At 38.8% G+C, this 72,089-nt stretch overlaps 1 long non-coding RNA gene across 2 annotated transcripts; it reads right to left on the minus strand.

Annotated features, from left to right (window-relative positions):
- Positions 1 to 6,603: 6,603 nt before the first annotated feature.
- Positions 6,604 to 38,345, minus strand: LOC139319727 (uncharacterized). Of its 2 annotated transcripts, none has more exons than XR_011600647.1 (3): positions 38,259 to 38,345; positions 7,576 to 7,661; positions 6,604 to 7,005 (listed from the first exon to the last, which is right to left on the minus strand). It is a non-coding gene; the product is annotated as an uncharacterized lncRNA (long non-coding RNA). The 2 variants fall into 2 exon arrangements; XR_011600648.1 differs by lacking the exon at positions 6,604 to 7,005 and adding an exon at positions 7,071 to 7,155.
- Positions 38,346 to 72,089: the final 33,744 nt, after the last annotated feature.

A 72,089-nucleotide genomic window follows, 5' to 3' on the forward strand; every position in this document is an offset into this window, starting at 1 on the left:
GGACCCACACTATTTATACTTTACATAAATGATCTTTGCGATCATATTATAAGCAATGGCATTCTCTTCGCCAATGATGTAAAACTATTCAACACCCCCGACAATGCTGCTACCCTACAAAGAGACCTTAACTATGTGTCAGAATGGTCGAACAATTGGCAACTCAAAATATCAACCAACAAATGCTCTGTCTTACACATTGGCAAAAAAAAATCAGGAGATCAAATACAAGCTGGGCAGAAACATCCTTGTAGACGACCCTCATTTTGTCAAGGACCTTGGAGTACTCATCTCAAATGATCTAAGTGCCAGAGCTCACTGCAATAACATTGCCAAAAAGGCATTAAGAGTTGTTAATCTAATCTTGTGAAGCATCTTGTCCGGTAATATTGTATTGCAAACTAGGGCATATAAAACCTTTGCTAGACCAATTCTCAAATATAGCTCATCTGTCTGGAACCCACACTGTATATTGGACATTAATACAATTGAGTGAGTCCAGAGATATTTCATGAGAAAAGTACTCCACTCCTCTGTTCACAACAGAATACCTTATGCCACCAGGCTTGAAATTTTGGGATTAGAAAACTTAGAACTATGCCGCCTTCACTCTGACCTAAGCATAGTATACAAAATTATCTGCTACAACATCCTATCTGTCAATGACTACTTCAGTTTCAACCGCAATAATACATGAGCACAGAATAGATACAAACTTAAGGTAAATCGCTCCGAACTCAATTACAGAAAATACGACTTCAGCAACAGAGTGGTCAATGCCTGGAATGCACTACATGACTCTATGGTTACTTCCCCCAAACCCCCATAACTTTTACCTTAGACTGTCTACTGTTGACCTCACCCCATTCCTAAGAGGTCTGTAAGAGGCGTGTATAAGCGCACCAACATGCCTACTGTCCCTGTCCTACTGTCCCCATTTATTCGTATCCTTATCCTTTATTCATAATCATGTTTATACTTACCGTATTTTTCGGACTATAAGATGCACCAATGTATAAGATGCACCAAGATTTCAAAGAGGTAAGCAAGAAAAAAAAGGTTTTTGCCCTCCCCAGCCTCTAGGAGCACTCTGCAGGCCTCCCAAAGCCTCTGTGTGCCCTGCTTTTGCGAAAAACGGGCCCGTTTTTTGCAAAAACGGGATGCGCGGGGCGGGGCTTCGTGAGGCCAAAAATGGCTGTTCAGTGTATAAGACACACCAACATTTCTACCCTCTTTTGGGGGGGGGGGAAGTATGTCTTATACTGCGAAAAGTACGGTATACCTGTTATCTTACGTGTTTGACAAATAAATAAATAAAATAAAATAAAAATTTCACCATTTAGTGATTCTGTGCTAATTGCAGCTTTTGGCAGCCTAGCCAATGCAGAAAATGGTGAAATACTGTATGTGGAAAGTTCTACACTTATAGCAGCTGGAGAGCCACATCTTCTCCATCTGTGGCTGGCAGATTCAAATTCAGGAGCTTAAATTCAAATGTACTATTCTGTGATTGCAGTACAACTTTAAATAGTTTTAGTTTCACAGAGAGCTCCAATGTGTTGACAAATATTACATCAAACTAGTAGATTACATCTATGCTTGGGCAATCCTACAATTCCCTGCAGATTCATTTTGTACAGGTAAGCACAGAAAAAGAACAGGATGTTAACAGCCTTAACAGAGGCACCAACCATCAAAAAACATTTCAGGGGAAGATGCAATGTCAGTAGTGGGAAAAAATCAGAAGCACCTTGACAAACACATTTTACTAAATAGCATAACTTTTCATGAGCTGCAAAACACTTCCTCAGTTCACAAAAGCTTATGCTGTTTAATAAAATTTGTTATTTGGAAAAGATGCTATCAGAATTCTTCTGGATTTTGTTTTATTTTTTGCAGTCATCTGCAGATGATTTAAAGGATATTACCTTTGAAAATGACACAGGTTATTGCTTTTTTATTAATTGTTTTTGTTTTAAGCATATGCTCATCATCCAGAGTTGCAATTGTAACATGGCTGATATATAAATCAATATAATCAGTCAATGTTAGGTAAACAAAAGTCTGAATATTTCTCTGATTGAGCTATCTATTAAATGTTCAATGTTTATTATACTTTGTAATTTTAAGAGAATAATACCTCAGTATGTGGTACTAAATTAAGTAGCACTGGAGATTCTTCACATTTTATTTTTTTAAAATGTAATTATAAGAATTGTCTGATAAAAGCACCTGATTAAGATTCATAATTCTGGAATTTGCATGGACTCCTTTATCTCTGAATCACCTCTACATGCCAAATCATGAAATGACAGGACTTTGAATCAGACAAGTTTGGACATACAACATGTCTGGACAGAATTATTTCTGAAACAAGAGCTCAAGTATGTTCAGTTCTAATGACAAATTTCACAGGCATAAACTTAGTTTCAGCAAAGTTGCACACTATCTCTACAAATTTTCCTTTGTGCTTTGAGAAGTATCAGTGAGGCTAAGGGAAACATTCTCCAGAAATTTTGGATTACAATTTTTGCAGTTCCTTGCTATTGGTGGCTATGGCTGACGTGAATTTCAAACATTTGAAGACACTAGATCCATGCTTGCCCTATATCCGTGATGGCGAACCTATGGCACACATGTCACAGATGGTGGGCACGCGAGTGTTGCCGTAGCTCAGCTCCAGCGCGAATGCACACACCAGCCAACTTATTTTCAGGCCTTCTGATCCCACCGGAAGTCAGGAAACTGGCTGTTTCCAGCCTCCGGGATGTGGGAAAGGCTGTTTTTGCCCTCCCCAGGCTCCTAGAAAGCTTCTGGAGCCTGGGGAGGGTGAAAAACGGGCCTACCGGGCCATCGCTTGCCAAAAGCAGGAGGGAGCGTGGGGGGGGTGTCACGTGCATGTGCAGGAGGGCGGGGCACATTGAATTATGGATGTGGGCACACGTACCTGCGACCCCCCCTCTCCCGCTGCTTTTGGCACGCGACGACAAAAAGGTTAGCAATCACTGCCCTATATCATTCTTTGGAGAAAACTTTGTGATAATTTCAGTTCCTGGAATTAATGGTTCTATAGTATATGAATCTTCTTAAATAGTCACAGTGTCTGAGGTCACTGTGCACTTGAGAGCTTTCCTGACTCAGACCTTGGACTCTTGCCCCAAGACTTGTTTTGTTTATTTGGAGGACACAATAATGTCAGTTTATGCAAGTGGACCCAAAGTCACAATCAAGGCAACAGCCAGATTCCAGGATGCCAATCATGGCCTATCTATTACTAAAACTCTCATGTCTGTCCTCCTTAACTGAGTGAAATGGTGCATCCTAATGCAAAACTTTGTCAAGAAAGGTACCTCAAATCGGATAAGTTACAAAATGCCAGAATCCATGACTCCTGGGGGGGATCAAATTTAGGAAAGTTGTGGCTGTTTCAGCGCTGTAATGCTACTCTGATCATATGATCATCATTTTCAATGTTCTATGGCAGTTTCCTGGCTACTCATGCATTAGTTTGCTCCTTTCCCCACCCAGCAACAACCATTTACCTGCCTGCTAGGAAAGAAAAAGAAGGGAAGGGAGGAAGAGAGCAAAGAAAGGAAGGAAAGGAGGGAGGGAGGGAGGAAGGAAACTCAGTGCATCTTATCCAATCCATGTGGTACTTCTTGTGCAGCCGCAGTGCCTTCTCTGACCACCCACACACACCCATGTGCACTCTTTCCCACCCATGCTGACCATGTACATATCCTTCCCAACCTGCTGCCCTGCAAAACCCCTAGCTTCTTCCCCCACCCTGCAGCAGCTATTTACCTGCCTACTGATGTTTGACTTGTAATTTCCTTCTGGCTTCCCCAATGATTTTCTCCCTACACACTTACCCCAAGCAAAGCAAATGGGGAAGACAGCAGGAATCCTAGGGAGGAAGGGCAAGAGAGAGAAAAGGAAGGGAAGGGGTGAAAGATGAAAAGGATGAAGGGAGGGAGGGATGAAAGGAAGGAAGATTTTTGATGCTCTCAGTCAGCTTCACACAAGAATACTCAATGGAGAAGCCAGCAAGAAATTAGAAGTTGCTTTTTTGCCCACTTGCGGCCATCCTGTTTCTCTGTTTAGGTATGGAAATATCTCTGAAATGATGACTCAATGGGACTTTCTGTATATAACTAAAATAATTACTGTAAATATCTCTCCTTACTCGCAAGATAGGAAATAGTGATATGCATACATTATCACTGGGGCAAAAAAAATGTACACATCACTTTCTACTATGAATAAAATGTATATATATTAGTAGATATGAGGATTCTTTGCTCTTCAAGAACTGGACACACCATAAAGTAGCAAGCCTGTACAAATTGCTTTTTTGGGGGGGCAACACACACTTCCCCAACAACAGGCTATTGTTCTGGGTCAATTCCACTCTTCTATGACTTTGCAAGGTAATATTATCAAGTAAATATCCCACCAGGATATGCTGCTCACTATAGCTTGTGATCCTGGAAGTCAAATGAAAGTCCTCTTGTCTCTTTGTAATAGTTGACAATCTCCAGATGTCACCTCTACTTCCCAAACAGGTGGTAGGCTGTTTGCTTACCATCTTTCCTGCTACACCTGAGGGAAGGGGAGGGGAGAGATTCTTGCCTGCATGACTGCAGCTGCAGCCTCACTTCTTCCCAGTGCAGTCTCTTTTGAATTGAACTTGAATTCTAGTAACTTCATTCACCTATTCATGTAGTTTTCTTGACCACAGCTGAGAAGTTATTTCCTTGGATGCTTTTTGACTTGCCAGCTTAACCTACTGTATTGGTGTTCTTCTCTGGAAATCTCCCATCCAATGACACTGTTTAGCTTCTGAGTTCAAATAATATCAGCCAGGTATTGGCATTTAGGGTTTCTAAAAATAAGTGGACATATTAGGTCATGATGTTAGGCATTGTAGCCACCCATATATAGTCAGCAAGCCCTGTTTGGGTTTAGAAAATCTGTTAAGACCTGGCAGGCCTTTGGGAATAATGTAACTGGGATCTTTGTATTCCAGCAAAAGTCTGGAATCTTTTACTGTCACTGGGGATTAATCTGCTTAATACTACTGAAGAACCCTATATGCAGTGGTGGGATTCAGCCAGTTTGCACCACTTCAGGAGAACCAGTTGTTAACTTTCTGAGCAATTTGGCAAACTGGATGTTGGAAGAAATAATTAGGACAGAGAACTGGTTGTTAAATTACTTGAATCCCACCACTGCCTATATGCCTGAGAAAGATATAGATAAAAATATCCAGAAAGCAAGCAAGCAAGCAAACAAGCAAGCAAGCAAACACACATCAGACTAGGAAAAGCTGCATATTTTTATCCATGGATCCTCTGGTTTTTGCAGCTTGAAAGGTCATCTGAGCATAGATGCCCTTTAAGTACAATTATGTATCTCTGCTACTGTAATTTATATGGCTCTTAACTGATTGATGATTACAGTGTTGTGTCTGCCAACATAAATCATTTCTGCCTGGTTGAGGCTCCACAAGGCTATACTAACAATTGAAGTAGAGCCTTAGCTATGTGGAAATAATATTTTGCAATAAGTGAACTTACTCCTCAGAAGCCACTATCTTGTAGCAACTGATTTAACTTAATCGACTTGTAAGAAGATTGCATTCACATGAACAAAAAAAGCTTTATTCATGACTTATGCTTTTAAAAGTTTCTTTAGTTAGCATCAGAAGCCAGTGGCTGAACATATTTTGCACACCGAAGGTCTTCAACTTCAAGTTCTATCATTTCCAGGTAAAGGCTAGCTTCTGGAGATTGACTGCCAAGAAGGCAGCATAGGCTGCATTGGGCTCAATGGATATGTCATTTGACCCCTATACTCAGCATAATTATGTTTATATTTATGTTTATGTTTACATTTATATTTATTGGCTGTCCCATTTCAGTGGATTCTGGACAGGTAATAAATATTATAGGAAAAAGTTAGAAGTTTAGCATTTTTTATATTGGGGTATTACATCACATTTGAGAATGTACTGTGGGTCTTTTTTTTTTACTTTATTCCAAAATTTGCAAACAAGTGATTTAATTACAATAACAATCAGTGCCATCACAGGCCAATTTCTGGAGTGGGAACACTCATTTAAATGAGCAAATTCTCCAGTAGTGCCTTGAAACAATTGTGTGAAATTGTACCCTTCTTTGCATTTTGTTTTTAACATTTGGCTCTTTGTTCATTGTTGTACATGGAAAAGAAACAGCAGAGAAGGTTTGCCCAATTGCATAATAAAAGTGAAAGTTGAACAGGATTATAATATAGTTGATGAATATACCTTTTCATCTGGACTGTATTTTGCAATAGCCTGGGTGATGAAATCACATAGACACAAATGTCTCTGGAAGGGAGAATGTAAGGTAATGATATATAAATGAAATATGCTGTACTGCATCAATGTATTTGCAATAGATCAGACCATTGAGATAGAAAGGGTTGTTCACTTTGTTACTCATTCATAATTAGTATTTAATTTAACCAGAGACATATGGCTTCCAGCTTTATTTGAGAGAAACAGACATCAGTTCATGACAAATTTATAAAGTTGATCATGGATGGCTGGTGATAAGAATTAAATATTCAAAGTTGAAAAGCACTCTTGCATTACTTCATAAATGAGAGGAATCAGTCATAGAATTAATGCACATGCGTTCTCACTGAGCATATACAGGCTGTTAACCATCCCTGGATCCGGCAATATTGGCCAACTACCGTCCTGTCTCCAACCTTCGCTTCATGGCGAAGGTTGTTGAGAGTGTGGTCGCGCGACAGTTCCCACAATTCCTGGAGGAAACATCTTATCTAGATCCGTTCCAGTCGGGTTTCAGGTCTTGGCACAGCACAGAAATGGCATTGGTCGCATTGGTTGATGATCTCTGGAGGGCTTGGGACAGGGGTTGCTCCTCTGTTCTGGTCCTGTTAGATCTCTCAGCGGCTTTCGATACCATCGACCATGGTATCATGCTGCACCGGCTGGAAGAGTTGGGGGTGGGAGGCACCATGTTGCAGTGGTTCTCCTCCTTTCTCTCTGACCGGTCGCAGTTTGTGTTGGCAGGGGGGCAGAGGTCGACCTCGAGGCCTCTCATCTGTGGAGTGCCGCAGGGATCGGTCCTCTCGCCCCTCCTGTTCAACATTTATGTGAAGCCGCTGGGTGAGATCATCCGTGGCTTCGGGGTGAGATACCACCAGTACGCTGATGACACCCAGCTGTACATCTCCACCCCAGGCCACCCAAATGATGCCCTTGAAGTGATGTCCCAGTGCCTGGAGGCTGTGCGGATCTGGATGGGGAGGAACAGGCTCAAGCTCAACCCTTCCAAGACTGAGTGGCTGTGGCTCCCGGCATCCCGATATAGTCAGTTGACTCCATCACTGACTATTGGGGGCGAGTCTTTGGCCCCCACAGAAAGGGCTCGCAATCTGGGAGTCCTCCTGTGGCAGGTATAAATGCCCTACCCGTGCCAGGGATCTGCTATAGCTCAATAGTGCAAGGGTTAACCCAGACATCCACCTGGTCAGCTCCTCCCATAGACCCCTCCTTACCTGAATCCCCGCCCACAGGTATAAAAGGTGGGCACACTCCTCCATGTTGTGCAGATCCTGATGTAACCAGTGATGATATGAAGAACCTGTAAATAAAGGAGAGATATTTAACCCGATGACTCAAGTCTCTTCATTGGGCCTGATCCATCAATCCTCGTAACATCCTGGATATGCAGCTGTCCTTGGAGGAACATCTGACAGCTGTAACCAGGGGGACCTTTTGTCAGGTTCGCCTGATTCGCCAGTTGCGGCCCTTTCTTGATCGGGATTCCCTGTGCACAGTCACTCATGCCCTCGTCACCTCTCGCCTTGACTACTGCAACGCTCTCTACATGGGGCTCCCCTTGAAGAGCACCCGGAGGCTCCAACTGGTCCAGAATGCAGCAGCACGGGTAGTGACGGGAGCAGCATTGTGCTCCCGTGTAACACCGCTCCTGCGCGAGCTGCACTGGCTCCCAGTGGTCTTCCGGGTGCGCTTCAAGGTGTTGGTTATCACCTTTAAAGCACTCCATGGCATCGGGCCTAGCTATCTTCGAGACCGCCTGCTGCTACCGACGACCTCCCATCGTCCCATGTGCTCCCACAGAGAGTGCCTCCTCAGGGTGCCATCAGCCAATCAATGTAGGCTGGTGACCCCCAGGGGGAGGGCCTTCTCTGTGGGGGCACCTACCTTCTGGAATCAGTTGCCCCCAGAGATAAGGAGAATCCAAGACCTTAGTGCCTTCCGCTGTGCCCTTAAAACCCACTTTTTCCAGCAAGCCGGGCTGGCTTAAAAAGAAATTTTAAATGTTTTAATTGGTTTGTATTTTTAATTTTGGGCCAAATTTATATATATTTTAATTGTTTTTTTAATATTTGTATTTCATGTTTTTTAATTTTAAAAAAGAGCCTTGGTACTACAGTGGTTTAAAGCACCCTGTTATTAACACAGCTGCCTGCAATTTACTGCTGGTTCGAATCTCTCCAAGGCTCAAGGTTGACTCAGCCTTCTATCCTTTCTAAGGTAGGTTAAATGAGGACCCAGTTTGTGGGGGCAATAAGCTGACTTTGTATAAATATACAAAAGTATGAAGGCTATTGCTTAACGCACTGTAAGCCGCCCTGAGTCTCCGGAGAAGGGCGGCATATAAATCAAATTAAAAAAAAAAAAATTCTGGCTGTACACCGCCCTGAGTCCTCAGGGAGAAGGGCGGTATATAAATTTAAAAATAAATAAATAAATAAATAAATAAATAAATAAATAAATAAATAAATAAATAAATAAATTTTGTAGCATTCAGTTATATATTCCCTTATTTTTTTATTCATGATTGAACAAAGGTGACATGATTAAGTAAACTGAGATTTTCATATGATGCTTCATATGCATAGGACTTTCATCTAAGGTATTTGTAAAAACAAAACAAAACAAAGTTATATACCTATAGTAATAGGTTTATAATATTACTGAAGTATTTATATTGATCATTATATAGTGGAAAGGATCACATGAAAATATATGCTGCTTGATCTGACCAAATAGTATATAGTTCAATTGCTGCAAAATGCTGGATGAGCACCAGATGGTGGCAGAGATAGAGTTTTCTGTATCAATTTGCTGCCATCTACTGATTGTCTAGAAACCACAGTATTAGGGAGCAGCTATTTTATATTTTATACCATTATAACTAGCTTATTTTAGAACCAATAAATCCCAAGATTTTTCAAAATCTTTGTTTGTAAATCACCTTTGGAAGATGCTGGTTTGAAAGACAACTAATAATTATATTTAATATCAAGTAGTATTTCCATAAGAGTCTTCATTTAAAAATATGAAATGTTTACAAGATAGGATTTCTTACAAGTATATTTTAAAATGCAGAAAAGTCAATCCTGCACTTTCAGCCAGTAACAATTGTCTTATCAGTAACCTACATGACTGGCTGATTTTTCTTTATAATATTCCAAGAGTATATTAGCAAAGTATGTTAAGGAATTAGTTTTGAAAAAAAAAAGAGTTTTATTCTTTTTAAACTTCTGTCAATGGCCTGGATCCAAAAATCCTCTTAATATCATTGTTTGCTCCTCACACTGTTTTGTTCACTCTTTAATTCATCAGCTAGCCTTACTCTTACTCGAATTTGAACTTGGGCTGCCTGTAGTAACCTCTGAGCCACTGTGGGCTCCTGGATTGGAGCCGAAAGGTGAAAGGGAAGCAGTATGCTCCCTCCCATGTTGGGGTAGACCAGGTGCTTCGATAGATAGCCAATTTTATTTCAGTCATGGCATCTTAAAACACAAATTGTGGAATCATATATAACAGAAAGCCATAAATCCTAGTTTACAAATAATTGTGCCTGGGTTCCTATCAATCAAAAGCAGACAAACCATTTATGGCTTCAATTAATATGTGAATACATCTCATTGTTATATATACCTGAATGTGTATTATTGAATAACATCTTGCACTTATCCTGCAAAGAATTGCATATGCTGTAGACAGTATGTCAGGCTATGTGATTGTACCAAAAAAAATTAGAAAACCATAGCCTTAAGCGGATTCTCAAGCAAAAGGAAAAAGAAGGCAAATATGCTAACAATGGAATCAAATCTTGAAATAAACTAAGATGTCTATTTTGTCCCTATGTTAATAACGCTATCACAGCCCCAAGAAGTACAACAAGATTATATGTTTTCTGTAATATGATACATGCCGCATCTGCCAGTAATGCCCTTGTATGTATGAGACATGGGACAAACTGTGCAAAAGAATTAATGGATACAAATGTGGCATCAGGTCTCAGGTCAAGGACAAAATAATATTGGTATATTTCAACCACCCTGACGTCAGAGACTAATTTGAACTCTGAAAGCACCCTTGAGTTAAAGATTGCTATACTCATATATCAAAAGATTTCAGACTATTCTCCAAAGGTTTCAACAAACACAATAAAAAAAGGTACTACCTGTGATCTCTTGATTTTTGGATAGGTTTCTTTACCTTTGGTTGTCAATTAGTAGCCTTTCATATTTTTGAAGCCCAGATCTAATAGTGTTGCATGTGATTATGAAGTTTATTCAATATTCCATGAATGGGTCAAAAGGCATTTAATTTGGCATAGTTCACCCTCTTAACATTTTTTGCAAACTCAAGAAAAGCATTAGTTAGCTTGCTCTCCTCCTACTATAACAAGAACACCCTTGAAGGATTGTGGTGTTTGGCCATTGCCATGTTACTTGAGTAATGGAGGAAGCTAACTTTGGCTTGCACTGCCATTCTGTGCCTGTGGAGCATGTGCTATGACAACACTTGCATGCCCGAGATATCCATAGCTCTCAGGTCATGGAAACAGTTTAATTTTGACAGGCAAGGAAGATGTTTGTTTGAACTGGTTTAATTTATATTCACCTGTGAGAGCCAAGTTATGCTTCCAAGGAATTACACTTGTAAGGTAACTAGACAAAAAATTGCTGGACTCATCTTAGCATAATTTTTTAAGAACCCAGAACCATTGGGCTGTACATCTGGCCTAGATAATCTACGGGACTCAGTCTTTTCCTGAATCCTGAGATTCTGCTAATTCTAGTCACAAACTATCTGTAGGTTTTCAGATTGGGAAACCTGCTATAGATAGTTACCTGGGTGTGAATTTCACCGAATTTAGTAGAACTTATTCCCGAGACATCCAACTCATTGTGATATAACAGAATAATACAGTTGGAAGCAACATTGGAGATCTTCTAGTCCAACCCCCTGCTCAAGCAGGAGACCCTGTACCATTTTAGAGAAATGTCCAATCTCTTCTTAAAAACCTCCAGTGATGGATCACCCTCAACTTCTGACGGCAAGTTGTTCCACTGATTAATTGTCCTAAGTATCAGGAAATATGCACACAGTACCTGCAAAAGGGAGGGAGACTATACAGGTAGTCTTGGACTTATGACCACAATTTGGACTGGAATTTCCATTGCTAAACAAGGTGATTGTTAGATGACTTGCATCCAATTTTACACCTTTTTAGTCATGGTCATTAAGCAAGTCACCATGATCATTAAAGTGAAGCACACAATTGTTAAGTGTATCCAGCTTCTTCCATTGACTTTGCTTATCAAGACCTGGCTGGGAAGATCACAAATGCTGATCATGTGACCCTGGAATACTGCAATAATCATAGGAACATTGGCAATCAGCAAGGATTTAAATCTAATCATGTGACCACAGAGACATTGTGACAGTTGTAGGTGCAAGGACAAATAAATCATTTTTTTCAGAACCAACCTACTTTGAATGGTCACTCAACAAATGGTTGTAAATGAAGGACTACTTTACTAATTTGCACATTCCAAAGTATTCTAGGAAGTCAACAGAAGCAATTGAGCATTAGACTTCATTTTATTAGCTTAAGCCTGCCTAATGGTGTGTGAAATTTAGCAAATCTATTAGCTTCTTTCCCTTTTTACCATGTTTTCCCGAAAATAAGACCCTATCTTTAGGGTTGCCAGGTCTGCTTCCAAAAAATAGCGGACAAGGAGGGGGGGGGTTAAGTAGTAAAAAAATTTAAAAAAAATTACAATTAAATTATATATTTTCTTACAAACATTTTAACACATATTAAAATAATCACTTCAAAACTTTATTTAAAATTCAAAACATCAAATATATTATAATAATATGTAAAATATTAAATTACATTTTACTTTGCTATCGTGTGTATTTTTTATTTGACTGCGCAGCTTTGATCAATTCTTTGTGTTTAAGGAATAATTCTTTAATTTCAGTACAACGTTGAGAAATATTAAAAAATATACAAAGTTCACTTCGAACTGATACAAGCAGTCGATTTCATCGAAGAGAATGTTGGGTGGAAGTTCTTCTCGCCATGGTGATAATAACCAGATGTTCGTCATTTCTTCTAAAGTTGGAGGATTATTGTGATCAATTAGATTGAAACAATTTAGCGTCTCATATACTGAATCAGTGAAATTATAACACTTTTCTAGGTACGCAATGGCTCTTTGATACACGTTGATGGCTTCTTTCTTGAACGTTTGCACGGCATTCTCAGGCAAATGTTTTTTACGTAAGGCAAATAAAACTTTCATTCCAAAAAACTGCTCATCGTATTTTTTTTGCAAAGAATCACGCAGCTTACACATGATAATGTGAAGATCACATGCAAGAATTTTCTTGCTTTCCAGCTTCAGTAGGGTGTCTTGCATTATTGACATGAAGAAGTGCGTGAAATATAAATACAATTCTGAAATTGTTGGTTCATCATCCTTTGCAAGTTCATTTTCCTGATCCGAAATAAGGTTCCAGATAATCTTATGGCATTCATCAGATCCAAGAGAAATAAAATATGATTTTAGAGGTATCCAGTTTAAAAAAAGTCTTTTGACCGCTTTAAACAAACTTAACCAATGTGTTGGAACATGGCGCAAAACTTCATGGAATTCTGACTCGCAAAACTCAAAAAATGATTTCAACTCTTCTCGTTTCTTCGCAGAATTTGAAAATTCGGCAAAAACCTTCAGCACTACATTTTCGATATCAAAAGATAACTGCTTTAATGCATTTTTTGTGCTGTTGTGTAAAATGTGATTATTGCAATGAGCATTCGATCTTTGTCTCATTCTAACTTATGAAAAAAAAGACAAAACACAATTCTCCTATCCTTATTCTCTTAGACTGTACATCTTTAGATTACGTACCATTTCATCATAAAGCTTTTGAATAAAAAAAATGTCCACTATTTTGTGAAAAAAAATAGGGTAGGGTTGCCAGGTGTCCACTATTTGAGCGGACAGTCCACTTTTTTCACATTATGTTCACTATTTTGTGAAAAAAAAATAGTGAACATAATGTGAAAAAAGTGGACTGTCCGCTCAAATAGTGGACACCTGGCAACCCTACCTGTCTTATATTTTTTTGAACCCTGAAATAAGTGCTTGGCCTTAATGCCATGCACTCAAAAGCCCGATTGGGCTTATTATCAGGATGTCTTATTTTGAGGGAAATAGGGTAGTTTATTTTTATTCAGTATTTGTTTACTTCTGTTTCAGTTATTTTTTTTTTGTTTTCCAGGAGAGTTTAGACAAAAGAGCATAAAAAATAATGGAACTGTTTGGAGCTGGAAAATCTTTGGAAGACCCAAGAGAGCAAGTATGGACAAGAGAGCAAGTATCCTGGTGATGTGCAAGATATCTGGCATGTTTGTATTCCTACTTAAAGTGGACTTCAAACTATACCTACAGCAAATGCAAATTCAAATATGTGTCATTTGTCTAACCTTGAGAGAGAAGGAAAACAAATAAGTACACTCTTTGAAATAATTGCTTGAAACCCTGCATGGCACTTCTACATCTACTATTTCTGGGAGACCCCTGATGAGCCACTGACTTTAAACATACCAGAGTAATCCCCCTATGTGATAGCATTAATTCTTTATGCATCACTACTTAGACTGGCTAAATAGTGCTTAGTGGTTGAGTTCACAGGGGTCAAGCTATAATGTTTGACTTAAATTTAGTATGGTGTGTAAAGCTTATAAACGATGGGCTTATAAATTATGATTTATATTTAGCATTAAATAACGCAGTCAGTATGGTTTGTGTCCTACAGTGAACCTCTGTATCATGGTGCATGATTTTAATCATTCCTAATTAACATATTGAGATGTAAACTTGATACATTCAATTAGTCCTCCACTCTTTGAATCCATGCAAGTTTGACAATAATTCATCAAATATCTTCCTGCCTCTCTAAAAAGAGATCATATTCTCTTGATTTTCCATTGTTAGCTTTCAGCACCTCTTAATAATCATAATATTGTTAAAACAAAAGATCTATTCAATGAGCAATGCCTTACATGAAGGATGTATTTCAAGTGAAAATAAAAAGAACTTTCTGTCCTCAATCCACTTACAGGATGTGAAATTTTGTCAAAACAAGCACTGGCACATGCATACAACAATATTGTTTTGAGTAACACATAGGAATTAAAAACAGTGGTGTAGGACGCCTAAAGGATGCAGGGTGGAGGATAGATAGAGATATTAATATTTGACAATAAACAAGCCCCCAAAGATTGGCATTGAACTCTAAGAATAAGAAAATGGTGAAGAAATAATTTGTTCAATCTTCTGTTGATTTTCAAAATTTCAGAATGAATATTCAGTGCATTGCCAGCCTGACAATTCTGTTGACTTTGATGTCTGTGATACAGGAGATAATTAGTAACCAATCCAAGTCCATAGTTCAAAATGACCTCAATTTTGGTCTACTTAATATAGCTTTTACTAATTCAGGTCTGTTCATATGCTTTGGCTCATAATTTCTATCATTTTCATAGACAATTACTATTGTATGATTCATAAAAAACACATTTAAAAGAATGATTTTTCAGGTAAGCTTTGCTTTTTCAAAAGTTCATTTGTTGACGAGTTAGATATTTTCTTGTTCTGATACTAGTATCAGGAGGAGAATGCATCTAAGTTTACTGTAAATGCTGTAGTTTTCTGCCATTGCCCCTAATCTATGTTGAATGATTATAGTTTATGATTGTTGTTGATGCAATGATGAAGTTCTCATATATTGAAAGCAAAAACTAAAGGTCATATCCTTTTCTCTGGATGAGCGTGATGGTATTTCAGGAACTTTAATTACTAATCTAGTTAAAGCATTTGATGGCATTGTAAGGAAACCCTTTGATTGGAGCAGCATGTTGGTTCAGCTGTTAAGACCAGGTTTGAGACCTGAGCTCCCATCCTCACCCCAGCTCCTGCCAACCTAACAGTTCAAAAACAAAGAAATGTAAGTAGATAAATAGGTACTACTTCAGTAGGAAGGTAACAGTGCTCTGTGACATCATGTTGGCCACATGATTGTGGAAATGACTTCTTTACCTTTTTTTTAAAAAAAAAAATCTGTAGGGAAATGAACTATTTTGGGTGGTAGTTTTTAATTTGTTTTAGATTAGGTTGAAGGATAAAGTATGCAATCTGAGAAAAAACATTGGATTTAAGAAGCAATAGAAAAAGCAATGTGAATACAATAATCCAAGACTGCTATTATAAATTTAAGTTGCAGCTATCTGTATTGACTTGGAAAAATTAAATGTAGTCCTGCTGATGGAATTCTGGAATTGTACTCATGCTTCCTTTTATATGATGCCAGATTTGAAAAGACTGTAAAAATGTAGCTCTGGAAATATAACTAAAAAAATGCATTATCATCACGATTAGATGAAGATCTACTGTATTTGTAATCTTATTTAAAACATTAAAAATAAGAAAATGTAATTAAAAATGGAAAGATTTAAAACAGATAAAAAACTGCTATCTTGGTGTAATGTGGGCACCTAAACATTAAAATGAACACAGAATATAGGAATAGCAGTTAAATTATTGTTTCCTTACCTTTTGGTTTCTATTCTGAAGTTCAGACAGTCGTAGTGAAATTGTGATTATAACTGCTTATATATTAATTTATTATTTCTCCCACTGTGATTGCATAACTTGGGGCTTAACCTAAGCAAGAGCTGTTTGTTACAGCTCTTTTGAGCAGATGTTAGAGAGTGATTATATAAAAGGCCTCAGAAATTTGCCCACCTGACAATCAGGAGAATGATTCTGAAAACTGTATAGAACAGAGCCAAATTTAATATGATGGGACAAACTGATAGAAGAAAAATCAAATCTGGAAATAGTCTGACTGCAGAGGAAAAAATCCAGAAAGCCCCTCCTCCCAATCTTTATAGAATAGGCATCTGGGCAATGGTATGAAAAGTTGCAGATTGTTCTGCTATAAATTCTGTCTCCCTTTTCTATTCCAAAACTAGAAATATTTTAAGGGCCTGAAAATAATTGCAAAGCCATACTCAGCATGTTTTCTGAACTTCTTTTCCTGATTTCAGCCTTCTTGTCTGTTGGTAAAATTGGTAATATCACACAAATTGTAGAACTAGGAAGCAGTTCGGAAGAAGTTAGGAAGCAGAGATTTAAGTTTTTTTTACTGTCATCAATGAACACTGTTCAACAATATAGTAATATTATTTTTTTAAATAATTTGATGTATGTGTGAGTATATCTGTTGGCCCCATGCACTTTTATTTGGACTATAGGTCAAAGAATTGGCAAAACTGTATGAGACAGAAGGAAGTTGTACCTCAAAACACATGGAAGATGTCTGGTTAATTAATCCAGTTCAAGAAATAGCAAGATATGAGGAGAAGTGACTTCTGGACTAATCTACGTTTAATCTGAATGCGATTTTCCAGATCCATAAATAATAGTACAGTATAACAACACCTGGCTTTTGATTTTTTTCCTTAAGAAAAAGGCTTCTAGTTTCCTGTTTCATTGTTATGAAGTTTTGGAAATTCCTTCACATTTCTTTTGCTGATGTCTTTCAGTTTCCTCTGCCATGTGACATGGCTGAGAGTGATGCTGCTGGTGTTTTTTAGCTACAACTCTCCATCACTTTGCAACTTCATGGCTGCTCCTGTTTTTTTGTTCTTAAAAATTAGATAGAGAAGTTCCCCAAATTTTCTTTCTTTCAGATCTCACTAAAACCTGGGAAGCCAAGGAGGTTGAGAACTTGAAGAGATGAATGTATAGGTAAATGTAGGATGCTTTCACATGCACATTGCTCCCCTTGTTATCTGGCTTACTGCAAAAGCATTTCACTGAATTTTTAACTTTCTTGGGAAAAAAGTGAAAGCAAATTTGTTGTTTACTTAGCAAATTATTTTTCATAAAGTTGTTTACTTACCTTTTCTTTTTGCAGCCATATCTTTAGGCTGTAAATCTGTGATGAAGACAGAGATTTCTCTTCTGTGGGTTAAATGTTTGGTCAAATGATTGCTGATGGGGGAGTGCATTTGTTTGGCATTTTTCTGTCTCTGTGTTCATTATTGTTATGCAGTACAGCTGAAAAACTGAAATATGAATATACCCTTTGTCAAAGAACACAAATGCTAATGAAAAGCAAGAGATAATTCTCAGCAACACTGTTGACTTTGATTTCCTGTTATTTGTGTCTGTATTTACAAAGCAAAATAAGTGTAAAACAGTTTAAATAGTGCAGTGTAGTTTAAAATTTTATCTGGACATTTTGTTTGAAAAGGAAAATTTATTCTACTCTTTCACAATTAATAACAGTTATTAATGACTTTTAGTAATAGAAGTTGCAACTTTTATTTATATGTGTGTTTATGTTTGTAACAAAACATGGGAATTTAATCTAAAAACTGGTTTACCTGTAGCATGAATAAATCAAAGCACTATTTTCTAAGATCTTCATTATTGACCAGCATTTTTCTACAGAGTGTCAGGAATCTTTTCCAACTTCTGATGGCAATCCCAGAAATTTAATTTAGATTTGTGTGCAAACCAGATGCTCTTCTTCTGAATGTATCTATCTCTCAGCATTCACCAGAATATCTCAGAGAATGTGCTAATTTTTGTCATAAGAAAAAGAAGATGGAATTGGAAAGTGAGATTTCCCCATTCTGTTTGCTGAAAGAGAGTACAGTGCCTAACTAGTGTGTGGACCAGGATTGCTTCGTTAAGATTGAAAAGATGGAAACTACAGAATTTTAGGTGACTCACAGAGAAACCTGAGTCTTATGTATCTCCCTAAAGTCATGTAATCCTTCAGGTGCAGCTGACAGAAATATACTGAAACTGATTACCCATCTATTCAGCTTGTCTTGCTATATTGTTAGAAAGAGACAACTGTATTTGCACAAATTATTAGATACAGGCATGCACGCTGTGTTTTCTTTTGTGTGAGAAGTGTGACTTCTTTTATTTCATTCCCCCCCCCTCTAATTTGAAGTCTTACCAAAGAAATAATTGCTTTTACCAGAAAAACCCTCAAAAGGGGGCTGTAATGAAGAGATCCTTAAACAATTCTCATCTAATTTAGTTTACAGTATAATGACCTGCAGCCACATCTAAATACAATAAAATAAAAGCCTGTATTATCAGGAAAAAACTGATCCTTCCCAGCTGGTCACTGTTTGGAATGGTCTAAATCTCTTCTGACCTTGACACATTATTACCTCATGAAAAACAAGTTGGGAGGCAAAAAAAAAAATACAATTTTTAAACTGGGAAAAGACATAATTGCTTGAAAACAGGACCTCTGGGGGTGTGTGAATTTTTGGGCGAAATCTTTTTGCTTCTCAGCAAAAGTTTACACTAAGCAAAAGTTTAGATCTGTTTTTAAGCAGGTAAAAATTCCCAATAAAATTCTAATGAAAATTTTCCATTACAGGAAAAAGAGAATGGGATCTGGTTTTGAAAAGGAAAGATGAAATATGGGTACTTTGTTGTATGTTAAGATTGTACATGTTTCCTGTGAACCTGTGCTGTAGCCTAATTTCCTATTTTAATTTTTGGGAAACTGAAGTAAACAATGTTGCAAGATATAAGTCAGAAGTAAAAAAGGATCAAGGAATATGCATGTTAAATTCTTGTGCATCTAAGGATTTTCAGCAGGCCTACCTTCTGTTGGCCTTTCAGGTAAACCAGACAAGAAATACAACACAATGAGTTAACTCTATTGTAAGGCTATACTAACAGAATATTGCAAGTCTGAAAGCACAAAATCATGCTGCCACTCTTTCTTTGATCATTAAGTTATTGGTGGGGAGGGCCTGCTCTCATTTAATTGTTTCCTGGCAGTATCTCTTCCCCTCCTTTCCCAAGGTCATCCACACCTTCCATTATAACCTTATGGCTGATAAGCATCTGTGTGGAACAGGCTTGACTTTAGCACAATAATAAATGTAGTCTCCCATCTTTTATTGCTTCCAATCACCACAGGCATCCTTACCATTTGGCCAGGTGAGCTGTCTACAGACACAGTCTTTATCAAGTAGGAGAAGGGAGGAAGAAGTAGGAGGAAGTGTCAAGCCTAAATTTGACAGGGTTGTGGGATTGTTTGTATTCTGGGTTATTCTCTCATGAACTCAGTTTGACACAGTTTGGAGCTGAAGGGGGGGAGAACTGAGATGGATGGAGTCTTCAGCCAAAACAATATAGCTAGCTGATGTTAGAGCCATTCCAATGGCTGGCTGGCCAGAGGCGGAGGAGAGAAGTTGCCAAGCAACCAACCCTCATCCCAGTTGGACAGTGTGACACATTGTTTTGAAAAATTGAGAAATGGGTTGGCACAAGTCCCCAGAGAATACCGGGACCTAACAGAAGTGTTCACCGAGGAGGATGCAAACTTGCTGCCCCCTCACCATCTCACTGACTGTGCCATCGAGTTCGTGCTGGGGGCTAAACTATCCAAGCCAAAGATATACTCCATGACCCCAAAAGAAAGGAAAGAACTAAGGAAGTACATTGATGCTAACCTAGCCTGTGGATTCATCCAGCCAGCAAAATCTAAGGTGGCAGCTCCAGTCCCCTTTAAGGAAAAGAAGGATGGGCCGATGAGGCTGTGCGTGGATTTAGGGGAATTAACGCCCTATGCATGGAGAATACCTACCCGCTCCCCCTTATGAAGGACATGTTGGCCCACCTGGCCAAGGGGAAAGTGTTCACCAAACTGGACCTACGAGAGGCATACTACCGGGTGTGAATCAAAAAAGGAGACAAGTGGAAAACTGCCTTCAACTGCCCCCTTGATAGCTTCCTGTTCAGAGTGATGCCATTCAGGTTGCAGGGAGCTGATAAATGAGGTGCTGCATGACCACCTGTACAAAGGGGTCCTCGTGTACCTGATCAACATTCTCATCTTTACCGAGACCTTAGAGGAACACGTGAAGCTAGTACAACAAGTGTTAGAGAAGCTCTTGGTGGCCAAACTATATGCAAAACTGTCAAAATGCAAATTCCACAAGACCAGCCTAGACTACCTGGGCTATTGAGTGCCAAGCGAGGGAGTAGAGATGGATCCAGGAAAAGTGAAAGCAGCACTAGATTGGCAACCTCCATGCACACGCAAGCAACTGAAAGTTTCCTGGGGTTCGCCAACTTCTACTGGCAATTCATCCCCTCCTTTGCCGAAATTGCCCAGCTCATCACTGAGCTGCTGAAGAGAGGGAACTGCCCGCAACAGCCCCGGCCAAGTTAACCCTTAAAGTGGACTTAGAGTGCCAACGGGCTTTTGAGCAGCTGAAGGGACTGTTTGCCAAAGAGCAAACCCTCAAGCACCTTGACCCAGCCCAGCCCTTTGTGATCCAATCTGACACCAGCGATGTAGCCGTTGCAGCGATCCTCCTTCAGAAAAACACAGAGGGCAATGTACAGCCCTGTGCATACACCTCCAAGAAATTAATGGAGACTGAACAGAGGTGGGCAGTGTGGGAGAAAGAAGCTTATGTGGTCCGGTGGGGCCTACTGACCTGGAGACTCTTCCTCGAGGGTAATGCCATGCCTTTCAAAGTATGGACTGATCACAAAAACCTAGAGGCACTAAAGACACCCTGCAAGCTTTCCCCAAAGCAGGTCTGTTGGGCACAATACTTTAAACAATTCAATTTTGAACTGAAATACATCCCCCTTCTCAGCCTGCATCACAAATGTTAATCAAGGGTCAGGCTACTTGAAAGAAAGCCACGGACTGGGGGGTGGGGATGACCCCAAAAATGAAAGACGAGCTGCTGGCTGATCCGTGGCACAAAGATAACCTAGGAATACTAACCCTCAAGGATGGACTAGGCTGGAAGGGATCCAAACTATATGTGCCCAGCAGCTTGTGGCTCCAACAGAGTCATGACTCCAAACAAGCAGGTCATTTTGGCTACTTGAAGACTCTGCCCCTGGCCAGGAGGCAGTTCTGGTGGCCGAGGATGAAGAAAGACATTGAAGACTATGTAAAGAGCTGTGCCAGTTGTGTGGTGATGAAGACGAGGGTGGGGAGACCCCCCCGGGCTACTCCAGGAGGTGGAAGATTGGTCCCGACCCTGGGAAGAGATAGCTATGGATTTCATTGTTGAGCTCCCTGAGTGTGGGGGAAGTACAGTCATTTGGACCATCATAGACTTGTTCTCCAAACAGGCCCACATTGTAGCTTGCCCAGGGCTTCCGTCAGTGTGGAAGCTGGCTAACCTGTTTATCAAGCATATTTATAGGTTGCATGGAGTCCCCTGCAGAATCATCTCCAATCGTGTGTGTGTGTGTGTGTGTGTGTGTGTGTGTTCACCGCTAAGTTCTGGAGGGAGTTCATGAGGACCATTGTGTCCTCCAAGGGCTTAGTTCGGCATTCCATCCGAGCACTAACAGGGCTGCAGAACGGACTAACGCCATGGTGGAGCAACACTTAAGGTGTTATGTCAACTACCAGCAATCGAACTGGGCAGAGTTACTGCCATTTGCTGAAGTAGCATACAACAATGTGGTGCACAGTAGCACCCACCTAACCCCTTTCCAAGTGACCAGTAGCATAGAGTTTGTCCCCATACCAGGGCTCCCCAGACAGCCACCTTCTTCCATGTTGCTAGCTGAGTGGATGGAATAGTTGAAGAAAGCATGGGAGAATACAAAGCAGGCCCTAAGCGAGGCAGTGAAGGCTTATAAAAAACAGGCCGACAAGTGCAGGTCTCCCCAACCAGAGTTTAAGGTGGGGCAGGGGGTAGGGTTGTCCATTAAATATCTAAGAGTAAAACTAGCCTCAAAAAAGCTCAGTCCTAAATTTGTAAAGCCATTCCCTATAGTGAAAGTGATCAACCTGGTCACGGTACAAGTTCAACTTCCCTGGTTGCTGGGGAAGGTACGTCTGATGTTCCACAGTAGTCTGTTGAAACTGGCAGTGAGTTCACAAGTCCGACCAGTAGATCGGGCACCAGTAGATTGGGCTAAACCCATGGTGATCGAGGGTCAGACTCATTATGAGTTAAAGAGAATATTGGATTTGAGAGTGCAGAGAGGTCAATTGGAATACTTAATATACTGGAAGGGATACCCGCTTTCTGAGGCCACCTGGGTGAAAAGTTGGAAGTGAGCGCAGATAGGTTGGTAAAGTAGTTTCATGACAAGTACCCCCAGAAACCAAAGGGGCCTCCAAGGGGAGGGGGGCTAGTGGTATTGACTAACCCTACTTTGTCTCTTGCAGAGATGTTCCTTCAATTGAGGGAGGGCAGCCTGTCAAGCCTGAATTTGACCGGGTTGTGGGATTGTTTGTATCCTGGGTTATTCTCTCATGAATTCAGTTTGACACAGTTTGGAGCTGAAGGGGGAAGAACTGAGATGGATGGAGTCATCAGCCAAAACAACATAGCTAGCTGATGAGTCAGAGCCATTCCAATGGCTGGCTGGCCAGAGGAGGAGGAGAGAAGTCACCAAGCAACTAATTCTCATCCCGGTTGGACAGTGTGACATATTGTTTTGAAAAAGTGAGAAACTTTTACTTATCGTGGGGTGGAAAGCCCAGAAACTTTTAGTACCGGCTTTCCACCAGTTAATGCCAAGATGGTGTATCTAAATAAATTTGTTATTTGAAAAAATGGAATGCCTCAGAGTTTGATTTGTGATAGGTGTATTACTTGGAACCTGACAGGAAGAGGGTGTTGTATTATGAATGTAGTCCGGCTTGAAGGTCTTAAATATCCTATTGCTTCCATGTACACTAGTTGCTTATTGCCAGTGGCCAATTATGTTTTAGTCTAATGTGAATTTAACCCATGTGATTAATATAGAGTTCAGTGTGCCACAGAATGCTAGAAATGTGAGTTGAATAAGTCACGGTTAAATTAATTATAGGTAAATTTGTCTTGTAATCACAACTATGACTTAGTGACATTCCAAACAACTTCTATGCATGAAATTGGGATGGGAGTCATCTTTGCCTTAGGCAGCAAAATATTTTTTGCTTGTCCTACTTACAGTAGATATATTGTCCTGCAATATATACATATAGAGAGACATCCTTAAAAAGGTAAAAGTGAAGAATTCTACAACCTTTCTCTCCTATAGATGGTAATATCTACTTGACATCTGAAGTAGTTAAGTTCAGATTTATCTTTACCAGTTTATTGAGAATTATGTTTTCATTTGCTATTTAAATAATTTAGGAAAGGCTAAGATGACCAGACGTCCCGCTTTTGGCAGGGCAGTCCCGCTTTTGAACAATTTGTCCCACGTCCCGTGGCGTTTTAAAAAATTTCCGATTTTTGGAAAGAATGCATGGCGCAGTGGTGGGTTGCTCCCGGCTGCCTCCTGAGTCCCAGCTGATGGCTAGAGGGAAAAAAACTGTTTAAACTCTTGCCGCGGGGCTTCAAAGGGCCGTCCTACAGCTGATCAGTGTTAAAAGAAAACAAATGAGTAGACCGATGCCTGCAAAAATAGAAAAAACAGCCCCTTAAAGCTTCAGCATAGGTTAATTAGCACAAGTTGATTAGATTGGCTTCCCCACTCTCAGCTGATTTGCTCTCAGCTGTTTTGCTCAGGGCTCTGTAGTTGCTAGCTGCAGAGTGCTGGAGATTTTTTTCCCCTAACTATGCTGAAAAAGCAAAACTGAAAGTAAAGAAGGGTCTTTGTTGCAACGTAGCAAAATGAGACAGAGAGAGATTTCTTTTTCTTTTTCCTCATCAAAAAAGGTAGGTGCAAAACTGCAAACAATGGGAAATTTAGGGCAAAAGAGGAGAGTTCAAGATTTTAAAACACAAAAGAAAAAAAGCTCTATTTAATTAGGGAATTATAATAATTGTATATTGTGTTGAAAGCAGGAATGGTTAAGTTGTGGTTTGGAGGAATATATGGGGGAAATTATTTGGTTTATTATTATTAGTAAATATAATTAATTGATTTTAAGAAATTGGATTGCATGGAAATAATTGGAATATTCATTGCATGGAAATAAATGTTCATATTGATTAATATACAAAAAAGATAGTTATATAACTAATTGATTTATATCAAAATGTTGAATTTGTATTATTTATTATTTATTTATTTTATTTATTATTGAATTTCTATACCGCCCTACTCCCGAAGGACTCAGGGCGGTGCACAGCCATGAAATAAAACACATAGATATACGAAATTTAAAATCGAATAAAATGAATTAAATAAATTTGGCTGAATTAATACCCATAATTTAAGATACCCATATTTTAAAATACATTAAAAATTTAGAATTTACACTTAAAAGGGAGAAGATTTAGGCGAGGCCAGCTTGATGAAATAAAAGCGTCTTCAACTCGCGGTGGAAGGTGCGCAGATCTGGAATCCTCCGTATCTCTGGGGGGAGCTCATTCCAGATCGTCGGTGCCCCCACAGAGAAGGCTCTCCCCCTAGGGGCCGACAGCCGACATTGTTTGGCCGACGGCACCTGGAGGAGCCCCTCTCTGTGGGAGCGTACAGGTCGATGGGAGGCTGTTGATGGTAGTAGGCGGTCCCGTAAGTAACCAGGTCCCAAGCCATTATGTATTAAACAACTGTATTACATAATTACATAATTAACCAATGTGAGGATGGATATAAAAATAGATGACAATGGGAAGGGGTATAATATAGAATAGAAGGGAAAAATTGAATTTGATTAAGATTAGAGATGAGGATGAAGGGTAATATTGGTTTTTTCAAAAAATAGATGAGGAATAAATATGGCAAAAAGGAAATATAGAAATTGTAAATTTAATTGAAATGACCATATGCCCACACTGTTTAAATTTGTGAACCAGCCAAATATTCTGTTCGAAGAAAATACATTGTATGTTTGTATGTGTGTTTCTAATTATTGCTATTTATTCATATTTGTTCTCTTTTATTCTTTCAAGTTTAACAATTCATTCTTTATCTTAATATCTTTATATTTGTTTGGGGTTGGCTTTCTTCCCTTTCATCTTTTTTATTGTACAGCAATCTTTCTCCTCAAACCTACCACCTCTCTCCTTTCTTTCCTTCTTACTTTCTCTTCCCCCCCTTCTTCTCCTCCCTACTTCCTCTTCCTTTCTCCTTCTCCTCCTCTCTTCCTCCCTCTCTTATCCTGACTCCTACTCTAATTTCCCTTCCCTTCCTTCATCCCTCTCTATTGCTGTATCCTTTTATGCATATGGACTACTCAGAGGGCTGAAAAAGTTATTTTTGACTGGTCTGGTCCTCACACTTTTGACCAGTCCTCGAACTTACGACTGTCCTCACATTTTACATTTTTACCCTATCTTGTCATCATGGTGAAGAGAAGCAGTTGTGAAATGAGTGACATGGTTGTTAAGAATGCTGCACGGGCATAAATGTAAGGATGGTCATAAGTGTGAGGACCAGTCAAAAGTGCGAGGACCTGTCAGAAATGACTTTTTTCTATACACATAGCCATGGCCACCTGGTCACATTACCAGCTAGCCACGCCCACCCAGTCACATGACCCCCAAGCCATGCCCATAAAATGGTGGGTGTCCCGCTTTACCAATGTTAAAATCTGGTCACCTTAGGAAAGGCAGATACAGACCCCCCCCCCCATACCTAAATGTTGATACCACAAAGTGAAACTTACGGAGACCACAGCATGTACTGGTTCTTTAATGAGGCAAGCTGAACCAAATGTGATAAAAATAAAATAATAAAAATAATAAAATAAACACTAAGCAGAAGTGTGACATAGGAGGTTTATATCCTAAAATATGTACAGAATATCTGAATTTACTGTTTCCACCTGCTGAGTAATCTTATTTCATACTGAATTCAACTATTAGATTATTTCTAGCCAAATTGAATTCCTATAGCACAATAGTTTAATTCATTCAAAATCAGATTGTGACTTGACTAATTCTTTTTTTTTCCAGGAATAAAATGAGTGGATAGAGATAGTAGAGAATATTTGGAATTCTAAAGCAGGTAGCATTTATCAAAGAAAGAAGTAAAATTGCTAATGGCAAGTAGAAATGGATGACGGTATATACAGAGAGAATAGAATCAGTATTTCCATGTTTACCTGACCAAGACCAGCATTTGAGACACAGTTTAGATACAGAAAAGCTTTTTTGTGAGCTCCAGTTAGCAATTTCAATAGCACTTAGGCTTATATACCAATCTTTAGCTCTTGGCAGCAGTCTCTGGTGGTTTACAATGTAAGCATTATTTGCATATTTGGATTTACCAACCTCTGAAGGAGGGAATGCTGAGTCAACCTTGAGCCCCATCAGGTTCAAACTCCAGACTGTGGGCAGAGCTTGCACTTTAAGTACTGCACCACCAGTACAGTAGGTGTGTAGAGACCTATACTAATTTTTCTCTTCAGTAGGTATGTAGAGACCTATACTAATTTTGGATTCAAATTTGGTGAGGTGGAGAAGAAAAGGGAAAGGAAGGTAGGTTGTTTATATAGATGAAGGCTACATGTAAGACACTTTAAGAGTACCTTATCAATTAATACAAACATACTGTGTTTGTTGAAACTTCTGAAATTGTCTGAAAACTTTTGATATATGCAAATTTAACAGGTTTTTTAAAATACCTTTTTCTATCTCGCCTACCCTTCCCCCCCCCCATACAACTTAAGGTAGAAAACATACAAATGCTCCTCCCTTCTCTTATTTTCCCTACAACAACTCTGTGAGGTGAGCTTCATTGAGATTGGCCCAGAGTCATCCAGCTAATTTTTCATGTCTAAGGAGAAACTAGAACTCACAGTTTCCTATTTTCTAGCCTGGTGCCTTAACCACTAGACCAAATTGGCGTTAAACGATTTCTTTTTCAATGCTGCTATTAAAGGCCTCCATTTTTTAAAACAATTTCTTTGAGAACTGTTATTTAGTTACCTGAGAAATTTAAATAGTCTGATATCACTTTGCTCTTTTCTGAATCTTGATGTAAATTTATGTCCAATACCTTTGTACAGATTTTGTCCCTTTGACTTATATAGAACCTAAAGAGATCTTGATGACAGATGGTGGCATTTATCACATTGAAAGAACAGCATATGAAGATGCTTCTAATATTTTGTGTGTTCTTGTTGGGCATGTAATAGTGCTATTGGTGTTGATATGGAGGCAAAGTAGAAAGATGAGTTTGTTGCATGGTTGGGTTCCTGTGTTATCATTGTACTTTTTTTTTTATTAATTGCTAATACCTGTATAGTAAGTGATTATTACACTAGAGAATGAATCACTGAATTCTGTATATTGAAATAAAAACAAGCCCTGTGATTTGCAAGGGTTTAGAACTGAATCCTTTTTAATTCATATATTATGATATATCTCAGATTGTAAGCCTTTTTCTTTTTCCCTTCTATTGAATTCTAACTTTCCTGTAATATCCCAATGGGGTATATGGTTAGAAAGCCTGGAAGAAAACTGGGTGTTTATCCAGTTTCAAACCAAGGTTTGAAAGACTTTGGCTTTTTTTCAATCTTAGAAACCAGCTTTACAGTTTGAACAAAATCAGAAAATGTATTAAACAGAAATATGAATAACTGGATCAAACCATTGACTTGGATCAGGAGAGAAATGTGACAAGGCTTTGACATCTCCCATTCTGATGAGGAAAATAGCCAGTTCACTGTTGAAAAAGGAGAGTAACAATTTGCATCTATGCCTGGGCTTTTTTCGACCATAGCCATGTTTAATTCATATGGCATATTAAAAAAAAAATAAAGAAGTAATGGCCATTTAAAAAAATTGTCTTACACAGTTAAAAGCTATTCTATTTTAAACAACACATTCTAAAACCCTGTTTGCTTAATTTATTCTGTTTTTGTCTCTCACAGCTGTTGATTTAGTAGCTTTTTGAATGTAGCTTGGGAATGATTTCCTTTGGGGTTTTGTATTATGATAGTACAACCTACAACTCAGGACTATTTATACTGGAAGTTAATGACATTATCCCAGAGGAATTTATGTGTGTACATCTCCCCCTTTCCCTTGCCAGATAGGCCTGCTGATGTAATTCTTAATTATATCACTTTTATCATTAAAGTGTAGACAATTTCATCATTGTCAAAATTCAATTTTCTTTAATAAAAAACAACCACAATGATTTGTTGTCTATTTATCCAGAATATTTCCTTCTTAAACCATAGTTTGTAATTCATTCTACATATAGAAATCAGATAATTTTTCTCTATTTGGTTAAGTAGATAGATTGAAGATAGTGTGAATCTTTTATTATTTTATATTGAATAAAGTTTGTTTTTAAAATTAAAAAAAAAGAAGATAGTGTGAAGAATGCTAATAGTACTTGATGAATATGTTTATATATTGTATGTGTACGTATGTGCATATGTGACTGCACACCCACATACAAATGCTTGATCTGAAGCTGTTCTTTCTGTTCTAGACCCATTGCTTTGCTACCCTGGGAATGAACAATAGCCTTCTGATGTTTCATTTTTTTAAAAAATCTGGATCAATATGTTCTTATTAAGACTTATTCCTAACTAGTATCCCATACTCATACTTAAATATATTTCCCAGGAGCAAATGCCCCTGTCTGATAAATATTCATTTTAAAAACACCAAGCATACATTTGTTTAGAAGAAAGCACAACTGGAGCTGACTCTTAAGTTACTGGACATGGAATTATAGTTTAAAAGTCTAAAATGCTAAGGTGACTATGTGGCATTGGGAGAAGATAGAAAGAGTTTTGTTTTTCTTGACCATTTCTTATTACTATAATCACAAAACTGTTTTTCTTCCAAATAAATATTAATTTAGATTCAAATGAATCAGGCTCAGAGCAGATTTATTGATTTTACCTAGTCCATTTTGTTTAATTTGAAATCTAACTGTTGCCATAATTCGAGGATCAGACTCAATAATATACACAGACTTCTTTTTCATTCAAACAGAAGATATTTTATTTACAGATGTCATTCTTCATTCACAGAGTGATTGTAGGAAGAAGAAAAAAGAGGGGATGTGCACCACCTTTTATACCAAGGAGGCGGGACTAAAAGTAGGGAGAGGTTAATGAGTGATACATTTGGGAGAGGGGACTGAGTTAACCCTTGATATTCCAGAACATATCTTTTCATCATGTATGAGTGAGGCATTTATACATGACAAATCCCCCTCTAAATGCCGAGCTGGTACATAACAATAATTACATTCAGAAGCAGAATAGTATTGAATACATAATTTCGAAGCTAAATAATTATGTTGCTTAGATTGTAGAGGTTTAGTCAATATATCAGCTATTTGTTCTGTAGTGTCACAGTGAATAGCTTTGATGAAACCCTCTTCAGATAATTGTCTTACGTGTTTGTATTTGATATCTATATGCCTAGACCAATAGCGTCTGCTCTTGATATTTCTATTGCAGCTTTATTATCTTCATATATTGTAATGGGTTGTGATGGGTTTTTCCAAATATTAGTTAGCAAATCATTGAACCAGATAAGATTGTTAGCTGCTTTAGATAGGCAAATGTATTCTGCTTCAGTGGTTGAAGTTGCTACTAAATTCTGCTTCCCAGTATACCAGTAGACTGGACAATTGTTAAGAAAGAATACATAGCCGGAAGTACTCTTCCTACTCTTAGTGTCACCTGCCCAATCAGCATCAGCGTAACAAATGAGAATAGGTTCCTTAGTGTTGTCCGGTTCCAATAATAAACAGAAATCTAGACTGTGTTTCAAATATCTCAATACTCTTTTAACCACCTCCCAATGATACATTAAGAGTTTGCTGACATACCTAGATAACAAATTAAGGGGTAAAGCAATATCAGATCTAGTCCAATTAGCAATATACAAAAGGGAACCGATAACTGACCTATAAAGCGTATTGTCATTAAATTCTGGAGATGATTCATTCATATTTTTTATAAAATCAGTCTGCATAGGAGTGTCACAAGGCTTTGCATTAATCATGTTACATTTGTTTAAAAGTTCGATTATTTTATCCTTCTGCGATAGACTAAACCCCTTTTTAGTTTTATTTATATGTACTCCAAGATATTTGTTCACTTTTCCCAGTGACTTCAATGAAAAATGTTCCCCTAGTTTTGTTACAAAAATGTCTCTCTTATTTTTATGTTTACCAATATATAAAATGTCATCCACATAAATTAATACAAACTCTAATGATTCACCTTCTCTTTTGATGAAAAAACAGTTATCTGCTGCTATGGCACTAAAATCCATTGCTTTGAGTACCTTGACCAGACATTCGTACCATCGTTTGCCGGATTGTTTTAATCCATATAGACTTTTGTTCAGTAACCATGTGTCATTTTTGTTTGTGTTTTTACTGTGTGGAGCTCTTACATAAATTTCTTTATCAAGTTTGGCGTGTAGGTATGCAGTCTGTATATCATACTGGAAAACTTCAAGATTAAGTGCTGAAGCTATTACTAAAGCTGTCTTTACGCTCTCTGTTCTCACTGTGGGAGAGTATGTGTCGGTATAGTCCTCAGGATATTTTTGGGCAAAGCCCTGTGCTACTAATCGTGCTTTATATAGTGTGTTACCCTCTTCCAAATTTTTAATTTTAAAGATCCATCTTGTGCCTATGATCGTTTTATCTTTAGGTACTGGGGCTGGAGTGAATACGTTAAGTTCCTGTAAACTATCCATTTCTTTAGACATGGCTAGTTCCCATTTATTTCTCTCTTCTAGGGGGAGTTTTAATACATCTTCATAAGTGTTTGGTGTAGTTGGTTCGCTGTGTATGTGCATTATATAGTCTTCAAATCGTTTAGGAGCTTGATTTCTGTTACATCTGATTGGTCTTTTTGGCCTATCATTATTATCATGTAAGTATCTTGCCTCCTTTTGCGTTAGAGAATCTATTTTAATTTTGGGGCAATTTCCTATCCATACTTTTGTATCATTTTCTTGTGTGTTGTATGTTTGTTCCTTTTTCTTTGTTCTATTTTGTTGATTAATGTTGGGTCTTGTTATTGGATGTATTTCATTGAGATGTATTTTGGACCAATTTGTTTGTTCGTGAAATACAGCGGTCCTAGATACTATGAATTTGTTGTTACTGTCAATAAACCTATATCCTTTTGTACCTGTTTCATAACCCATGAATCTAAGCCTTCTGGATATCTTGTCTCCCTTATGTCGTAATTGCTTTGGTATATGTACATCTGCTGTAACTCCAAACACATGCAGATGAGCTATCTGAGGTTTTTTATTGTACATCAATTCGTATGGTGTTTTGTTTATGACACTAGGCCAGAGCCGGTTGAGTGTATAATTTGAATATACCAGTGCTTCTGACCAAAAATGCTTACCTAATTCTGCATCTTCTAATGTACATCTAATCATGGTTTGTAATGTCGAGTTCCGTTGTTCTACGACTCCATTTTAAAAAGCTGAGAAGGGACTAGAACTGAAATGCAACATTCCTTCTGATTTGAGCCAATGAGAGAATTCTTTTGACATGAATTCAGACCCTCTGTCTGTCATGATTTGTTTGATTTGTATGTGATGTTGTGTCTCTACACGCTTGTGAAATTCCTTAAACTTTTGGAATGCTTCATTTTTATGCCTTAAGGTGTAGACAAAACCATAACGACTGAAGTCGTCTACAATAGTGAGGAAATATCGTTTTTTGTATGTAATTGAAGGGGTTAATGGACCAACTAGATCCATATGTACTAAATTAAAAATATGATTGGTTGACCTCGTTGCCTTTTTGGGTCTGGGCTTGGTTTTTAATTTTGAGCATTTACATACTGAACATTCCAAGTAATTTTTACAGTCCTTTATTTTAATACCTTCAGCATGTTCACTCATTTTTTGTATTACAGGAAAACTGGCATGTCCTAATTTTCTATGGAGTATGTGTGCACATTCATCATGTATTGGCTTTCCAATTATGGGTTTTCTATTTATGTATGTATTGTTATCTGATGCAGCTTCATCATTATGTTCTGTTTTGTGTTCTTCATTGTCACTATCTATACCACCTTCTACTTCAGTGTTAGTGTTTGATTCTATGTTTGAATTTTTGTTGTGTATCCATTTTTCTTCTGTAATTAAGTATGGTAGATCTCCTTTGATAGTTACATTACTTATGTTTGTCTTGTTTTTCTCTAGTGTTACTTTTCCTTTTGAAAATGTTATATCTATGTTTGACTCCCTGCTTAATTTTAACACACTGAGAATGTTGTGAGGTATCTTAGGTACTAATAGTACCCCCTCTATCTTTCCTAGACCGGGTAATTCTACATTCCCTTTTCCAATTACTTGAACTTTGTCTTGATTTGCTACTTTAATTAAGAATTTTTCTTCAATGAAAGAAGATAATATTTTCCTATCATGTGTTGTATGATTTGTTGCTCCGGAATCAATGAGCCAAGCGCTGTCTTTTGAATCTTGATTTTTGATTTTCGTGTGTTTATCTATTCCATATAATGACCCAGACTTTCTGTCCCTTGAGTTGTCTCTACCCCCTCTATGTTCTCTAAAGTTTGGTGAGTTTCTGTGTCTATATCTGTCAATGGATGATTGCCTATCATAATATCTGTTTCTTATGTCATGTCTTTGTCTCTCTCTAGGAGGCTTGGGGCAGTCTCTTCTGTAATGTTCTTTGGACCCACAATTATAACATTCTATCATGTCCTGATGCCTGTCTTGGAATACTACTCTTTTGACCTGTCTATGTTCTTTATGTATATTGTACCGACTCTTTCTTAAATTATCCTCAGCAATTAGTCTGTTTGATAAACTCTCTATAGATAGATAGCCTAAGTTAATGGTATCTAGATGTGATATGAAGTTGTCCCATGATGAGTCTAATGAATTAATAATAACACTTTTCATTGTCTGGTCAGATATTATTTCCCCCCCTTAAATGTAGTTCTGCTCTAGTGGTGTTTAATGATAATAGATGTTCACTTATAGTAATCCCAGGCTTTATCCTGGCTGAGAAAAAGTTTTTAGACATTCTAGTTGTGGTTGCCACACTTTCACTATGAAACAGTTTAAACATATAATGAATTATTTCTGAAACAGTTAAGTTATGCTTAATACTATGATAAACAGCAGGTGAGATACTGGAGATTAGTAAATAAAATGCTCTGTGATGTAGGCAGTCCAATTTTAGTGTCCATGGTTTTTTAGGAGGGTTAGTAATGAAAAACAGTAAATTTTCTTTTAAAAAAACAACCTGGAGTTGCTGACTCCATTCCTGCAAATTAACACCGTCTATCCTCAATTTGGGAAAATCACTAGGCAAATTTCCAATGTTATTTGTTACATTACCTACAGCTGGTGGCTGTCCATGGTGCTGGATATGCTGATAATTGCAGAATGGTGTAGGAACGCTCGCAGGCAGTCTGAATGGTTCTTTCTGTTCTTTACTGTCTCTATGTTCGTCTAGACGTATTTGCGCGTGCGCGAAGCTCATTTCGTTTCTGAAGCTGTCGGAGGAGGATCTCGCCGCTGCAGCTCCCTCGTAGTGGTCTTCCTCTGAAGATTCGCTTTCTGGTTCGGCTTTGGGTGTCCAGTCGTGACGTGAGGCTTGTCTTTTCCCTTCGTAGTTATCATGGCGGAGGTCTCTGGTTCCCGGAAATGTCTGCGGTGTGGGTGAGTATTTGCAAGATCCCCTGGATTCAGGTGTTAACGGTCTAGTCGGTCGGATCGGAGTTGATTTTAATCGACGCTGGGATGCTTGTGTGTTGTCTTCTGTATCTTCTTCTTTAGAGCGTGCAGATGGCTCTTCTTTGTTGTTCGACCGGCTGTCTTTGGTGTTTTCGGTGGTTCTTTTGAGATTTTCAAGTTCGGACCGAAGGCTGCAAAAAGTGTTTTCATAGCTGTTTCGATCTGTAGTTCAGTTGGTGTCTCTTCGGTGTCTGTATCGGATTCTTCTGACGAGTAGAATTTTTCTTTTATATTTTTCTTTCTGTGTAGAGTTTTTCGTGCTGGCCATTTTGAACTCTGCTTTCTGATTGGCTCTTGGTCAGTTATTTTGGCGGGTTGACAAATCAAAGATGGCTGCCATTCAAAATTTTGCGCAGGACTACTAGTCTTTGCTTTAGTTATATTTTCATCTATGAGTAAGTCACTTACCAGTACGTGGTCTTTTGGCTCTGATGCGTCGATGTAGTTTTCTCTCGCTGCTCCGCTATCTTTTATCTTGGAGGTTCGCGATGAGATTTTTGTCATCTTTTTGGTTCTTTAACAGCTTCAGTATTTCTGATCTAAGTGTGTTGCTTTCGGGCGCGCTTGCTTCTTGGTCACTGGATTCATCGATTACCTCTTCATCGTCTGTGGTGAAGTTTTCGGATTCTTTTGTCATTTTCATTGTAATTTCGCTGATCATTTCTTGATCTGTTTACATTTCTTTGGTGTGTGCCCTGGTGTTGGGTCTTTCCTTTTTGTTTCTGGAGTTTTCTTTCTTTGGGATGTCTGCTTTTTATTGAGTCATTCAACCATCCTCTGCTACCATATTGTTGCCATAATTCGAGGATCAGACTCAATAATATACACAGACTTCTTTTTCATTCAAACAGAAGATATTTTATTTACAGATGTCATTCTTCATTCACAGAGTGATTGTAGGAAGAAGAAAAAAGAGGGGATGTGCACCACCTTTTATACCAAGGAGGCGGGACTAAAAGTAGGGAGAGGTTAATGAGTGATACATTTGGGAGAGGGGACTGAGTTAACCCTTGATATTCCAGAACATATCTTTTCATCATGTATGAGTGAGGCATTTATACATGACACTAACCTATCATTTTTAATTTGTTGATAGCAGGTCTGCTGCATAAGCATTAGATCTCTCACCAGGTTTATCCACTCAGTTTACTAATCTCACTTATAAACCAGAAGGCTGAACAAAGGAACAATTGTTTGATTGTACAGGTGTTTGTTTTATTGTACTGTCTCTTTTACAGGTTCACTTATGCATGCTATTTAATATATCCAATAACCAATTATCCAAAGCACCCATATCAATTGGATATTTGGTATTTACTGTCTGATAGAAATAATAAATCCTTCCTAAAAATGTATACATAGCAGGTTTTAAAAAGGTACACCTGTTTAATTGTGTGCAAGAGTGTTTATTATTTACAGGACTTATATGGCATCTATCTTATATAATGTTTCTAGGGAGCACATAACATTCACAATCCAGTATAATATCAGAGTCTTGTTTTTTTTTTACTATCAGGTATTATATTATTAAAAATTATAATTTATATGCTATGTTTTGGGGCATCTTATTTTTAATAGACAAGAATAACTGATTCTTTGTTTTGTACTTTTATAGATTAATAGGTTTTATAGGAATTTATTTAGATTACATATATTTTTATTTCATATTGATACTTTTTATTTATCACTTATTTACAACGAAATGCTTAACTCCAGATGACTGCATATAAAACTTCATGTTACTTTCACTCATTCATGTGATTACTCTGTTCCATAAAATACTGAACTAGGTGGTTGTTATAAACAATCAAATAGTATCTTAATCAACTATTAAAGAGAAAACTACACCCTCAATAACACTGTCAGGTTAAGCCTTTGTATATAAACAGGGAATAAATCCCATACTTATTAGCATTGATGTGATAACTTAGTCAAGTAATGAAATGTCTGCAAATAATCCTCCAAACTCAGAGAGCAGCAAGGACTTCACAGTTCAGCCCTGAGCTACATACATTGTCTTCTATTAATTATATTATTTGTAGAGCATTTAACTGGTGTTGGGAGAAGATTCCTGAGAATATCATGGACATCCAAGAAAACAAACAAAATGTATCATCAAACAAATCAACTCAGAATTCTCATCCAAGGAATAATAGTCAAGAATCAAATTATCCCACTTCGACACAATAAATGAAGACCTACTTCTCTGGAGCATGCTCTACTCCTGGGAAAAGTGGAAGGAAAGAGAAGATGATGACCAGCAGCAAGGAGGTTGGCCTAAGCTACAGCTACAGTGACAATGAGCACCCTTTTGGAGGACCTGAAAGCCCATCAAATTTAGTTTTGCATAATTCTTGAGACTTGAATTTTCTTTTTGAAATATACATTCTCATTTCTCATTCTACATTTATTTTGGATTGATAGTTGTTCTTTTTAGCAACAATATTGCAGCAATTTTTTTAAAAAAGGACTATCAACTGGTCCAGGGAATGAATTTTGTCAACATTGCTGTTTTGGGTATGCATATCATGAGCCTTTATCTGTACTCAAAGGTAGAATTGTGTCTGGACTTTGCTTGGACACGTAAACTATTGTTGGCTAATGGGTTCAGATGCTGATTCTATCAGCCACTGCCTAAAACAAACATAATTCTTGCCAAGTAAAATTCTCAGTTTTCTTTATCAAGGTTTATTAAGAAGATAAAGGGTGGAGGTACAAAAACTCCAACAACTGAACTATTTCTGGTTTAGATCCAATTTATGCATATCTACATGAATGTGGGTTTTATATTGTTTCTAATAATTTTCCTAATAATTTTCACTGATAATATAGAAGCTTGCAGTTAGCTGTTTACATAAGAGGATAGGAACCAACCATTCCAGATCCTGCATGTTTGCAAATTCCCAGAATTTTATGTTATTTGGTCATTACCATTGAGTATTATAATCCACAATTTAAGAATCTCTTCTCTGTAGCCTTACATAGCCATAAGACCAATGCCCTTCAGTCTTATATAAAAATATGGTCAGAGCAAAAATACAGGAATTGTAAAGACAACACTAAAAATAGCCATATCACTGATTTCTGAAAGTAATTGAAGAACCCTAAGACAGCTGTGTAATTCATAGCAAATGGTCTGCATCCAACGTTCAAAGTCTGTTTTGCTGCCTACTTCTAATAACTGATTCTGACATTGTTTTAAGTCTTAACTGTACATATGAGGGGCTCCTTGAGAAATTATTGACTGGTTGGTCATTTCCTATGCCAGTGGTTTCTCACTAATGATGGTGGGTCACACCTTATATTTTCTAGAATGCTGAAGCAATATTAGGGGGAAAAAAGATAAGAAACATTTTAAATGCCAACTCACATCCAGACATATATTGTGAAGGACTCAGTACTAGCAGTGGAATTGGAAGATTTCTTTTTTGTTCATGAAATTCTAGAAATGCCCAATTATGCAGTGTTGTCTTCTAAAGCTTGTTTCTATCCTCTAGATCTTTTTTGTCTCTTGATATGTTTGCTTTCTGATTAAATCTGGAGCTTAATTTCCAAAAAAATATTTAATTGAGTCCATTTTGGCATCTCTATTCTTGTCACTTTAGCATAGCACATAGATTAGCACTCTTCAGAAAGCATTGCCAATCTTCAATTTTGTGCAATACTGGAAGTGCTAAAAACTAAAAAGAGAAAGAAGTAATCAAAATAGCCAAAATATTATGAACACTTATAGGAAAATAAATCTTGAGATATTTGGCTTTTGCACAAGCTTTTCATTATTGTTAAAAAAATCATAAAAAATTAGGAGGCCAATGGTGGCAGCATTTGTGCATATAATAGCAACATTCAGGATCTTTGTTAAGGGACAAATATCAAATAAGAGAAGGTTGCTTACTATTTTCATTGTAATATAGTCAGTGGTCAAAAATATTGCCATATTATTAGATTGCTCAGTGAACTCTACCAAACAATGTTTTCAGAACTGATCAGGCCAATTGTATGAGTCAGCTAATCCCTAAACAAACTTTCCCTAGATTCCTTCACTGGCAGACTCTGCCTTGTGAACAATATCATAACAGGATTATGTTTTATACCAGGAAGTGCAAACGTTTTCAGTCAAGAGTTGTTTTCCCACAGAAATGTTCTGTTAGAAATGCCAGCAGTCAGTGAGGGTGGAACAAGTGGAAGACTTACCTAGACTAAGGTCTTTTTAAAATTCTTCCTCCCCATCTTGCCTCATTTTCTGACACTATGTACTTCTCTGTCTCCCTCTTCTCTCAGAGGCTCATAGCAACAGCTACAAATAGATTGCTTGCAAAGGGTTTTTAAATGAGATCAAGAGCTGCAGGAAATTATACTGAGGGCCAGATATGGTCCTAAGGTTGCATGTTACAAGCTCAGGGAAGCATGACACATAGTCATGGGTTTGTTGCCCACAAAAGGGGAAAACACAATTTCAGTACTGGTACAATTGAAAGCTATCTTATGAATGGGCTGAGAACAACATCACAGGGAATGGAAGAATAAAAATGTTACCAGAGAATATTTGGGTTTGTGGTGATATGGAAAGGTCTTCATTGTTATTACATTATTTTGTGAATAGTTATATCTAGAAAGCCTTTGTACCTATTTATTTATTTATTTATTTATTTATTTATTTATTTATTTATTTATTTATTATTTATTAGTTCAATTTATATGCCGCCCTCCTCCGAAGACTCAAGGTGGCTTACAATGCACTTATAGCAATAGCCTTTCTTCTTTTGTATATACTTGCTTATTAGGGCTTTTGGGCCCCCATAAGCGGTGTTTCTACAAAGTCAGTTTATTACCCCCACAATCCGGGTCCTCAATTTACCTACCTCGGAAGGATGGAAGGCTGAGTCAACCTTGAGCCTGGTGAGATTTGAACTCGCACTAATTGTAGGCAGCTGGCAGCTAAGTGCTACATAACAGCACTTAGTCCGCTGCACCACCAAGGTTCTTATGTCAGTAGATTTGTAAGTGGTACAAGATGGAAGTGATACTATACATTAGGAGTAGTTTGTACCTATTGACCACAATGATTAGCAAACTGGCTCAGGAGTAGAATTTTGACCATTCAGACCAGAATGGAATTTTTTTTCTGCTTATCAGAAATCCACACACTGTGAAGCAAGGCTTAACTATTTATTTAGAACTTTTTCCCATAAATGTCCGTGATTTATGGCTATAATCCAAAGTTGAGATATTCCTCCAAAACTGCTGTTTTCATGTTGCAGCTTAAAATACTTCAGAAAACTTCACATTCTGGAAAGAGTGATAGGAACAAAAGAGTGAGCACACTTTTGACACTCACAATTATTGTGTTACTATTTTTAACTTGTGTTGTCAGGCCTCTTGAGTGCATCATTTCTACATGCCTTTGAGATGACTAATTTTAATAATACACTGAAGATATGTTTTGGGCTATATCAATAAATATAAATGGATTAATGTTACAGATTTGCAAAAAAGGAGGCAGAAATGTTGCTACATGGTTCTGTAATTCTTCTTGCTTATAGCACTTTATGGGAATTCATTTTGGTTCGTGTGAAGACTCATCAGGAACCTGCTGAGTCCTGTGTGTTAGGATAAACTTTACTCTTGATCCATTGCCCTGCTGCTTCAACTACAGTTAGCCCTTGATTTATGACTCAATTGAGCCCAAAATTTATGTTGCTAAGTGAGAAATTTGTTAAGTGAATTTCACTCCATTTTATGACTTTTTTTGCCTCATTTGTTAACTGAATCACTGTAGTTGTTAACTTAGTAACACGGCTGTTAAGTGAACCTGGTTTCCCCATTGACTTTGCTTATCAGAAAGTTGCAAAGGTGACACTGGGACACTACAATCGTCATAAATGTGAGTCAGTTGTCAAGCATCCATGGTGCTGTGGTGACACAGTTGTTAGAATGAAGTACTGCAATCTACTTATGCTGACTGCCAACTGCCAGCAGTTTGGCAGTATGAATCTCACCGGTTCAAGGTTGATTCAGTCTCCATTCTTCCGAGGTTGGTAAAATGAGGATCAAGATTGTTGGGGGCAATAAACTGACTCTGTAAAACTGCTTAGAGAGGTCTGTAAAACACTGTGAAGCCTAAATCTTAGACTTATAGCACTTAGCCTATATGTCTAAGTGCTATTGCTATTTGAATATCAATCACGTGACTTTGGGGATGCTGCAATGGTCATAAGTGTGAAAAATTGTCATATCACCTTTTTCAGTGCTGCTGTAACTATGAATGGTCACTAAATGAACTGTTGTAAGCCTAGGACTACCTGTATTTGATTTTACTATTACAGAGGAACAAGTAAGTGATGAGAGGACTTAGAGTCAGGTACCATATGTTCAAGCTTACTTAGTGTTCTATTTAAAGATGCATTCTGTTTGAAAAGGTTATTCATCCTCCCAATCTGATTTAAAAATAAAGTCCAGAGTGCAGAGACCTTGAGATTGCCATCAACAGCAGTCTGGACACCTGATTATATAATTCTCTATTATGATGAGATGTTTTTCATTAAAATCAAAGCCATTCTTTTTAAATATGCATCTAGAATGGAGGAGAGCAATTTTAGCTCAACAAAGGCTATTTGGAGGAAGTTCATTGAAAGGGGAAATTATACAGAGTGAGTAACCTTGTGATACCTTGAGATACAATCAAGAGCAGAAATATTCCCATTAAGGGCTGGATCCATTGAGATCATTCCATCCACTAGGAATGATCCCTCTTGCAGCTTTCACATATGTCATGAAATTAAATGTAGATTTAGTTCTATATGAACCCAACATATAACAACAGGAGTTGTCTTGTCAATTATTCTACTAATATAACAAAACACACCAATACACTGCAATGACACTGCAAGTAATTGCCTTTATTTCTGAAATCTGAGTGCTTGTTACTGGAATAGGCTAGAATAGAGTAGCAGTAAGATTGCATGTGTATGATTGTGTGGTATGTAAAAAGGGAGAGAAACCCCCTATATATATTATAATTTTCCTGACAATAATATGGCAACATTTTGTTACATGGCAAATGGGTATAATTCCAGGCTTATAAGGAAATGTGGCCCCATTTTCCAGACAATTATGAAACCAACCAAGGGTTAATGCTGATTAGAGTTCTCAGTCATTAGAATGTCTGCATTATTTAAAACCTATATTTGATTTTCCCACTGGTCACAGGTTCTATTACATATACCTAGGCCTAGGTACTCCAAAACCCAAGAGAGCCAACACAACCATACATACTCAACAGCTAGTACTCATTATTTACTATACCATTCTTCCCCAATTCTACAGCAACTCCTGTTGAACACTACTTTTCTTTGTGAACCCTATTTCTGGAAAACAATATTCTTTTATTTGACTTGTGCTAATTCATTTGTCTTGGGCCAATTGCTTAAGTTTCCCAAACAAACACAATCCATTTTCCTCTCACACCACCATCTACAGTTGCCTCTTTGCTCAGCTTTTACAGCTTCCAGTTGCTGGGCTGCCTAGAGAGAAATCTTAAAGGGACAGGGTACCAGCAGCCCGGATGCTAGCCAGTTTGCAGGCAGCCTGTCCTCTCACACCAGTGCTTCTTTTGTATCTGTGACAGTTGGTTCACAAGGCAAAGTGCAGCCATCTGACTTTTCTTTCTGCTCAGTACAGAAAAGAAAACAGACACCCTTCTTCCTCTACAAGGGAACAAGAGAAGAAGCTCCACCAACAAGCAAAGGAGCTGCACATGACACCCTTTCATGGACAATTCATGCTGCCTTCCAAATGTAGCTTGTCTAGGAGCCAAAAAATAGAGAAGCTGGAGATCACAGCAAGGGCCATCTAGGGGCAGTAGAACAAGCTGACCATCTCTAAATAAATGTGTTCCTTTTACAATTGACCTAATGAAGGAATTACAGAGGTTGCCTGCCAAAATTTCTGTAGGCTGATAATTAAGCACCATAATTCTATAGGTTTGACTTACATGTAATCAACATACTGTGTTGGGAATGAACACAACCATCTCTGTCCCTTCAACCACCTTAGATCTGATTGGCAGAGGGAATAGCCATTGGGAAAAACCTTTTTATTAATCAATATTGTGCTGGATAGAAGACTTTAACTTAAATGAATAAATGAGCTTCAATATGCCAATCTCAAAAATCCTTTCTCAATAATATTATAGAGAGCTATTAAAGACCTAAATGCTAAAATTTAATATTTATTTGATCCATACTTCTAAGGCTGCACAACATCTCTCTCTCTCTCTCCCTCCCTTCCCCACCCTCTCTCTTTTTCACAAGAAGCCTCCAGCCACCAGTAATTTCGGCTGCCTTCCGAGCAGCTCTGCTGCAATGCCATCCCTCTGGGGCAGCAGGCCATTCTCCTAGCCAGATCTGACCGTGAGCAGCACTGGCAGGCAATGGGGTGCATGTGTGCGGCTGGTGAGAAGAACAGGGTGGCAGCAGCAGTGACAGGACTTCAGGCCTCTTTTTCGGCCTGTAGTTTTCTGTAGTTTTTGGCACAAGCAGCCTGCAGCTGCCACCTCTTTTTCAACACAAGAAGCTGATCAGAGGCTTCTCATGCCGAAAAAGAGGCGGTGACTGCAGGCTTCTTGCACCAAAAACTACCGGCCAAAAAAGAGACCTGAAGTCCTGCTGCTGCCGCTGCCCTGTTCTTTGCACCGGCCGCACACGCGTACCCCATTGCCTGCCGGTGCTGTTTGCAGCCAGACCCAGCCAGGGAAATGGCCTGCTGCGCTGGAGGGACGGCATCGCAGCGGAGCTGCTCAGAAGGCAGCCGCTGTAGTCTGTCCCTTTAAGGTACTTTGACGCGGGGGGGGAGAGTGGGACCATAAAGGTAGAGGCTGCAGGAGCTGCCTTCCGAGCAGCTCCACTGCAAAGGGAGGCAGAAAAGTTCGGCTAAGTCTTCTCCTCCTTCTCGGGCATACATACAGAGTGTGCACACATCTCACAGTGCCGGGACTTTCTGTGAGGAGATGGCGTATGGGCAAGTCCTCTGGCTCCATGAGATGTGTGCCTGTTTGTCCTGTGTGTATGAGGCTGAGAAGGAGGAGAGAAGCAGCCAGGTTGAACGCTAGAAGACTTGGCCGAATTTTTCTGCTGGTTCTGTGGGTGTGGCTTGGTGGACATGGCTTGGTGGGGGGGACATGTGACTGAGTGGGCATGGGCAACTTAACGTCACTCACAAAAAGGTGCCGCCCCACCAAGCCCCACCCACCACAGAACCGGTAGTAAAACAATTTGAATCTCACCACTGTGAAACACCCAAAGCACCATTCCATGCCAAAAGTCTGCCTACCCACCTCCCTCAGTCTGAAGAATGGCAGCACTGGATGGGCCATGTCCAAGAGTTGAATATCCACACAATTGCAGGTAGCCCACGGGCCTCACCAGGCCAACCAACCATCAGGGTCTTGTCCAGTTTTCCCATCTGCAGTAGTATTAGGAATGTCACTTCCCATCTGCAGCCATCACACCTCTCTTACATCCTGGCAGCACATCATGATAGCCTCCTCGACTTCCACTTTCAATGCAAATTGGACCTCTCAAGCTCATCCATACTGTCATCATCAACTCACCTGTGCCTCTAAGCCAGCCTCTGATCTCAGGGCCCCTTGGTAAGCCCTCCAGGCAGCTAGTGATAGCAGGGTTCCATGGGCTTCTTGGACTCTACAAGGATATCACTAATTCTTGACTGGTAAAAGTTGGTAAGCAGCCATCTTATCCCCCATCTACACAAAACAAAATAAAAACAAAGGAAAGGAAAAGAAAGGAAAAGTTTTAAACAAATTCAAGTTCACTCAGACTTGGCCCTCTCTTCTAGTCACCATTGACTATGAAGTATTATATGGTTCTTTGCATAGATGCCAAGGAACTAATATCTCAGAGAAGTTCCCAGGCTTGATTTTAAGTTATTAGGCATAGGATAAAATTATGGATATATCTCCAAAATTTTCTTTTGTTTTTAAAGTATACCTTATAAAATTAATGCAAGGAGAAAGAGGAAAAAAAGAAACAGTAGTAGTTGTGGTCAAACCGGGACTTGCTAGCTGGAAAAATATGGTTGAGGAATATTTTTAAAGTTCTTTGTTCTTTCAGATTCCAGTTTGCTGAATTGCTTAGGATAGTGAAGTGTGTGAAAGGTTCTGGTGATGCAGTGTGTTGCTTATGTAGTCATCTTAAAGGAATGCAGATATCAAGTAACTCAGTTTCTAGTTGCAATTAGTAGAACAATTATATTGGGAAAGCGCTTGTATTGCTTATGTTTTATGTCACTCTAAGGGATGTGGAGGGTGGTGGATGAAGCATACTTTTTAATGTTATGGTGCAGAAACAGTCAGTATTATTTATCACACTCTTTCTTTCTAAATACTGGAAATAAATAAATAAATAAGCAAGCAAATAAATAAATAAACGAATGAACGAATAGGAAGACACTTAATGTGGCAAAAGAACAATATACTTATTCTACTAAAATAAACCAGACCTTAAAATGATAAGGTTTCAAAAATTGCCACAAGCACTTTAATATGATGATACTGAAGCTTGGGCAACCTAAACAAGGAAAAAGATTTTCACCTGCCAATCTTGTATTTGATTAACAGTGTTCTGCACAAATAATTTGGAGAGGAAAAGGTGCTGTTTAGGATTCTGGGGGAAAAAAGGATTAAATTTTTAAAATAAAACAACCATTAAAGAATATTTCTTCTTCATATATGATTCAGAAAATAATTGAAAAACCTAAATGGTTTTTTTTTTATAATAATTTTTATTAATATATTCTATGCACTAATACACAAATAAAATATACAATCCTGCCACCATGGTATAATATGATTACATTGTCCATAAGTATAAAATCATTCCTTTATACATACATATTTGCCACCATATATATATACATCATCATATATCTATTCTATCCCACCTTTTCTGGACCCAATCGTACCATACTTTCCAACTGTTATAAAATTCTGAATCTTTTTTACCATTGATCAATCTAGTTAATCTATCTGATTCCGCACACTCATTAATTTTATATATTATTTTCAAATCCATCGGTAAGTATTGATTTTTCCACTCCTGCGCATACGCTAATCTTGCTGCAGTGATAATGTGAATCAACAAGAACCATATATCTGATTTAATATTCAAAGGTTTTGCCCCCAATAGGAAAATCTCAGGTCTTAGTTCCAAATTAATCTGTGTAATTTCCAAAATCCATTGCCGTACTTTTTTCCAATATTTAACCGCCTGCGGGCAGGTCCACCATTGGTGAAAATAGGTTCCATTGCTGTAACCGCACTTCCAACAGCAGGCAGATGTCCCGGGAAACATTTTAGCTAATCTCGCCGGGGGGAGATGCCACCGGTAGACCATTTTATATATGTTTTCTTTATATGAGGAGGCCATAGTTAATTTCATATTTTTCAACCAAATCTGTTCCCATTGCTGGAAGTCAAGGGGATATCCAAAATTTCGCCCCCATGCTATCATACAATCCTTCACTACATCCTGTCCTATCTGCAGAGACAATAAATATGCATAACATTTAGATAATATCCCTTTCGCTCCTTCTAATAAGATCTTATCCAATTCTTGTCTTTTACGGTAGATTCCTTCACTATGTAAATCTTTTTTATACCTGGAGTGCACTTGAGAATAAGACCACCAGTCTATCTTATATCCTTGAAGAGTTAATAATTCTCGTGACTTCGGATTACCCTGAACATCCAAGAAGCCTTCATACGTCAAGGTTTTCTCCCCTTTATACAATGTTGGGTAAACCTGAGCTTCCTGCGCCGAAATCCAACATGGAACTTTTAAATATACTCTTCTTCTAACCTTTTCCCAAGTGTACCCAAGCGTCCTACATAAATAGTGATCATCAAAGTGTCTAGGGCGGCCGGATGCTCCCGGCCATAGGAAATAGTGCCAGCCATGTTGAAGACCGGCTCCCTCAAATGTCAAAAGTCGTCTCTTTTGTAGGACCATCCATTCTTTCACCCAGATCAAGTTCGCTGCTTGATGATAGAGCTCCCAATTTGGGAGTCCAAATCCTCCTCTATTTTTGGGTTCTTGTAACCTATTTTAGGTTTTTCTTGAAAAACCTAAATGTTTCAATAGCTTACTTAGGACTATCAATTTTGAACTGCAAAGAGAAAGATAACCTCTAGCTGTCAAAAAAGTGTTAAATGTTTTCTATATCTGTTTGCTACTGAGAATGTTTTTCAAGGTTTTTGTAGCCCTAAGCTTACTTAGCAAAGAACACAATAGGTCTTTGATGAGGGCATTATACACATATACTTGTGTAAGAATTTGGAATTCTAGAAAATGGAACAGATTGATGAAAATCTTTTCCTACCAAACAACTGCAAGAGGCTCTATTAAAGAGTAAAATATTAGGGGGAGACAGGGCTGATGTCACAGCAACACAATGCATCTCATGGGGCTCCATGGAATTGCACCAAATTCGACTTGCTAGGAGGTTTTGAGGGACCCAAGTCACCCTGGAGGGGTGATGAAGAGGACACTCCGTCGATCACAAGGAGACAGCAAACTCCTTGTTTGATTTGGAGGAAGCTCTCAATCCGGTGGGAAGAAAAGGAAAGCCATTGCCTGCCTGACCAAAGCTGTGACAGCCAACCAATGAAACAAGCATAGAAACTGAGGAACAATGTGAACGATCTGGGTGAGATTTTTCCAACTCCTGTTGAGGAACTTGCCCCCTTAAAGTAAGCCTGGGTGAAAGTGGGACTCAAAGAAGAGGACATGGAATTGTTTGTTTTCCACTCCCCAAGAATAGTGGTGATCAAGCTTGAGAGCTATCTATAGAACTGGAAATAGAGAAAATAGAATCTTTCAGAAAGAGAAAGAAGTCTAAAAGCTAGGAAAGACTGGGGATTTTAATTACAATATAGACTAAGTGGAAAACTTTTTGGAATATGAAATCCTGACCCCTCGGACTTTTAAAAAACTTCGGATCAGATGATATAATTTAAGCTAATGAGAGAGAAAGGAGAGAAATAGAGCAACAGCAACATCTACAGGTGGAGAAAAATGCAGAGAAGTGAAAGCAGTGAAAGCATGACCTTGAACATCTGTTGGAGATTATTGTTTGTTACAATAATACCTACTCAAGCAAATTCAGCAGAGACAAAGAATGAAACACTGTAACTATAACTGTAGCTCTTTGAACTTATATGAAAACTAAACAGACAAAGTAAAGAGAAGCTGGGAAATAGCAAGGAACTACTCCCCCCCTTCCTTTTGGAACTTTCCTTTTGGTGATTTATGAGCGTGTGTGTGGTTGAACTTTGGGGCTTGGGGTGCCTAAATGGATTATAAATTTATCAAGAGAAGAAAATATTAGTGTTTGAAGAACCTGAAGACAAACAAGCAATCTTTTTTGGATTACAACAATAGAAAGTGTGAAACTATTTGGAGATTGAGAAAAAGAAGGGGGAAAAAGAGATCTGGTGGTGGATTGATTTGTGAAAATATTTTCTAAGTGGGACATTGGTGGGGGATTGAGGAAACATTAGAATAATATTTGAGTTATTACTGATTATATTTTTTAAAATTTCTTGAAGGTTTTAAGATTATTCAAAATGACTAGTATTTCAAACTTAAGTAAATTGGGGAGGGAATGCATCTGCATCAGCATCAGCATCAGCAGCAGTATCAGCAGCATCTAATCTAGCAAGTCAAAGATCTTTGGATAGCATGTTGCAGCAGGAAAAAATGAACACGATGCAGAATTGAAATTAATGATCCAAACACTTCAAGAAGCTACAACATTTTTTTTTGAAGACATGAAGGAAAGAATGGAAAAGATGTATGATAAAATGGATAATATTCAACAAACAATAACTAAAAATGAACAACGGATCCAGAAAATAGAAGAGAAATCAGAACAAACAGAGAAAAAAGTGGAAGAGACGGGGCGAAAGAAGATATTGTTTATAGAAATAAGAATAGAAATATTAAGATTTGATTAAAAATATGGAAAAAGAACACTTTGGCAGAAATTGTAACTAAGTACAATATATTTGGATATGATAAGTTGTATATGATATGATATGATATGATATGATATGATATGATATGATATGGTCAATACTCCATTTCATAAAATATGTGGGTATGTATTGGGGGGGGAAACCAATAAAACTTGATTTAAAAAAAATGGAAGAGATGGATAATAGACTTACACAGGCAGATAAAAATCTTTAGAGAACAGTAATTATATTGGAGATGGATAAAGTTAAATACTTCTTGAAGTTTCAGAATATCGAGGAAGAAAAAGGGGGAAAACCTCACAGAGATAAAGGCAGAACTGTTGATGGGTGCCTTGGAGGTGGATGAGCAGGAGATGCTTGCTGGGATGGATGAAATTAGAGTATATACAAGATATGCGTCAAGAAATAAACTTCCTAGAGAGGTACATGTGAGATGTACTAAGAAGGCAATAAGAATGGAGATACTTCAAAGAGCAAGAGATGACCCACTGAAATACAAAGAGAGAGAAATAATAGTTTTGTAACAAATCCCTAGAAGAGTAAGAGATACAAGAAAACAATACCAATTCCTGAAAAAACAATTAATTAAGTATGAAGTAGAGGTGGTATTAAGCAGGTTCTGACCAGTTCTGGAGAACCGGTAGCAGAAATTTTGAGTAGTTCGGAAAACCGGTAAATACCATCTCTGACTGTCCCCTCCCCCATCTATTCTCTGCCTCCCGAGTTCCAGCTGATTGGGAGGAAATGGGGATTTTGCAGTAACCTTCCCCTGGAGTGGGGTGGGAATGGAAATTTTACAGTATCCTTCCCCTGCCACGCCCACCAAGTCATTCCCACAGAACCGGTAGTAAAATTTTTTGAATCCCACCACTGGTATGAAGCAAATTTCAGATGGCTGATACCTGAGGGAATACTGGTGACCTGAATGGAACAAAGACATAGTATGGATATTATAGAGCAGTGGTTCCCAACATGGGGCTCATGCCCCACAGGGGGGCAATTTGATTTTTAATGGGGGCAATTTGAACCTTGTTTAAACCAAGTTAATGGCCTTTAGGGCTTCCTTCGTGTGAGTAGAGTTCACTTTTTGAGTAAAGTAAGAATTATATGTCATGGGGGCAGGGGGAGGGATCTTGATTTTAGAGATGCTTAGGCAGGGCATGGCCAAAAAAAGGGTTTGGAACCACTGCTATAGAGAAAGCAGAGCAATTTTATGATGAGCAATTTGGATCATATGAGGAAAAAAGAAAAAGAGAGGAAATAGATGACAAAAAACAAGAAGAAGCATCAGGAGGAGGAAACGCACAACAAAAAGAAGATGAAACAGAACTAAAGGAAAGAGCAGAAGGAGAAGGTGCAAAGATAAAAGAACAGAGAGAAATAAGAGCAACTAGAACAACAAGATCTATCTAGATAGATCTTCCATAGTAAAACTATGGAAGAAGAAATAAAACTGCTGTCAATTAATATAAATGGACTGAATTCTCCTATGAAAAGGAAAAGGACTTTTAACAAACTAGGAATCTCTAATCTTAATCAAATTTAATTTTTCCCTTCTATTCTATATTATACCCCTTCCCATTGTCATCTATTTTTATATCCATCCTCACATTGATTAATTATGTAATATTACAATTGTTTAATACAAATTCAACATTTTTATATAAATCAATTAGTTATATAACTATCTTTTTTGTATATTAATCAATATGAACATGAATATTTCAATTATTTCCATGCCATCCAATTTCTTACAAATCAATTAATTATATTTACCAATAATAATAAACCAAATAATTTTCCCCATATATTCCTCCAAACCTCAACTTAACCATTTCTGCTTTCAACAAATATACAATTAATAGTATCTCAATTATTACAATTCCTTAGTTAAATAGAGCTTTCCTCTTATGTTATTCATTTTCACAACTGAAACTCTCACAATAACCCAAAGTTTTGCCCATATAGAAAAATATTCCAATTATTATTCATTTCATTTTTACAATCATGATTTCCCATTTATTTCTACTACTATTGGTATTTCAATTCTAAATATGTATAACATCTTTCTCTTCATTTCTTTTTCTTTTTCTCCTTTCCCATTTTTATTTTTGCCTTTTTTCTTTTGTGTTTTAAAATCTTGAACTCCCCTCTTTTGCCCTAAATTTCCCATTGTTTGCACCTACCTTTTTTGGTGAGGAAAAAGAAAAAGAAATCTCTCTCTGCCTCATTTTGCCACGTTGGAGCAAAGAGCCTGCTTTACTTTCAGTTTTGTTTTTCAGCATAGCTAGGGGAAAAAAAAATCTGCTCCAGCATTCTTTGCAGCAAGCAGCAGAGCCCTGCGCAGAACAGCTGAGAGCAAATCAGCTGAGAGTCGGCTGGCCGATTTAATCAACTTGTGCTAATTAACCTATACTGAAACTGAAAGGAGCTTTTTTTTCTTGCTGTTTGCTTGCAAGGAGGTAACTGCTGGAGGCACAGGCCACAGGGTGGAAGCCAGTGGGTGGGCAGGGCTACATTCGGTGTATAAGACACACCTAAATTTTCACCCCCTTTTGGGAGGTAAACTCTGAAAAATACGATAGGCCTGTTTTTAAAAGAAAATTGGAATGAAGAAACTACAACTCAAAACTTATGGGATACAACAAAAGCTTATATAAGAGGTTTATTGATAGCATACACAATAAGAAAAAATAATAAAAAGAAACAACTGGCAGAGCTCCAAGGAAAATTAGAAAAAGCAGAATCTAAATTACAGAAAGAACCCCAAAACCAAGTAATCAAAGTAGAAAAAGAGTTAATTAAAGAGTTAATTAAACACAAATTACATTAATAACCCAAGAAAAAGTAGCACAAAAAATTAGAGCAACTAAACAAAATTACTTTGAAAATGCCAATAAATCCGGAAGATGGTTGGCTTATAAATTAAAAAAAAAAAAGGAAAAGAAATTAATAAAACAATTAGAGGATGAGGACGGAATGGTGCATCTACAGGAAGAAAAAAAGAAAAGTATAGCAGTAAACTATACTTATAATGGAGCCTGGTGGCGCAGCAGACTAAAGCACTGTTATTAACATCAAGCTGTCTGCAATTACTGTAAGTTCAAATCTCATTAGGCTCAAGGTTGACTCAGCCTTCCATCCTTTCTAAAATAGGTAAAATGAGGACCCAGATTGTGGGGGCAATTAGCTGACTTTGTATAAATATACAAAAGTATGAAGGCTATTGCTTAACACATTGTAAGCCGCCCTGAGTCTCTGGAGAAGGGCAGCATATAAATCAAATTAAAAAAAAAAACTATTTTCAAAAACTATACAGTTCAGAAAAAATTAAAGAGGAGAATGTTCAAAGATATCTTCAAAAAAGGAATCTTCCCAGAATACCAGATATAACAAAAGAAATATTAAATGAGGAAATAACGAAACTGGAGATACAAAGATCAATTCAAAAGCAAAAAAATAATAAGACTCCAGGCCCAGATGGAATTCCCACTGAATTTTATAAAATATTTCAAGAGTCGTTAGAACAACTGCTATTAGAAACATTTAATGAAGTACTGAAAAAGGCCAAGATACCAGAATCCTGGAGGGAATCATTAATAACTCTCATCCCCAAAAACAATAGTGAACAACAGAAGATACTGAATTATGAGCCAGTCTCGTTGCTAAATGCTGGTTATAAAATATTTATGGCCATAATAGTGGATAGAATTAAAAATATATTGAACAAAATTATACATCCAGACCAAAATGGATTCCTACCCAACAGATATATAAAAAACAATATAAGAATTATCATCAATGCATTAGAATATTACAAAGCTCACCCCGAAAAACAGGTAGCTGTGGTTTTCTTGGATGCACAAAAAGCTTTTGACAACTTAAACTGGGACTTTATGATAAACCAATTAATAAGAATGAATTTTGGAGAAAAATTTATAGACACAATTAGAGCCATATACACTCTACAAAGGGCAAAGATAATAACCAATGGGGAACAAACAGAAAATTTTGAAATAACTAAAGGAGTAAGACAGGGCTGCCCACTGTCTCTGTTGTTCATTCTGTCTGTGGAGACATTAATGTCCCAAATTAGAGATCATTCGGAAATAAAGGGATTAAAAATTAAGTCACAAGAATATAAGGTCCAAGCATTCACAGATGATCTGGCATTTACTATTGAGGAACCTTTAGAATCTGGACCTATTTTACTACAAGATATAAGCCAATTTGGCGCAGTAGCAGGATTTAAAATGAATAAAGACAAAACTAAAATATTGACTAAGAATTTAAACAACAGACAGAGTGAACAACTAGAGGAGGAACTGGGAATCTCGAGAACAAAGAAAATTAAATATTTGGAAATTTGGCTATCAGAAAAGTGTACTACCATAAAGAGGGACAATTACAATACACTCCTATTACAAATACAAAAAGATTTGGATAACTGGACTAAATTACCAATATCATTAATTGGCAGAATTTCAACGATAAAAATGAAATATTGCCCAAGTTACTATACTTATTCCAAACAGTACCAATAACATTAGGGAAAAATTTTTTTTGAACAACTGAATAAATTGACGTCGAAATTCATATGGTCAGGGAAAAAAAATGCGTATTAAATTCAAATTATTGCAAGATAGTAGGAAAAAAGGAGGTTTCGGTTTACCCAAATGGGAACTTTACTATCAAGCGGCATCCCTAACATGGCTCAAAGATTGGATACAACTTAAAAATAAATGGATATTAACGATAGAAGGCCATGACCTTCAACTCGATTGACATGGTTTTTTATGAGATGGGAAAAATAAATCACACATTTATTTTCAACGTCATAAAGTAAGGGATGCATTACTGAAAGTATGGGAAAAGATTAAAAAGAATCATTATATGAAAGTCCCAGTTTGGTTGTCTACAATGGAAGCAATGATACATCCAAATACCACAGACCTAGATAAAATGGTAAGATATGCAGATTTATTAGACACAAAAGGAGAATTAAAATCAATACAGGATTTGAAAAAACAAGGAATAAATTTGGAATGGTGGCAAATCAAAACTAGATTTTAAAAAGATAAGGAACAATTTGGCATAAACAGGAAACAATCGGAATTAGATAAATATTAGGATTGGGAAGAAAAATGATTACAAATATCTATAATTACTTATTAGGATACAAATTGGAAGAAGAAATAGTAAAGGAAACGATGATAAGTTAGGCTAGGAATTTTGGACATAACATAGAATTGGATAAATGGGAAAAATTCTGGGAGAAAAATTACAAATTGACCATGGCAGTATCATACAAAGAAAATAGCTATAAAATGTTTTATAGATGGCATTTAGCACCAGCGAGACTGGCAAAAATGTACCCCAATTTATCATCCCAATGTTGGAGATGTGGTCACAAACTAGGGACATATTACCACATGTGGTGGATGTGCCCTAAGGTGAGGAAATTTTGGTATAAAATTAAAGGGTGGTTGGAAGAGATTACACTCCAAAAGATAGATTTTAAACCAGAGATGTTCCTCCTAGGAATGATTGATAGAAAAATGGAAAAAAATCTCTATTATATTATATTGCATATTCTAACGGCAGCCAGAATTACTCTAGGGCAAATGTGGAAGTTGACCAATACACCATCGGAAGAAACAATAATAAAGAAAATTCTCGAATGCGCCAAAATGGATAAATTAACGATGGAGATCAAAGAAAGAAAAGACTCGGATTATTATAAAGTGTGGAATAGGTTTTATACATGGTTGGAAAACAGAAATAAATTAAGAGATTAAGAATATAAAGTGAAATTAGATATTAACATACTGGATATAAATGTAAATAATGATCCTGCTAACAAAACAGTTAATTATGGGGCTTCCGGTGACGTCATCGTAATGGATGGCTGGACAGAGTGAAAACTCTATACCCAGCTTTCAGTTTTCTACAAACGGCGGCTTTATTTAGCCATTGCAAGCTGCGAAAAGGTTTGCAAAGGAGAGGGGTTACTGAGGCATGTGTGGAGGTGGCATCTTCCACATGCTGAAGACCCCCCCCCGGGGTGCCTTTGTAGGAAGAGGGTGGCAAATGGTCGCTCCGAAGCAGTGACTGATCTTTTTGGAAAGGGAAGCCAATCTGTCACGGTGTAAACTAGTGGACTGAGATTGATGAGCTGAGTGAGTGGGATTGAAGAGAACAATACTAGCCTCTTTGAACTGTTTTGGCCAAGTGAAAGTGAGTGGCTGGAGTGGAGACTGGCCATTTCTGACTTTTGTGGTGTGGAGCCAGCTGTATTTTTTTTCCTTTTGGAACAGCATTTGGGTTTCTGGAAACATTCCCTTTGTGTGTTAAAGATTGGAGACGTTTGGTGATTGTTTGGCTGCTTCCTATCTGAGACTCACTTGAGATTTCTCTGTTTAGAACTCCTGCTGTGTGCTGGACTGAGGGATATATAGTGACTTGACATTTTTTCCTTTCATTTTCTGATCGTTATTGTTGGAGCTGTCTACAACTGGAAGTGCTCTCTCTCCACCTTGTGGCTGAAGCTGGTACAGCAGGGAAGAGAATTTTGAAACACTGAGAAAATTAATATACTGGCTTGTGATTTAGCCTATACTGATTTGGAAGAAATTTTGGTGGGACTCAGAAATGTCCACAACATCCACAGTTACTAAAGTGAATAAGAAGATCCTATCCTTCTCTGCATCTGCATCTCCAAGCTTATCTCCATTAGCTTCAACAAGATCTGCTGAAGATATGTCATCGGTTGGAAAGTCTCCCTCTATGCAGGCTCTTCAGGCTATGATCCAGACCATCCAAGAGTTGATGACCAAGAATCAGGAAATGATGTCTAGGAATTTCGAAGACTTGAGAGCGGATGTTAAGAGTGAGATGGGAGGAGTCAGAGAAGAGGTTAAACAAATGGGTGAGAAGCTTGGAGAACTGCAACAGGCAATAATTAAACAGGAGGAAAGGATGTGAAAGATGGAAACAAGGACAGAAAGGTGTGAACAACGGATAGATGAATGGGAAAAAAAAACAAGTGATGGTAAATAGGGAGCTTGAAGATGAGATTATCTTTCTCTAGATGGAAAGATCCTCCTTTTTCCTTAGGCTCCAGAATGTGGCAGAAGACAAGGGAGAGAGACTGGACGAGATTGTGGGGGAGATGGTAGCAGGAGCCCTGGAAGTAGACAGAGCCTCAGTACAATGTGATATTGACTAAGTATTCAGGGTGTTTACTAGTTACGCGAAGAGTAATATGATCTGGATGCCACCTGGTTCAAATGAGATAACGTCAGAGGTAGAAATTGGTGTTAATGAATGGGCTGACCATAATCCTTTAATGTTGACCTGGAAAATATATGGGCCAAAGAAGGAATAGATGGAGAATGAATGTAGGGATTTTGAAAGAGGAAGAATTTGTAAATATGTTTGAGAGAGAGATGCGGCTTTTTAAAAATGAAAATAAAAAGGAAGATACCTCAATATATAATACTTGGGATACAGCCAAAGCAGTGATGAGGGGATTGGTGATTAAATATTTGGCTGGCAAACGTAAGGCTCAAAGAAAACAGAGGGAAATCTTCCTGAGCAGCTTACAAAAAGCTGAAGAGGCAATGCAAAGAGGTCAGGAAACTGGAAATTGGACAGAAGAGAGGAATTTCTGGCAACATCAAATTAGACTGTTGGATCAGGAAGAACTAGCCAATAAAATAAAATGGGCAAAGCAAAATCACTTTGAGAATGCCAACAAGCCAGGGAGGTGGTTAGCCTATTGTTTAAGAAAGGAGAGAGAAAATCGAAGAATAGAGGGGTTAAAAGATCAGGGTGGAAGGTTGCATGTTAATATAGAAGGTAAGAGAAGGGTGGTGCAAGAATTTTTTACTCAGCTGTGTAAAAGGGGTGAAGAAGGGGAGCAAGACATTTGGACATATTTGGAGAGCACAGATTTGCCAAAAATCACTGGAACAATGAAACAATTGCTTAATGCAGAAATTACTGAGGGTGAGGTAGAATTGATTATGGGAAAACAAGTGAATGGGAAGACACCAGGGATGGATGGATTACCTGTAGAAGTATACAAGATGGGTTTTGAGATGCTTGGTAAGCACATGGTGAAACTATTTAATGGGGTGTTGAAAGATTCCCAAATAACGGCATCTTGGTCAGAGGCCTATATATCTATTCTACTGAAGGAAGGCACTGATTTGACACTTATTAAAAACTACAGACCGATTTCATTGCTTAATTCGGACTATAAAATATTATAGCACTTCTAGGCATGAGACTTGGATGTTTTCTTAACCAATTTATTCACCCAGATCAGAATGATTCCTGCCCAACCGACAGCTACGTGATAATATGAGAATGGTGATGAATATTTTAGAGTATTATGAAAATTGTCCAGATAAACAGTTATCCTTGATTTTTGTCGACACCCCAAAGGCGTTCAACAGAGTGAGCTGGGACTTCATGATTTCCCAAATGAAATATATGGATTTCGGTGAGAAGTTCATGGGAGCAGTGCAGGCAATCTACCGTGAACTGACAGCAAAAGTATTAATCAATGGGGAGGAAACAGAGAAGATTTGGATTGGTAGGGGTACACGGCAGGGTTGTCCACTTTCTCCACTATTATTTGTGCCAACACTAGAACCATTGCTTAGGGAGGTTAGGAGGAATACGTAAATAAGAGGAATGAGGGTTCGGCACGAGGAGGTGAAAGTTCAGGCATATGCGGATGATCTGGTTTTCATACTGGAGGACCCATCAGAATCAGGTCCAAAGCTATTACAGGCACTCAGGGATTATGGGAGAGTAGCAGGATTATTAATTAACAAGGAAAAAACAAAAATATTAGTTACGAACATGACGCAGAGGCAGAGATGCCAGTTGGAGGGACTCTTGGGGATGCAGATAACTAATACAATAAAATACTTGGGAATTTGGTTGACACCAAGGTGTTCTTCGATAAAGGAGGATAATTATGTTCCCCTTTATAATCAGACAGTCAGAGATTTGGAGAGGTGGAAAAATTTACAACTATCACTTATGGGAAGGATAGCTGCCGTCAAAATGTGCATCCTCCCCAAATGGTTGTTTTTGTTCCAAAATGCTCCGGTAAGCCTGAATAGGGAATTCTTCAACACCTTGAACAGAGTTATTTCTAAATTTATTTGGCAAGGTAAAAAATCAAGGATTAAGTTTAAGATGATGCAGGAACCTAGACATAGAGGGGGATTTGGACGAGCTTTACCGTCAGGCAGCCATTCTGATATGGGTGAAGGATTGGATCCCCCTGAAAAGGAGGCGGCTATTGGCGGTAGAAGGCCATGGCCTTCAACACGGTTGGCATCACTTTTTATGGCCAGGACAGTCAACCCGACCGAGGTATTTTTGGAATCATTATTTATGTAAGACCCTAGGAGATACCTGGGAAAGACTTAGGAGAAAGTCGTAACTGAAGATACCATGTTGGATTTCGACCCAGGAGGCCCTGGTATACCCGACGTTATATAAAGAAGAGAAGGTCTTGACCTATGAAGACATTTTGGATACTCAGGGCAGACTGAAGACACGGGAACAACTGAAGTTGGAGGGGTATAATATCGACTGGTCGGCCTACACCCAAATACACTCAAGGTGGAAGAAAGATCAGGAGAGTGAAAGGATATATCATGGAAAACAAGAATTGGATAAAATATTGTTAGGTAATGACAGGAAAGTTTTAGCGAAATGCTATTCTTACCTATTATCATTGAAAGCGGGGGAGGAAGTCATCAAAGACTCCATGTTTGCCTGGGGGCAAAATATGGGTTATTCATTGGATTTTTAAAAATGGGAGGAGATTTGGCTTAAAAATTTAAAATTAACTATGGCATCCTCTTAGAAAAAGAATATTTATAAGATGGTTTATAGATGGCACCTACCTCCAGCAAGATTAGCTAAAATGTTCCCCGGGACATCTCCACAGTGCTGGAAATGTGGGCATAGCAATGGAACCTACTTCCACCAATGGTGGACATGTCCACTGGCAGATAAATATTGGATGAAAATGCGATGATGGTTGCTTGAAATTACACACTGTAGAGTGGAACTGAAACCTGAAACCTTTCTGTTGGGGGTTAGACCCGCAAATATTGGATTGACTAAATGGTATCTGATGCTGCACATAATCACTGCAGGGAGACTGACATTCGCACAAGAATGGAAGAACGAGGACTTACCAACGGACTCAAAAATAATTTATAAAATTATGGAATGTGCGGAGTCCGACAGACTTATAAAACTGATCAAGGGTAAAAGGGACTCAGATTTTTATAGTAGTTGGAACATGTGGTATGATTGGATCCAGAAACGATGGGAGAGAGATAAAGGATAATGTTGGATTATAATTACAGATGAGGGTATAATTATGGTAATCAATAAGTATTGGAAATGTAAATTTGTATATAAGAATATGTAAATAATTGCTATTTTTACTTTCTGATTATTGGTGTACATATATATGGATATTTTGGTGATGTTACACCGTGATAGAAAAACTATTATACATTTGTTTTTGTTTTTGTTTTTTTGAACTATAATAAATTTTTTTAAAAAAACAGTTAATTATGAATATTTAAAAATAAAGAGAAGGAGCAGGAGGATAAAAGCTAAGAGTAAAGACAAAAGTCGATGCAGAAAATTGTAAAATTGTATATATCTGTTGTTAGTATTGTATTTTAACGTCTGGTGTACGTGTGTTTTTGTTTTTTGTTTTTGTCTTTTGATTTCTTTTGCTATTGTGTGTTTGGTTTTAAAATGTAAAATACTCAATAAAAAGTATTTTATAGAAGGCATAATCTTTGAACTCTGCCCTGAACTTATTCCAATTGCTGCCGCAATCTCCACTCACCCTCATAGGCTCAGGCAGAGGTATACTGTTAGCAGCTGCCATACTTCCACTGCTTAGCTTTCGGGAGTATGCTTCAAATGTATCTGGAAGACATGGATTCAGACTTCTGACACCATGTTTCAAGTAAGTGTAATCATAAGTAGTAGAAGAAGAACCCCCAACAAGCCATCATTACAGGTATATATCTACATATGACAGGAACCGGAAATACCTCACAGACACAGCTGAAGGCAGCTCCTCGAGAGTCAGGGAATACATCTCAAACTAATCCTGCCAAGACTGCAGACATAACCCTTGTAACACATCTTCTGAAGCTGTGTCTAGTGCCAGGATATGTGGTCCTTCCTTCCTCTCCTTTTTCTCTCCCTCCCTCCCTCCCTGCCTCCCTGCCTCCCTCCCTCCATATCTCACTCAGTTTCCCTTCTCTCTTTCTCCCTTCCCTCCCTCCCTCCTCCCTCCCTCCCTCCCTCCCTCTCTCTTTCTTTCTTTCTTTCTTTCTTTCTTTCTTTCTTTCTTTCTTTCTTTCTTTCTTTCTTTCTTTCTTTCTTTCTTCCTTCCTTCCTTCCTTCCTTCCTTCCTTCCTTCCTTCCTTCCTTTCTTTCTTTCTTTCTTTCCATTTGCTTTCTTGTCTCCCTTCTCTCTCTCTCTCTCTCTCTCTCTCTCTCTCTCTCTCTCTCTCTCTCTCTCTCTCTCTCTCCCTTCCCTCCCTCCTTCCCTCCCTCCTTCCCTCTCTCCTTCCAAGGCTAGGATACCCACCAGAAACAAAACCTCCTTTGGATGAAGCTGGCTTACTTACTGCCCTCCCCCCGCTCTTCCCTTCCTGTTTGTTATCAGGGAGGCATGATCAGGTACAGAGGAACTTCCACCCAGGGGTGAAATGCTCCCGGTTCGGACCGGATCAGACAATCTGTTAGCAATGGCGGTGGGTAGTTCGGAGAACCGGTAGCAAAAATCCCTGCCACCCCACCCCCGCCTATGCCCACCCAATTGCCAGGTCCCCACTTGCCTACTTGGCAGCTTGCTGCTTCTTTCGGGCTCACTCGCTTTTCCTGCCTTGCTTCAGCTGCTGCAATCTATTGCATCCGCTAGCAACTCAATCTGCCTGCCTGCAATCAATGTGATCGGTGAGCAGCTCAATCTGCCTGCCTGCCTGCCTTGTGCCTTCAATTTGATAAGTAACTGGGAGCTTTAAAAAAATAGTTAATTGGGGTTTTTTTTAGGAGTTTTATTTTTTTTTTAGACATAGCAATTTAAAGTTAAGGAAGTTTTTAATTTAGCTGCTTTTATCTAAAAATATAAATAAAATAATAAAATAAAATATATGTGCAGCTTCTGAGATTTGGTGTGTTTCTGTAGTGTTTCACTCTAACTACACAAACACAAAATCTCACAAAGCTGTATGTGACATTTTGTGTGTGTAAAGTGTGAAAGTTGGTTTTTGAGCTTTTTGTGGCTGTCTGAGGTTCCTGCTTGTTGCAGGGGCCATTTTGGGTGAAGTTCAGCTGCTTTTACATTGTGTGTGAGTCAGTTGTGTTGTGTTGTGCTGTGTGTGTAAAGTGTGAAAGTTGGTTTTTGGTACCTCTTATTGTTTTGTGTACTTTGTTTATTATTTTTATTATTTATTATTATTGGCCATGCCCACCTGGTCACCTGACCATAAAGCCATGTCCACCAATTAAGCCATGCCCACAGAACCGGTAGGGAAAATTTTTAGATTTCACCCCTGCTTCCACCCCTCCCCTTCCTTCTCCTAACAAGTGCCTGATGCTGTTTGGCTGCAGCAGGGGGTTGGACTAGATGACCTCTAAGGTCCCTTGCAGCCCTGGATTGCTGTGCTGTTTCAAAGCATCCTCTGAAGCTGCATCTAGTGCCAGGATTTGTGGTCATTCCTTCCTCTCCTTTTTCCTTCCTTCCTTCCTTCCTTCCTTCCTTCCTTCCTTCCTTCCTTCCTTCCTTCCTTCCTTCTTTCTCTTTCTTTCTCCCTTCCCTCCCGCTTTCTTTCTTTCTTTCTCTTTCTTTCTTTTGTAAGGTCCCAAAATACACTTGAGTCACCAGAATGCCAAAGAGAGAGACTCAAGACGAGGCTTGCAAAAAAAACAGATTTTATTTATGGCCAAAAACAAAATACTGGATGGAACTATATCCAGAACATACAGATACAATGCATGCGAGGAGATAGCCACACCTTGGGGAAGGTATGGCGTCCTTTTATACCCTCAGAGACGTCAGCTTAGTACCCAACTCTGGCCTCCCAATCCAGGCCCGTGCATTCCTTGTTGCCCTGCAAGGGGGAATAGAAACTTCCCAATTAGTCATCTTGAGCATTTCTTTGTTTACTCAATTGGCCACTTAGGCCCCCTGGCCCTGGAAAGTAGGAGTCTATCCAGATCAACATAAATTAAGACTGAGATAGTACCATGCTCTTAGATGGCACAAGAAAGAAACAGGGAGAAGATTAATATGGGTTCAGGTCATATGGCAGGGACATATGTCTGACAAATACCAGATACATTACAGGCCTAATAACAGAATATGTTTGTTACAGGAGATACAAATATAAAGGCATAATATATGTGATACAAATACAAAGGCATATGTGTATTACAAGAACCTAATGGTTACAGAATCTAGTATACCAGTATATCATATCCTAGCATTATTTATTATATCCTTATTATTGTTTCCCTTCATTCCACACTTTTTATTTAAATGATGGAATGCTTTCCATCGCGGGAATCATGTGACTATTCTTTGGATTAAAGGAATGAGACAAGGGAGAAGAAGGAAACCTCCAAGGGTTAACAATCATCAATTTTGCAAACAAAATTTGTGGAAATAATTTTTCCATACACACCGACTTTTGCTAAGAAATAGTGAGCAGCAAGTCTATTCTGGGATATTGCTGTTTTCAACAGAGAGTGTTGTTTTAAACAGAGAGTGCTGTTTAACTAAGAAATTTAGAGCACTAGCAGTTGTATTAGGTATCATTGCAATCATTGGCTGTAACCTTACAATTCTATTCAGCATATAAAGGGAGTTCTATACCATCTTTTGCCCAGGTGGCTGGTCCGTATACCTGAACTTTTATTTCTGGAGGCCACTCATCTTTCTATGGCCTACATCCACATAAATAGGTATACCCAGTTTTTCACCTTGTTGTATTGTCAGTAGAAAAAGGAAGAAAAATAGATTTCACAGTTCCTAATACACATGCTTCATACCATCGGCTAGGCAATTGCACATAGGCAAATTTTCCATTTATCCAATATAAGCCATCTGGAGCATGCCAATTAAGAGTTACCACATCCGTCCATAACCCACTCAGTCTAGGTATATTTTCAAATGGGTTACTAGGTTGTGTCAGGTTAATTCCAGACTGAAAAGTAACAATAAGCAAAGAAAACACCCTTACATGTAAAATGATTTTTCACACTGATCATTGCATTATATTCTCCTCATATTAGTCCTATACATAAGAAAATTAGTCCCAAATATTGAACCATTGCATTAAATCAAATATAGAATTGATATCTATATCTTCAGGGATCATGATATCACTATCTCCTAGGACTACTGTGTTCAAGTCAGATTGACCTGATTCAATGTCTCAATTCTCCAGTGTAGGATAGATATATACATAGGAATAGAGTTTCTATGGGGAGCAATCCCTTGCACATTTACACAAGCACAGTGTCCTATTATTCCCCACAGGTGTGTATAAATTCACAATTACAACAAGAGTAACAATAACATTCAGTGATACAGTTACAATCACGGGACCAACACAATCTGGAGAGTGTGAAGTTGCACAGCTGCTGTTGGGATCTTCAGACGGAATAAGAGAGGCCACCACTCAGGCTGGAAAGTCCAAAAAGTTGCTACTCCTGCAACAAGAAAAATCACAAACAAAACCCATTCATACCACAATGACCACAGCAGTTTTTGGAAAAGTTTATTCTCAGCAGGTCTTCTTCAGGAATCATTTGCCACTCTTTAAGTTCTTCCACTGGTCCTTTTACACGGTCCACCCTTTGTCTTTAGGTTGGACTGCTGTTTCAGTAGTCAGCAGGACTTGGTAGGACCTGTCCCAGGCTTGGCTAAGTTTGTCCTCACATCAGGTTTTATCAGGACCCAATCACCAGGCTGGAACTTATGAACAGCAAAATCGAGAGGTAGGGTTTGAGCTAGGAGTCCTTTGATTCTGAGGTAAAATAAAGAAGAATAGAGGCCAAGTATACAGTTCTTTACAAACATGTCTTTAGTTTCATATTGTGGAATTTCCCCCATTCTGTCCAAACGTGGTAATCCAAACATCATTTGGCAAGGCAAGGCAAGGGTAAAGTTTTGGTTCACAGCAGAGATGATTTTGCATTCCATGGAACATGACATTCCCACTGCCTCCATTATTAATTGAAGCACTTTTGCAATAAAATGAGTCTCTTGGTTGCTGTCTATAGCTTCTACTTCTACTATATAGGTATATATAGGTATAGGTATAATATAGGTATTATCTGTTAATTTTGGTGACTACTGCTGAGTGGCTCTCATGGCTGGATAAGCCTCAACCCATCCAGTCAAGTGACCCACTATCACCAATAAATATCTAAGTCTCCCCACTTAAGTTAGTCTAATGAAATCAACTCAAATTCATTGAAATGGTCTCACACTAAAGTAGCCCTACCTTCTCTTTCTACTGCTCACGTTTTCTTTAACTAGTACTTCTCACCTAACACTAAACATTCAGTTCTTTCTGCCGCTGCCCTCCTGGCTTCCAAGCTTCAAAGAAATTCAAAGCTTGATTTCACAAGCCTGTGCAAACCAACTTACCTAAATGTCTTCTCTTACCTGCTACCACTTTCTCTTCCCATCTATAAACAAATTAACTAGGAGCACTAGGGCTCCTCCAAAAGTCAACTTTCTGCTTTCCTTCATTAACACTGCCATAGCTGCCACTGCTTGAACACAAACTGGAAATCCTTAACAGGCAGGATCTAACATTTTAGACAAAAATGCCACTGACTCTCTCTTACTACATATTGTAATTTCTAACTCATCTCTGTAACAATTCCTAAAAAGGCAACAACTTGTGCTGCTAACAAACAAGCAAGCAAGCAAGCAAACAAACAAACAAACAAACGGATAGGATAGAGCACCTTGTCAAAATTGCATTCCGAGCCAAAAACAGTGAAACTGCAAAGGCAGGTATCAGATATCACCCTTTATCCTGCCTTTTTCAGGCTGGTTCAGCAGAGAACCAGCCCCCAGCCCCCCTTTTTCCTGCTTCTCTCCTCCTTTCATCTCTCAGCATCCTTTCAACAAAACAACCCTCTGCATTTCTCTGTAACCTCAACACACAGGCATTCACAGGTCTCAGGATCACTTTACTTTATGAGCTTCGGGACATCTCACACACACACATTCACATTTGTACTGCAATCAGACTTTTTGTATACATCAATTTCACATACAAAAATTTCATTTAATGCTTCCTCCATGCAAACTAAATTATTTCAGGGAGCTTTTCACAAGCCAATGCGCTCCATTTTCTAAATAGCTTTTTGTGTACTGTTGTTAGAGGGTCTCCTGCAGGTTTGGAAATGATTACATACATATACATACACACACATACCATCAAACATTTCCAGACCTGTGGAGGTTATTTTTTTTTTTGTTTTAATTTTATTTCCTTGGGCAACCTATAGCTTATTCTTAAAGCAGTGGGAAAACTCAGAGAGCAGTTTAAATCATAAATATGATTGTGGGCCCTAACTACTTTCCGTTTCCCACAGCTCCAAGCCGAGATGTTTACTTAATTTGCAGGCTGGCCAGACATATCACAATCAATTCTACATCTTAGTTCTTTCAGACTTCTCTGGCTCTTTTGAGAATGGTAAATTATCAAGATCTTTATAACATTGCAATATTTCTTTGCCACCCATAGATCTCTCTTTAGACACTAGATTGTTACTACGTGCCTCTGCCCTGGGGGTGTTCTGTGTGTTCTCATTCTAACTTGGACCTCTCAGCAATCGCTGGCCCATTTTAAAGATCAAGATGTATAAGAGGTATACACATCGTTTGCATTTAGCCAGGGCTCTCATGAGCAAGTTTGAACTCCACTTTTCTTTTTACAGACAACTTTTACTGCCACAACATTTTTCATTCATTTTTTTTATACTCTTTTTTTTGTTTTGTTTTTTCACAACTTGTTTGTAACGTGTTCCAGTGGGCTAACATAGCCAAATGGAGAACACGGCCCAATTCTTGTTACTAGTTATTTGTTCCAAACAGGCTACCAGCATGGTTGCCCATTTTTCTCAGGGGATTCCCTTCTGTCAGCTCGAAGCCTGACTAGACTCTCTTTCTTCCTGAGGAGATTTCCCACACCTTTCCGTCGGTGCGAAGCCTAACCAAACCCTCTCTTTTTCCCTAAGAGATTTCCCAGACCCCCCCTGCGGGTCCGAAGTTTGGTCAGAGCCCTCTCCTGCACTACAGATTCTTATTCCAACAGTCACACTCCTTTCAAAGCGATCGTCTCTGGCTGATCTCCTCTCGGATAATCAGAAACGCAGATTGGATCTCCGCACATCGCTTCGAGGGCAAACCTCTGAGGAATTTCCCTCGTCTCATTCACACACTCACAAAGCAACACTCCCCTTCCCAAGAGAAAAAAAAATATACTCACCCAGAAGAGCTCAGTTCCATACCCCCCCCCCCCCAGTGCAAGCCTCTTTGTTAGGCATTCAGGACAGGCAGGATCGGAGCCTGCCAGCAAATGACCAGATCAAAGTCACTGGATAAATTTTTCCAGGAGCGCTCTTGACTTCAGTACTGGTCCAAGCTGGTTTCTTCCGTCTGCCTTTAATGAAGGCCACCAAGCCTCAAAGCGGCTCAGTTTGTGGGAAGCTGAATGCAGCCACCTTGAAGAAACTTTGCCTTCAAGTCCCACTTCGGGCGCCAGAAATGTAAGGTCCCAAAATACACTTGAGTCACCAGAATGCCAAAGAGAGAGACTCAAGACGAGGCTTGCAAAAAAAAACAGATTTTATTTATGGCCAAAAACAAAATACTGGGTGGAACTATATCCAGAACATACAGATACAATGCATGCGAGGAGATAGCCACACCTTGGGGAAGGTATGGCGTCCTTTTATACCCTCAGAGACGTCAGCTTAGTTCCCAACTCTGGCCTCCCAATCCAGGCCCGTGCATTCCTTGTTGCCCTGCAAGGGGGAATAGAAACTTCCCAATTAGTCATCTTGAGCATTTCTTTGTTTACTCAATTGGCCACTTAGGCCCCCTGGCCCTGGAAAGTAGGAGTCTATCCAGATCAACATAAATTAAGACTGAGATAGTACCATGCTCTTAGATGGCACAAGAAAGAAACAGGGAGAAGATTAATATGGGTTCAGGTCATATGGCAGGGACATATGTCTGACAAATACCAGATACATTACAGGCCTAATAACAGAATATGTTTGTTACAGGAGATACAAATATAAAGGCATAATATATGTGATACAAATACAAAGGCATATGTGTATTACAAGAACCTAATGGTTACAGAATCTAGTATACCAGTATATCATATCCTAGCATTATTTATTATATCCTTATTATTGTTTCCCTTCTCTTTCTTTCTTTCTTTCTTTCTTTCTTTCTTTCTTTCTTTCTTTCTTTCTTTCTTTCTTCTTTCCTTCCTTCCTTCCTTCCTTCCTTCCTTCCTTCCTTCCTTCCTTCCTTCCTTCCTTCTCTTTTTGATTTCTCCCTTCCCTCCCTCCTCCCCCCTCTCTCTCTTTCTTTCTCTCCCTTTTCTTTCTTTCTTTTCTTTCTTTTCTCCCTTCTCTCTCTCTCTCTCTCTCTCTCTCTCTCTCTCTCTCCCTCTCTCTTTCTTTCTCTCTCTCTCTCTCTCCCCCTTCCCTCTCTCCTTCTAAAGCTACAGTAGGATATTCACCTGAAACAAAAACTCCTTTGGATGAAACCGGCTTACTTACTGCCCCCACCCCCACTCTTCCCTTCCCATTCGTTATCAGGGAGGCACAATCAGGTACAGGGAGCTTCCACCCTCTCCTAACAAGCCGTTTGGCAGCAGCACCTCCCCCCAGTCCCCCAACCCTTGCAATCTATCGCACCATGGCTTCTGGCTGCTAGCATTTGCAGCTAGCCAATTGGCTGGCAGCTAACTGTCCTGGGTGGATGACAGTGTGTCGTCGAATGGGCTGTGCCAAAGCTCATGGGATGGAGGGGCCATGGCCCATTGGCCAGGGTGAACAGCTAGGAGCATGCCTGCTGAGGAGAAAAGCTAGAGGTGAATGCATGGAGGTGGAACACTGCTGGAGAAACAAGTGTGGCCAAAGATAGGAACTGAAAAGTCCCATTCCAAAGGAAGGTATGTTAAATTGGTTAAACAAACATTATTGTTATTATTATTAAAATTATTATAACTAATAGTAAGATAATGAATATTGTTGTAAACATTTTGATTATTTCCTAAAACTATTTGTACCCCAACAACACACTGTTTAATTGAAATTGGAATTTTTATATGTTATAAAATAAAAAAAACTTGGGGGAAAAAAAGTAAAATATTAGGGAAGATTCACATCCAGGGTAACCAAAGCTGACCGTTACTGATCACTTACACATTGCCTTTCCACAAACGAGCACGCCGAGAGATATCTCTCCGTACGCAAATTAAGAATTTTAATTTCTATTTGTTGTTACAACAATTTAGACATCATTATCATAATTCACATGTTGTTTAACCATTCATTTATGTCCGACTCTTGGTGACTTTATGGGAAGTGCTCTCCATGCTTGCCTATACAATCGCCAACAGTTGGACACAACTGAAAGGTTAAAGAACAACATTTGAATTATAATTATATAATTATTATTCAAATAGCAATACAAAATCACTGATCATTTTGGCGGAAGTATGATTTCAATATTTCAACCAGTTCTTCAGATACAACTTTAAAGTCATTCAACTTTTTTATGGTTCTTTATAACCATATATATAAAGAAACTCCATAAGAAAGGACTTTCAGGAAAATGAATTAGAAGGCTGAGGCAGAGGCAGAGGCGAGCAGTAATTCCTAACTAGAAGCCAATGTTATAATGACGGTTTGTCAAGCTGTGCCTCAGAACCTATGTACATACTTGATTGTCTGTTCTACCCAGATACAGTACCTATTTCATAAATTTACATTATTCATATTATTTCATACTATTTCATATATTCATATTAAGGGAGGCCCTACCCACTCAGGTAAAGGGATTGGGGCCCTCTGAAATGCATTTTACCAGTGATAGCACCTTCGTTAATAGAATACATTGTTTATTTTCTGCAAAGTTATTAAAAACATTCTAATAGGTTGCTTGTTTGGATGGAAGATCTGGTTTGCCTTGATAGAGTGATTTTGAGGGAGCTCAAAATGATGATGTGTGAGCAGTTCTGAATTGATGCTCCCCATTTTTATCTTTTATTTTAGTATTTTTATGTTCCAATTTAAAATTAATTTTTTAATCTGCATTGCCTGAGAGGTCACCTATCTGCTCCAGCCATAATTTAATAATATTTAATCTGGGATTTAAGAATGGGAAAAAGGAAGAAGAGATCTATTCTGCAATACAGATTTCAACCAAGCTTCTGAAGCAGCAGAAAATAGACAGATAAATAAGTGGACAACTTCAATAAGTGACTTTGACTCTCCTCCCTCACCAGATAATATAACACTCATAACTCCTTGGAGTGGAAGCTGCAAGTGGAAATAGAAAGCCAAGACTTATAGATTGATTTCTGTAGTTTTGCTGATGTTTTTATCTTATTCTGTCATATTTTAAACTTTTGGGGGCTTTCAAAATACACATATGAAAATAAATAAATAAGCAAACATATACTTGCTCTGGAACCACTCAGTTCTCAGTGTCAGCGTTCCAGAAATTCCCCAACTCCAAGTAAAAACTCCAAGGCAGGCATTTCTCAAAGTTCCAATTTATTAGAGTAGGTATACTGGCACACTGAAAACCTAAATCTGAAAGCTTACAGGTTTTCCCCACCCAAAAGAAAGTCCAAGTCCCTTCCTCTGCACCCACATGTCCATCACATGGTCCAATCAATGCACCATCCCAACTGGAGATGTCTCCCAGTCATGCCACTCCAGGTGCAAGCAGAATGTCCTTGACCCCCAGAGAAAAGAATGTTATTATGGCTAGATATCTCTCCAACTCCATGCAATCCCCCCTCCCAGTTTCTCACAGCACTAAGTGTGGCAGCCCTGAAGATCCAAATAAAAAGATGGCCTCCAGGACTGACAATGACCCTGGAAGGGACTGCAGCAGACTGGATGGTCACTCTTCACAATGATAATGCCTCCCAGCTAAGAGATTTTGACTAGTTTATGATGGTGCTCCACTGGCGGTTCGAGGACCCCCTAGCAGTGGTGGGATTCAAATTTTTTTACTACTGGTTCTGTGGGCATGGCTTGGTGGACATGGCAGGGGAAGGATGCTGTAAAATCTCCATTCCCTCTGCACTCCAGGGGAAGGATACTATAAAATCTCCATTCCCTTCCCATTCCAGGGGAAGGTTACTGCAAAATCCCCATTTCCTCCCAATCAGCTGGGACTCAGGAGGCAGAGAATAGATTGGGGGTGGGGCGAGCCAGAGGTAGTATTTACCAGTTCTCCTAATTACTCAAAATTTCCGCTACTGGTTCTCCAGAACTGGTCAGAACCTGCTGAATACTACCTCTGCCCCTAGCCAAATACAAGTCTAGGACCAGGATGAAAACTATCACCCAGGGGCAGAGGTCAGTGGCAGAATACACCCAGGAGTTTCATGAGCTGGCCTGCCACATGACTGGCTGGCCCCTGGAAGTCCTGATAAAATGCTACAAAGATGGGCTTAACAGTGAAATCTGTCAATGCTGTATCTTCCGGGGGAGCCTTGAGAACTCCAGCACTGGTATGTGTTAGCAGATGAGGTAGAAATCCACCTGACTAGAGACCAGCACCATGGAAACCACATCTGGAGCAAGCCCTCCCCCCTGTCCTAAAGAAGCCACGAAAGCTGCCAAGCCAGGACCCAAAGCAAGATCCACAGCATGCTTCAAGTGTGAGAAGGAGGGGCACCGAGCAGTTGATTGCCTTACCAAACCAAGCTCCAAGCTGGTAATTGCTTGGGAGCAGGAAGCCTTGGAAGCAGCCAGTGAAACAACACTGAAGAGAGTGAAACTGACTTTGATGACAACCCCCTGGTAAGTCAACATGCAGTCCCATGACCATCCCAGTGGAGCTGCGGGTGCCTTCGTCAGGCACCCAGGGGAAGATGGTAGCCCTTTTGGACTCAGGATACACCAGATGCATGATTAGCCCCAAGGTGGTAGAGGAACTGGACCGAGACAGAGAACACTGAGGGTGCCCATAGCATTTTGCCAGCTCGATGGTCAGGGGTTGGTGGAGGCCCACCTCACTTTGTAACCAAACCTCTGAAAATATGGATGGGGGATCACAGAGAGACATTGAGTTTCATTGTAGCCCATGGAATGGAGAGATCCCTCCTGCTTGGATTCACCTGCCTCTGAAAATGGAACCCTCATGTGAATTTGAGGAAGGAGCTTTTAAGAATCCATTCCACACAGATGGAAGAGGGAGAGGCAAAACCCACCCAGAGCCAGGGTTGTGAGGGAGCTAGGAGCTGTAGTGAGCGAACACCCAGATGGAGAGGAAAAAATCCCAAAGGAATACTGGAACCTCAGGGAGGCATTCAGTGAGCAGGACTTTATGTGCTCCCACCCCATTGCCCCACAGACTGCAGCATACAAATCCTCCCTGGGGTGAAACTCCCTAAGCCAAAAATCTATTTGATGACCCTGCAAGAGCTGAACAAGCTGCAGACCTTTATTGACAATAATCTAAAGTGGGGTTTCATCCAACCAGCTGCCCCAGTGTTGTTTCATGGGGAAAAGGATGGGTCTCTTCATCTGTGTGTGGATTATAAGGGGCTCAATACGGTGTTTGTGGAAAATGTTTATCCACTGTCCCTAATGAAGGACGTGATGACACATCTGGCCAAAGGAAAAATCTTTACTAAGCTTGAGAGAAGCTTATTACAGGGTCCGCATTAAAGAGGGAGACAAGTGGAAAACTGCTTTTAAATGCCCTTTGGGCTGCTTCAAGTTCAGGGTGCTCTCATTTGGATTATAAGGGGCACCTGCTGTATTCATGCAATTGATCAATGAAGTGCTGCATGAGCATTTGTACAAGGGGGTCTTGGTTTACTTACCGTGTTTCTTCGAAAATACAACCTGGTCTTATTTTCTTTTGACCCCTGAAAAAATGGCTAGGCCTTCTTTTCGAGGGGTATCTTAATTCCCCCCCATGTGCCTCGCCTGGCCACTGGGCAGCTTCTTTTGTGTCTGAAAAGAGCGAGTGATACGACCCACATACCTCACACACCCTTGCCTACCTGTAATGGTCACTCCAGCTACCAATAGCCATCCACCTGAAAAAGCCTGCCGTCATCCACTCTGGCAAGCCTGGCCACCGGGCCTCTTCTTTTACAGACTAAGAGTGTGTGGATGAGCGATGTGTCTTACGCTGCCTGAAGTATGTAACATTTTTTTGAGTGTTTATGTTTGTCCCGACCCACGTGGCCCAGCGCAGCAAGGAAGACCTTTTGCAAAAAAGGTCCCTATTGCAGATGGTTATAGCCCTGGGTCAAGTGATCCCCTTTTGTGACTTCCTGACAGCCACCACCCCAGATGGCTTAATAGATTGGGTTAGTGGATTAATGTACTTAATGATCTTAAGTCTTAAGATCTTAATGATAAACAACCCTTTTGTAACTTAACAACTGCATGCCAAATCCCAGCCACTAGAGATGGACCTTGAAGAAAGTACGGGTGGTCTTGGAATGGGTGCCCCCTCGCACCAGAAAGCAGTTGCAAAGTTTCCTGAGTTTTGCAAACTTTTATGGATAATTCATCCCCTCATTTGCTAAAATTAGAGCCTTGGTGGCGCAGCAGACTAATGTACTGTTAAGTAACATCAGCTGCCTGCAATT

The sequence above is a fragment of the Pituophis catenifer genome, unplaced genomic scaffold (assembly GCF_029215685.1).
Source record: "Pituophis catenifer annectens isolate HBS135680 unplaced genomic scaffold, rPitCat1.0.hap2 SCAF_7, whole genome shotgun sequence".
Lineage (NCBI taxonomy): Eukaryota > Metazoa > Chordata > Lepidosauria > Squamata > Colubridae > Pituophis > Pituophis catenifer.